Source organism: Nerophis lumbriciformis, linkage group LG13, assembly GCF_033978685.3.
Source record: "Nerophis lumbriciformis linkage group LG13, RoL_Nlum_v2.1, whole genome shotgun sequence".
Taxonomy (NCBI): Eukaryota; Metazoa; Chordata; class Actinopteri; order Syngnathiformes; family Syngnathidae; genus Nerophis; species Nerophis lumbriciformis.
This window is the reverse complement of record NC_084560.2, coordinates 2,667,853-2,739,941: the sequence shown is the minus strand read 5'-3', so window position 1 is coordinate 2,739,941 and position 72,089 is coordinate 2,667,853. Positions and strand designations below refer to the sequence as shown.

The 72,089-nt window shown below is 40.4% G+C and overlaps 2 protein-coding genes across 3 annotated transcripts in view; both read right to left on the bottom strand.

The window, feature by feature from the left end:
* Window positions 1-12,006, bottom strand: part of esd (esterase D/formylglutathione hydrolase) — a 31,913-nt gene extending 19,907 nt beyond the window's left edge. For both annotated transcript variants that reach the window (XM_061971787.1, XM_061971786.1), the window contains exons 1-5: window positions 11,890-12,006; window positions 11,462-11,529; window positions 4,157-4,245; window positions 3,991-4,089; window positions 1-76 (exon numbers count right to left, since the gene is read on the bottom strand). The exon at window positions 1-76 is cut by the window's left edge and continues 49 nt beyond it. In XM_061971787.1, coding sequence (XP_061827771.1) covers window positions 1-76; window positions 3,991-4,089; window positions 4,157-4,245; window positions 11,462-11,529; window positions 11,890-11,895 — 338 coding nt within the window. In that variant the 5' untranslated portion in view covers window positions 11,896-12,006. The remainder of the gene's footprint in view (window positions 77-3,990; window positions 4,090-4,156; window positions 4,246-11,461; window positions 11,530-11,889) is intronic.
* Window positions 12,007-20,133: 8,127 nt separating this feature from the next.
* LOC133614010 (alpha-tectorin-like) lies at window positions 20,134-44,503 on the bottom strand. Its single transcript, XM_061971939.2, has 15 exons — window positions 44,486-44,503; window positions 44,347-44,440; window positions 38,074-38,176; window positions 33,229-33,448; window positions 24,630-24,804; window positions 22,644-22,719; window positions 22,494-22,556; window positions 22,223-22,425; window positions 21,971-22,102; window positions 21,716-21,900; window positions 21,490-21,638; window positions 21,167-21,412; window positions 20,868-21,030; window positions 20,494-20,592; window positions 20,134-20,423 (listed from the first exon to the last, which is right to left on the bottom strand). Exons 1-14 carry the CDS (start codon window positions 44,501-44,503, stop codon window positions 20,494-20,496), a joined length of 1,926 nt encoding a protein of 641 aa, XP_061827923.1. The 3' UTR covers window positions 20,134-20,423.
* Between the last annotated feature and the right edge of the window lie 27,586 nt (window positions 44,504-72,089).

Below are 72,089 nucleotides of genomic sequence, written 5' to 3'. Positions count from 1 at the left end.
TGGGTGGCGTCCACGTAGAAACCTGCTCCGGTGCCGAAGTCCCAACTCTCGTCCTCGCCCTCGATGTTGCAGCCGCCTGCAGTGCCACACACATGCTTTGTAATGATGATAATGCACTGATACTGTCCCGATACTGTCCTGATACTGTTCTGATACTGTCCTAATACTGTCCCAATACTGTTCTATTACTGTCCCGAAACCTACTCAGTGGCCTAGTGGTTAGAGTGTCCGCCCTGAGATCGGTAGGTTGTGAGTTCAAACCCCGGCCGAGTCATACCAAAGACTATAAAAATGGGACCCATTACCTCCCTGCTTGGCACTCAGCATCAAGGGTTGGAATTGGGGGTTAAATCACCAAAATGATTCCCGGGCGCGGCCACCGCTGCTGCCCACTGCTCCCCTCACCTCCCAGGGGGTGATCAAGGGTGATGGGTCAAATGCAGAGAATAATCTCGCCACACCTAGTGTGTGTGTGACAATCATTGGTACTTTAACTTTAACGTTATACTGTTCTATTACTGTCCTGATACTTTCCTAATACTATCCCGATACTGTCCTAATACTGTCCTAATACTGTTCTAATACTGTCCTGATACTATCCTGATACTGTCGTAATACTGTCCTGATACTATCCTGATACTGTCCTGATACTGCTCTATTACTGTCCTGATACTGTCCTAATACTGTTCTAATTCTGTCCTAATAATATCCTGATACTGTCCTAACACTGTTCTGATACTGTTCTAATACTGTCCTAATGCTGTCCTCATACTGTTCTAATACTGTCCTAATACTATCCCGATGCTGGTCTAATACTGTTCTAATGCTGTCCCAATATTGTCCTTGTCCCAATACTGTTCTAATGCTGTCCCAATACTGTCCTTGTCCCAATACTGTTCTAATACTGTCCCAATACTGTTCTAATACTGTCCTAATAGTGTTCTAATACTGTCCCGATACTGTTCTAATACTGTCCCAATACTGTTCTAATACTGTCCCGATACTGTTCTAATACTGTCCCGATACTGTTCTAATACTGTCCCAATACTGTTCTAATACTGTCCCGATACTGTCCTAATACTGTCCCAATACTGGTCTAATACTGTCCCGATACTGTTCCAATACTGTCCCAATACTGTTCTAATACTGTCCTAATAGTGTTCTAATACTGTCCCGATACTGTTCTAATACTGTCCCAATACTGTTCTAATACTGTCCCGATACTGTTCTAATACTGTCCCGATACTGTTCTAATACTGTCCCAATACTGTTCTAATACTGTCCCGATACTGTCCTAATACTGGTCTAATACTGTCCCGATACTGTTCCAATACTGTCCCAATACTGTCCTAATACTGTCCTGATACTGTTCTAATACTGTCCCGATACTGTTCTAGTACTGTCCCAATACTATTGTTCTAATACTGTCCAAATACTGTTCTAATACTGTCCCGATACTGTTCTAATGCTGTCCCAATACTGTTCTAATACTGACCCGATACTGTTCTAATACTGTCCCAATACTGTTCTAATACTGACCCAATACTGTTCTAATACTGTCCCGATACTGTTCTAATGCTGTCCCAATACTGTTCTAATACTGACCCGATACTGTTCTAATACTGTTCTAATACTGTCCCAATACTGTTCTAATACTGTCCCAATACCGTTCTAATACTGACCCAATACTGTTCTAATACTGTCCTGATACTGTCCCAATACTGCCCTGATACTGTTCTAATACTGTCCCAATACTGTTCTAATACTGTCCCGATACTGTTCTAATACTGTGCCGATACTGTTCTAATACTGACCCGATACTGTTCTAATACTGTCCCAATACTGTTCTAATACTATCCCAATACTGTTCTAATACTGTCCTGACACTGTTCTAATACTGTCCCAATAATGTTCTAATACTGTCCCAATACTGTTCTAATTCTGTCCCAATACTGTTCTAATTCTGTCCCAAACTGTTCTAATACTGTCCCGATACTGTTCTAATACTGTCCCGATACTGTTCTAATACTGACCCGATACTATCCTAATACTGTCCCAATACTGTTCTAATACTGTCGTGATACTGTCCCAATACTGTTCTAATACTGTCCTGATACTGTTCTAATACTGTCCCAGTACTGTTCTAACACTGTCCTGTTACTGTTCTAATACAATCCCAATACTGTTCTAATACTATCCCGATACTGTTCTAATACTATCCCGATACTGTTCTAATACTGTCCCAATACTGTTCTAATACTATCCCAATACTGTTCTAACACTGTCCTGTTACTGTTCTAATACTATCCCGATACTGTTCTAATACTGACCCGATACTGTTCTAGTACTGTCCCAATACTATTGTTCTAATACTGTCCAAATACTGTTCTAATACTGTCCCGATACTGTTCTAATACTGTCCCAATACTATTGTTCTAATACTGTCCAAATACTGTTCTAATACTGACCCGATACTGTTCTAATACTGTCCCAATACCGTTCTAATACTGACCCAATACTGTTCTAATACTGTCGTGATACTGTCCCAATACTGCCCTGATACTGTTCTAATACTGTCCCGATACTGTTCTAATACTGTTCTAATACTGTCCCGATACTGTTCTAATACTGACCCGATACTGTTCTAATACTGTTCTAATACTATCCCAATACTGTTCTAATACTGTCCTGATACTGTTCTAATACTGTCCCAATAATGTTCTAATACTGTCCCAATACTGTTCTAATTCTGTCCCAATACTGTTCTAATTCTGTCCCAAACTGTTCTAATACTGTCCCGATACTGTTCTAATACTGTCCCGATACTGTTCTAATACTGACCCGATACAATCCTAATACTGTCCCAATACTGTTCTAATACTGTCGTGATACTGTCCCAATACTGTTCTAATACTGTCCTGATACTGCTCTAATACTGTCCCAGTACTGTTCTAACACTGTCCTGTTACTGTTCTAATACTATCCCAATACTGTTCTAATACTATCCCGATACTGTTCTAATACTATCCCGATACTGTTCTAATACTGTCCCAAAACTGTTCTAATACTATCCCAATACTGTTCTAACACTGTCCTGTTACTGTTCTAATACTATCCCGATACTGTTCTAATACTGACCCGATACTGTCCCGATACTCTCCCAATACTGTTCTAATACTGTCCAAATACTGTTCTAATACTGTCCCAATACTGTTCTAATACTGACCCGATACTGTCCCGATACTGTTCTAATACTGTCCCAATACTGTTCTAATACTGTCCAAATACTGTTCTAATACTGTCCCAATACTGTTCTAATACTGACCCGATACTGTCCCGATACTGTTCTAATACTGTCCCAATACTGTTCTAATACTGTCCAAATACTGTTCTAACACTGTCCTGTTACTGTTCTAATACTATCCCGATACTGTTCTAATACTGACCCGATACTATCCTAATACTGTTCTAATACTGTTCCAATACTGTCCTAATACTGTTCTAATACTGTCCCGATACTGTTCTAATACTATCCTAATACTGTTCTAATTCTGTCCTTGTCCCCATACTGTCCTAATACAACAACCAAATAACGTGTCTTACAATATAACTACAACAACTCTTGAGTACCTTGAAGGTAGAAAAGTGCTTTACAAGTAGAAGCCATTACTATTTACCATTACATGTACTGCCTTTCACAAACAATGAAGGTATGTAAATAAACATTTATCACAATATCCATCCATCCACTTTCTACCGCTTATTCCCTTTGGGGTCGCGGGGGCGCTCAGCTACAATCGGGCGGAAGGCGGGATACACCCTGGACAAGTCGCCACCACATCGCAGGGCTTTAAGTAGCAGATGTATACGTTGTGAAAGGAGTTATTTATCAGAATATTTCTGTGTAAATAACTCCTTTCACAACGTATACATCTGCTACTTATAGTCCGCTGCGCTCTACACTTGTGGTCTGTGAGGGTGTGTTCATACGTGGGCTGGTGTCCGGCGCCACGATGATGAGGCCGTTCTCCGCCGCCGCCAGCTGACTTCCCGCCTTGGTGATGAAGTTCTGCTCGGTGCAGGTCAAGCCTGCAAAAGGACACCACAAGCTGAGTGCACGCCCGGACCCCCTAGGATGGTGTGTGGGGGGCCCCACCTGAGAGCCAGTACATGACGGGACATTTGTCCGTCTCAGCCTTGGGCGGCAGGAAGACGGCAAACTTCATCCTGCACTTGAGCTCGGTGCTGCAGGGTGAGAGGAAATGTTGACGTATAACAGCCAAAAGTGCAGATTTCAACCTTTGAAATACTTTCTATATGTTAAAGGTCTAAAAAGATGATGTAGAACGTCCAGCGGGCCAAGTTGTTCATCCTAATGGGCTGCATGTGGCCCACAGTCCCTATATAGCTGTAAGGTTACCGTATTTTCCGCACCATAAGGCGCCCTGGGTTATAAGCCGCGCCTTCAATGAACGGCATATTTCAAAACTTTGTCCACCTATAAGCCGCCCCGTGTTGTAAGCCGCATCTAACTGCGCTAAAGGAATGTCAAAAAAACAGTCAGATAGGTCAGTCAAACTTTAATAATATATTAAAAACCAGCGTGATGTGGGCGCGCATGGAGTCGTATATCAACATGGACGGAGCTGCGTGAAAAAAGCCACCCGGCCTCTTCGCGTAAACTTACCTTAACCACTCGCTCATCTTTTCTTCATCCATCCATCCCTTCGAGTTAGCTTTTATGATGACGCCGGCTGGAAAGGTCTTCCTTTTGAATATCACCATGGGTGGAAGTTTCTGGCCATTAGCATGGCAAGCTAGAACCACAGTGAAGGATGACTTCTCATTCCCTGTGGTGCGAATATTCACCGTACGTGCTCCCGTTGTATCCACAGTGCGGTTCACAGGAATATCAAAAGTCAGTGGAACCTCGTCCATGTTGATAATGTTCTCTGGCCGGATCTTTTTTTCAGCTATCTTGTTTTTACAATATGCACGGAAAGTAGCCAACTTTTCTTGAAAGTCTTTAGGCAGTTGCTGTGAAATAGTAGTCCGTGTGCGGATGGAGAGATTGCGTCTTTTCATGAACCGGAAACCTGTCGCTTAGTAGGAGCCATTTTGTGGTCTTTACAGATGTAAACACACAAAGGAAATGAAACGTAATATCCGCGCGCTTCTTCTTCTTCTACGCGGGCGGGTGGTTGCTTACAGTAGAAGAAGAAGCGCTTCCTGTTCTATGGGGGCGGGTGCTTACCTTGGCGGTTGCTTGCGTAGAAGAAGAAGCACTTCCTCTTCTACGGGGAAAAAAGATGGCGGCTGTTTACCGTAGTTGCGAGACCGAAACTTTATGAAAATGAATCTTAATATTAATCCATATATAAAGCGCACCGGGTTATAAGCCGCACTGTCAGCTTTTGAGTAAATTTGTGGTTTTTAGGTGCGGCTAATAGTGCGGAAAATACAGTAAGTCTTTTTATCTACTTTTATTTACACATACAACATGATACATCACACATGCGTGCATACAACATGATACATCACACATGCATGCATACAACATGATGCATCACACATGCATGCATACAACATGATACATCACACATGCATGCATACAACATGATACATCACACATGCATGCATACAACATGATACATCACACATGCGTGCATACAACATGATACATCACACATGCGTGCATACAACATGATGCATCACACATGCGTGCATACAACATGATACATCACACATGCATGCATACAACATGATACATCACACATGCGTGCATACAACATGATACATCACACATGCGTGCATACAACATGATACATCACACATGCATGCATACAACATGATGCATCACACATGCATGCATACAACATGATACATCACACATGCCTGCATACAACAAGATACATCACACATGCGTGCATACAACATGATACATCACACATGCGTGCATACAACATGATACATCACACATGCACGCATACAACATGATACATCACACATGCATGCATACATGATACATCACGCATGCATGCATACAACATGATACATCACACATGCATGCATACAACATGATGCATCACACATGCATGCATACAACATGATACATCACACATGCGTGCATACAACATGATACATCACACCTGCCTTTATACAACATGATGCATCACACATGCGTGCATACAACATGATGCATCACACATGCGTGCATACAACATGATACATCACACATGCATGCATAAAACATGATACATCACACATGCATTCATACAACATGATACATCACACCTGCCTTTATACAACATGATACATCACACATGCGTGCATACAACATGATACATCACACATGCGTGCATACAACATGATACATCACACATGCATGCATACAACATGATACATCACACCTGCCATTATACAACATGATACATCACACATGTGTGCATACAACATGATACATCACACATGCATGTATACAACATGATACATCACACATGCATGTATACAACATGATACATCACACATGCATGCATACAACATGATACATCACACATGCGTGCATACAACATGATACATCACACATGCATGTATACAACATAATACATCACAATTTCCAGTTTCTCTATTCAACATGTTGGAAAAGGAGTAGGAAGAAGCAGAGCTTATTTAATCCTACCACTTTTCTTTTACATAACAGTCGCGAACACTTTTGTTCACTTCCTGTTCTCAATGTATTCACAATATACTCCATAAGTAATAACATTAAACATAAATAAGTAAGTTATATTTCATATGGTGAGATGAGTAAGATGATGTAGAAAATGGATGATGGATGAAATAAATTGAGAATGTTTATCATGGTTCTTCTTCTTTGTACTTTGTAAACACTTTTAAGTGTGAAGAGTTTCTTGAAGTGGATCATACTAGTACATTGTTCATTAATCTATTCCATCATTTAATTCCACATACTGATATACTGAAGGTCTTGAGTGTTGTACGTGTGTACAAATGTTATAAATTACATTTTTCTCTCAGATTATATTTCTCCTCTTTTGTTGAGAAGAATTGTTGTATATTATTGACAAGCAGGTTATAGTTTACATCATTTTAGCTGTTTGCAAATTCACTATGTCGTGGAATTTCAGTATTTTTGATTCAATAAATACATATTTCTATGTTCTCTATATCCAACAATATGTATTATTGTAACTGATCCTTTTTCTAACACCGTTAATGAATGAAGTGCACATTTGTAGTTACCGGTATTTCCCATATTTCTACACAATAAGTCAGATATGTAACACTAGTGAGCAGTAGAGAATGTGAAGTGATTTTTGCTCTACAACATGTTTTGCTTTATTCATTATTGACGTGTTTCTTGCTACTTTATGTTGTATATTTTTTACATGAGATTTCCAGTTCATTTTATCATCTATTATTATACATGGAACTTTTGTTTCATTTACTATTTCCTACAAAACAATACACAACAATACCATATAATTCAAATATATAATTCAACCATAATAATGCAGTTCCAAAGCCAAACGCAGCAACATTCAGAATAGCAATCAACAATATTTATGTTATTCACATGTGAATAATGCTGTACAATAGACTGTATTTATATTATTCACATGTGAATAATGCTGTATAATAGACTGTATTTATATTATTCACATGTGAATAATGCTGTATATAAGACTGTATTTATATTATTCACATGTGAATAATGCTGTATAATAAGACTGTATTTATATTATTCACATGTGAATAATGCTGTATAATAGACTATTTATATTGTTCACATGTGAATAATGCTGTATATATTGTTCACATGTGAATAATGCTGTATAATAAGACTATATTATTCACATGTGAATAATGCTGTATAATAAGACTGTATTTATATTATTCACATGTGAATAATGCTGTATAATAGACTGTATTTATATGATTCACATGTGAATAATGCTGTATAATAGACTGTATATTATTCACATGTGAATAATGCTGTATAATAGACTGTATTTATGTTATTCACTTGTGAATAATGCTGTATAATAGACTGTATTTATATTATTCACATGTGAATAATGCTGTATAATAAGACTATTCATATTATTCACATGTGAATAATGCTGTATAATAGACTGTATTCATATTATTCACATGTGAATAATGCTGTATAATAGACTGTATTTATATTATTCACATGTGAATAATGCTGTATAATAGACTGTATTTATTAGGGGTGTGGGGAAAAAATGTATTCGAATTCGAATCGCGATTCTCACGTTGTGCGATTCAGAATCGATTCTCATTTTTTTAAAAAAATTTTTTTTTAATTTATTTATTTTTAAAAAAATTTAATTAATCAATCCAACAAAACAATACACAGCAATACCATAACAATGCAATCCAATTCCAAAAGCAAAGCCGAGCCAGCAACACTCAGAACTGCAATAAACAGAGCAATTGAGAGGAGACACAAACACCACACAGAACAAACCAAAAGTAGTGAAACAAAAATGAATATTATCAACAACAGTATCAATATTAGTTACAATTTCAACATAGCAGTGATTAAAAATCCCTCATTGACATTATCATTAGACATTTATAAAAAAGAACAATAGTGTCACAGTGGCTTACACTTGCATCGCATCTCATGAGTTTGACAACAAACTGTGTCCAATATTTTCACAAAGATAAAATAAGTCATATTTTTGCTTCATTTAATAGTTCAAACAAATTTACATTATTGCAATCAGTTGATAAAACATAGTCCTTTACAATTATAAAAGCCTTTTACTCTGCTTGCATGTCAGCAGACTGGGGTAGATCCTGCTGAAATCCTATGTATTCAATGAATAGACAATCCTTTTGAATCGGGAAAAAATCGTTTTTGAATCGAGAATCGTGTTGAATTGAAAAAAAAAAACTCGATTTTGAATCGAATCGTGACCCCAAGAATCGATATTGAATTGAATCGTGGGTCACCCAAAGATTCACAGCCCTCGTATTTATATTATTCACATGTAAAAAATACCTAAGTGTTTATTGTGAGCCAACTGTGGTGCTGAATTTCCCCCAGGGATCAATAAAGTACTTTCTATTCTATTCTGTGTTCTCTCATGAACAAAACACAGTTGTGTCATCTGCAAATAATACTAACTTTTAAGTCCTTTGTAACTTTACAAAATGTCGTTTGTATATTGGATACTATTAAAGTTGTACCGTATTTTCCGCACTATTAGCCGCACCTAAAAACCACAAATGTACTCAAAAGCTGACAGTGCGGCTTTTAACCCGGTGCGCTTTATATATGGATTAATATTACGATTCATTTTCATAAAGTTTCGATCTCGCAACTTCGGTAAACAGCCGCCATCTTTTTTCCCGGTAGAACAGGAAGCGCTTCTTCTTCTACGCAAGCAACCGCCAAGGTAAGCACCCGCCCCCATAGAACAGGAAGCGCTTCTTCTTCTACTGTAAGCAACCACCCGCCCGCGTAGAAGAAGAAAAAGCGCGCGGATATCACCGTACGTTTCATTTCCTTTGTGTGTTTACATCTGTAAAGACCACAAAATGGCTCCTAAGCGTCAGAGATCCGGTTCATGAAAAGACGCAATCTCTCCATCCGCACACGGATTACTATTTCACAGCAACTGATATTCCTGTGAACCGCACTGTGGATACAACGGGAGCACGTACGGTGAATATTCGCACCACAGGGAATGAGAAGTCATCCTTCACTGTGGTTCTAGCTTGCCATGCTAATGGCCAGAAACTTCCACCCATGGTGATATTCAAAAGGAAGACCTTGCCAAAAGAGACCTTTCCAGCCGGCGTCATCATAAAAGCTAACTCGAAGGGATGGATGAAGAAAAGATGAGCGAGTGGTTAAGGTAAGTTTAAGTTTACGCGAAGAGGCCGGGTGGCTTTTTTCACGCAGCTCTGTCCATGTTGATATACGTATGTTTGTGATTGCACATTTGCGTACATTTTGGGAGTGAACAGAGTTGTTAGAACGCTGGTTTTTAATATATTATTAAAGTTTGACTGACCTATCTGACTGTTTTTTTGACATCCCTTTAGCGCAGTTAGATGCGGCTTACAACACCGGGCGGCTTATAGGTGGACAAAGTTTTGAAATATGCTGTTCATTGAAGGCGCGGCTTTTAACCCAGGGCGCCTTATGGTGCGGAAAATACGGTACTCTTAAATGTACATGAAAATATACATACAAATGAGATGAAAAAAATATATTCTTAAATATATTCTTAATATATTTGTAAATATATTACAAACTACCGTATTTTCCGCACTATTAGCCGCACCTAAAAACCACAAATTTACTCAAAAGCTGACAGTGCGGCTTTTAACCCGGTGCGCTTTATATATGGATAAATATTACGATTCATTTTCATAAAGTTTCGATCTCGCAACTTCGGTAAACAGCCGCCATCTTTTTTCCCGGTAGAACAGGAAGCGCTTCTTCTTCTACGCAAGCAACCGCCCCCATAGAACAGGAAGCGCTTCTTCTTCTACTGTAAGCAACCACCCGCCCGCGTAGAAGAAGAAAAAGCGCGCGGATATCACCGTACGTTTCATTTCCTTTGTGTGTTTACATCTGTAAAGACCACAAAATGGCTCCTAAGCGTCAGGGATCCGGTTCATGAAAAGACGCAATCTCTCCATCCGCACACGGATTACTATTTCACAGCAACTGATATTCCTGTGAACCGCACTGTGGATACAACGGGAGCACGTACGGTGAATATTCGCACCACAGGGAATGAGAAGTCATCCTTCACTGTGGTTCTAGCTTGCCATGCTAATGGCCAGAAACTTCCACCCATGGTGATATTCCAAAGGAAGACCTTGCCAAAAGAGACCTTTCCAGCCGGCGTCATCATAAAAGCTAACTCGAAGGGATGGATGAAGAAAAGATGAGCGAGTGGTTAAGGTAAGTTTAAGTTTACGCGAAGAGGCCGGGTGGCTTTTTTCACGCAGCTCTGTCCATGTTGATATACGTATGTTTGTGATTGCACATTTGCGTACATTTTGGGAGTGAACAGAGTTGTTAGAACGCTGGTTTTTAATATATTATTAAAGTTTGACTGACCTATCTGACTGTTTTTTTGACATCCCTTTAGCGCAGTTAGATGCGGCTTACAACACGGGGCGGCTTATAGGTGGACAAAGTTTTGAAATATGCCGTTCATTGAAGGCGCGGCTTTTAACCCAGGGCGCCTTATGGTGCGGAAAATACGGTAATAGTATTTCAAGCAGTACATATATTTTTTCTGTCAAAATAAAAAAATTAATTACATTTAGTGAGAAAATAAGTAGTACTTTTATTGACAAATCATTTCCAGGCCATTTAATGAAGTGGCGGGCCACATGTGGCCCCCTGGGCTCTGAGTTTGACACCTGCGCACTACATCATCACCTGTCATGCTCGAAGACCTTCTGGAAGCCTCCCGCACACCTGTTGGAGGACACCTGGGTGACGGCCATCTGCAAGGTCAGCAAAAAGATACATTAATGCTTCTTACCCCTGTCTATTTTTAACTTGAGCCATTTTAAACAAGACGGAATAAAATCACTTTCTCGCGCAATTGTCGAAAGTTCGAGCGCGCCGAACCAAGAAGGTGCGTCCGAGCACCGGTGCCACTGCCACGTGGGGCCCGGACACACTAGTATTCACTTTATAACAGCAGAAACATGTCAAATTGCTACATTTTAATCCGGAGTGTCGCGCGGTCTGCGCTACTTCGTTAGCTCGTTTCAACTTTAAAAAGAGTTCAACCGCGTCCTGTTCGGACTCGACGCCACCCGAACATAAACACAATTTACTGTATTTTACAAAGAACAAACCTTCATTAAGCGCAGTATGTTTGCCTTTTTGGCGTCTTTTCACCGCCAAAGTGCTAAAGTCCGCTTCACAGTCCAACGGCGTCGACGCGACGTGATGACGTCACGAGAGCAAAAAAATATTAAAAAATTAAAAAGGAATGTGTATATACATTTAAAAATAATGTTATTATTATGTATAGTAGTATCATATTTATTTTTCTTGCATAATATAGTTTTGTTCTATTTTTACATTTTTGCTGCCGATGTACTTTGTTGAGATTTTTTTATTATTTTTTTTATTTTATTTTTTTTTAGCGATTTCGCCAATCCTTTTAGTCACTTTTTCTATAATAAAAACGACTGGCAACAAAAAATAAAAAAAATTAAGTTAAAAATACATTTTCAAAAAAACGTCCAACGCGTGCAATGCGGCTGCCAGCGGGCAGCAGAATGCTGGAGAATCTGAAGTCCCCCGCCCAGAAAAATCAACATAAAGGAGAAAGCGAACAATGACTTCGTATTTAAAATACATATAGCCGTCAATGTTTAATAATAAGGTCACTCGACTCAAATTGATAATGTCTAAAACTACAAAAACCCCTGTTAGAAATGCGACATGGTTTGTTCCATAGACATCTTATAAGTAGACACAGCATTGGCTGCTGTGACGCGAGAAATTGGGCCGCCATCTTGAAGTGGTGATGAGGAGCCGGCGAGCAGCCTAAACTGACAGTTGACAGGTAGAAAACAAAGATGCTAAACTGACAGTTGACAGGTAGAAAACCAAGATGCTAAACTGACAGTTGACAGGTAGAAAACCAAGATGCTAAACTGACAGTTGACAGGTAGAAAACAAAGATGCTAAACTGACAGTTGACAGGTAGAAAACAAAGATGCTAAACTGACAGTTGACAGGTAGAAAACAAAGATGCTAAACTGACAGTTGACAGGTAGAAAACAAAGATGCTAAACTGACAGTTGACAGGTAGAAAACAAAGATGCTAAACTGACAGTTGACAGGTAGAAAACAAAGATGCTAAACTGACAGTTGACAGGTAGAAAACAAAGATGCTAAACTGACAGTTGACAGGTAGAAAACCAAGATGCTAAACTGACAGTTGACAGGTAGAAAACCAAGATGCTAAACTGACAGTTGACAGGTAGAAAACAAAGATGCTAAACTGACAGTTGACAGGTAGAAAACAAAGATGCTAAACTGACAGTTGACAGGTAGAAAACAAAGATGCTAAACTGACAGTTGACAGGTAGAAAACAAAGATGCTAAACTGACAGTTGATTGGTAGAAAACAAAGATGCTAAACTGACAGTTGACAGGTAGAAAACAAAGATGCTAAACTGACAGTTGACAGGTAGAAAACAAAGATGCTAAACTGACAGTTGACAGGTAGAAAACAAAGATGCTAAACTGACAGTTGACAGGTAGAAAACAAAGATGCTAAACTGACAGTTGACAGGTAGAAAACAAAGATGCTAAACTGACAGTTGACAGGTAGAAAACAAAGATGCTAAACTGACAGTTGACAGGTAGAAAACAAAGATGCTAAACTGACAGTTGACAGGTAGAAAACAAAGATGGTGTTCAGCGTTTTCCTGCTCAAATGAGCGGACTGTTGAAAATAGGAATCGGGGGATTACTTTTCACAAGTAAGATTTAACATTAACGTACTATTGGTTGTATTTTGTGAAAAGAATATTAGCACAGAGTTGAGAAGGAGCAAAGATCTTCAATAGTACTGAAATCGTAGCCGCTAGCAAACAAGAGTATGACCATAATAGAACTGCTTGTCAATGAAATGAATTACATTATTTTGTCAGAATGCACCAGAATGCTTCATTTGTTTGTGAAAATCACAAAGAAATCTTCTGGGGGAGGATGACCCCCCCCTACAAACTTTCAGCCCCACCTAAAACAAAATTCACCAGCCGCCCCTGATTATGATGCATTCTCATTTTAGGCAAAGTATAAGACAATACTTTCTTAACAGTATAATTGTAACCAGGAATAAGTCTTCAAGTAACAATATTCAAATACTAACATTGTTGGGTAAGACAGAATTTGGTTTTATTCTGACTCCAATGAAACAGATTGGTGGTTTTAGCTGATATAAAGACTTTCAGGTGTTTATATATGTTTATGTCAAAGTTATGGCAGACGCTTTTATCCAAAAGCGACATACATCAAAAATACATATAAAACAATCAGTGTAAACATGATCATTTAAGGGAAGAATGTAATAGAAAATATCAATACAAAGTGTCAAGACAGAATAAACTCTCTGCTGCTGCAACAACAGAGATACAGTCTATAAGATATATAGATATCTAATGTATTCATACATTGTTTATGTAGCATGTATATATAACCTCATCATATTGTTTCTTCAACTTAAAAATAGCTGACCCTTCTCTGGGATTATATTCCAAGTTTTGATCTGGGACGTCTGGTCACTTATAGCATGTAAGAATATTCTATTACTGTTAAGCAAACTATGAATAATAAAACATGTGTCCTTTATCATAGCTGGTCCGGTTGACAAAATGTCGAATATTTCCAAAAACAATTTGAAATGTGGACTCGTCAGACCACAGAACACTTTTCCACTTTGCATGAGTCCATCTTAGATGATCTCGGGTCCAGAGAAGCCGGCGGCGTTTCTGGGTGTTGTTGATAAATGGCTTTCGCTTTGCATAGTAGAGCTTTAGCTTGCACTTACAGATGTAGCGACCAACTGTATTTAGTGACAGTGGTTTTCTGAAGTGTTCCTGAGCCCATGTGGTGATATCCTTTAGAGATTGATGTCGGTTTTTGATACAGTGCCGTCTGAGGGATCGAAGGTCACGGTCATTCAATGTTGGTCTGCGGCCATGCCGCTTACGTGGAGTGATTTCTCCAGATTTTCTGAACCCTTTGATGATATTATGGACCGTAGATGTTGAAATCCCTAAATTTCTTGCAATTGCACTTTGAGAAACATTGTTCTTAAACTGTTTGACTATTTGCTCACGCAGTTGTGGACAAATCCTTTCTTGTGAAAGGCTGAGCATTTTTTGGGAAGCTGTTTTTATACCCAATCATGGCACCCACCTGTTCCCAATTAGCCTGCACACCTGTGGGATGTTCCAAATAAGTGTTTGATGAGCATTCCTCAACTTTATCAGTATTTATTGCCACCTTTCCCAACTTCTTTGTCACGTGTTGCTGCCATCAAATTCTAAAGTTAATGATTATTTGCAAAAAAAAAAAAAAAGTTTATGAGTTTGAACATCAAATATGTTGTCTTTGTAGCATATTCAACTGAATATGGGTTGAAAATGATTTGCAAATCATTGTATTCCGTTTATATTTACATCTAACACAATTTCCCAACTCATATGGAACCGGGTTTGTAGATACATATACATATCCAGGTAAAAGCCAGTAAATTAGAATATTTTGAAAAACTTGATTTATTTCAGTAATTGCATTCAAAAGGTGTAACTTGTACATTATATTTATTCATTGCACACAGACTGATGCATTCAAATGTTTATTTCATTTAATTTTGATGATTTGAAGTGGCAACAAATGAAAATCCAAAATTCCGTGTGTCACAAAATTAGAATATTACTTAAGGCTAATACAAAAAAAGGGATTTTTAGAAATGTTGGCCAACTGAAAAGTATGAAAATGAAAAATATGAGCATGTACAATACTCAATACTTGGTTGGAGCTCCTTTTGCCTCAATTACTGCGTTAATGCGGCGTGGCATGGAGTCGATGAGTTTCTGGCACTGCTCAGGTGTTATGAGAGCCCAGGTTGCTCTGATAGTGGCCTTCAACTCTTTTGCGTTTTTGGGTCTGGCATTCTGCATCTTCCTTTTCACAATACCCCACAGATTTTCTATGGGGCTAAGGTCAAGGGAGTTGGCGGGCCAATTTAGAACAGAAATACCATAGTCCGTAAACCAGGCACGGGTACATTTTGCGCTGTGTGCAGGCGCCAAGTCCTGTTGGAACTTGAAATCTCCATCTCCATAGAGCAGGTCAGCAGCAGGAAGCATGAAGTGCTCTAAAACTTGCTGGTAGACGGCTGCGTTGACCCTGGATCTCAGGAAACAGAGTGGACCGACACCAGCAGATGACATGGCACCCCAAACCATCACTGATGGTGGAAACTTTACACTAGACTTCAGGCAACGTGGATCCTGTGCCTCTCCTGTCTTCCTCCAGACTCTGGGACCTCGATTTCCAAAGGAAATGCAAAATTTGCATGGTTGGGTGATGGTTTGGGGTGCCATGTCATCTGCTGGTGTCGGTCCACTCTGTTTCCTGAGATCCAGGGTCAACGCAGCCGTCTACCAGCAAGTTTTAGAGCACTTCATGCTTCCTGCTGCTGACCTGCTCTATGGAGATGGAGATTTCAAGTTCCAACAGGACTTGGCGCCTGCACACAGCGCAAAATCTACCCGTGCCTGGTTTACGGACCATGGTATTTCTGTTCTAAATTGGCCCGCCAACTCCCCTGACCTTAGCCCCATAGAAAATCTGTGGGGTATTGTGAAAAGGAAGATGCAGAATGCCAGACCCAAAAACGCAGAAGAGTTGAAGGCCACTATCAGAGCAACCTGGGCTCTCATAACACCTGAGCAGTGCCAGAAACTCATCGACTCCATGCCACGCCGCATTAACGCAGTAATTGAGGCAAAAGGAGCTCCAACCAAGTATTGAGTATTGTACATGCTCATATTTTTCATTTTCATACTTTTCAGTTGGCCAACATTTCTAAAAATCCCTTTTTTGTATTAGCCTTACACAATATTCTAATTTTGTGACACACGGAATTTTGGATTTTCATTTGTTGCCACTTCAAATCATCAAAATTAAATGAAATAAACATTTGAATGCATCAGTCTGTGTGCAATGAATAAATATAATGTACAAGTTACACCTTTTGAATGCAATTACTGAAATAAATCAAGTTTTTCAAAATATTCTAATTTACTGGCTTTTACCTGTGTGTGTATATATATATATATTGTTGCGTTTTGGACCAGTTGTTCCTCCCAGGGAATTCAAGTCACAATTCGCTCCCAAGTTCTTTCCGACACTTAAAGCTGAGTTGAAAAACCACCAGAGACAGAATAGGTATTTTGATGTATATTCTCAAAGCTTTTCCAATATACATTTTGATTGAGACCAGTCTAACCCTAGAACCTTCTATCGCGCACACCCAAAATGGTCTGTCTTCCCGATCCCACCACACTCTCTCTCGTCCCATCTCTGTAGCCAAAACAAAATGCTAGTCTAAACACATTCCAAAGAACTCAAGGTTATCGCACATAGTATACTTGCTGACAGAGCATCAAGAGAATAAATGGAAAATACGAGCTGTTTTCAAATATGACTAATAAATGAAAGAAGTACAACTTAAATTCGGATATATGTAAATATCTGCCTCCGACAATTTATATATATATATATATATATGTATATATATATATATATATATATATATATATATATGATGGTTAATGGAGGAGGGAGTCCCAGGTATGCGATGTCTGTCAGTCCCTTCTTAGTCTGTTGCACTGCGGTGGTAAATGATTGGCCTTTTAAGAGCGCATTGCAAAGACAGAAGATTGAAAATATAAATATTTGCTTACTGTCACTCTCTGAGGAAAACCACATTACATTTTAGTTTTATTAAAAGTCAAAGGCGCAGTCAGGGCGTTGAGGGGATCCGGTTTGGTGGCTGCAGGATTAGGTTTCTGCTTTTTGCAGATGATGTGGTCCTGATGGCTTCATCTGGCCAGGGTCTTCAGCTCTCACTGGATCGGTTGGCAGCCGAGTGTGAAGCGACTGGGATGAGAATCAGCACCTCCAGGTCCGAGTCCATGGTTCTCGCCCGGGAAAGGGTGGAGTGCCATCTCTGAGTTGGGGAAGAGACCCTGCCCCATGTGGAGGAGTTCAAGTACCTCGGAGTCTTGTAAACGAGTGAGGGAAGAGTGGATGGTGAGGTCAACAGGCGGATCGGTGCGGCGTCTTCAGTAATGCGGACGCTGTATCGATCCGTTGTGGTGATGAAGGAGCTGAGCCGCAAGGCAAAGCTCTCAATTTACCGGCGAAATGAGTTTCCTCCACCGGGTGGTGGGTCTCTCCCTTAGAAGTGAGAAGCTCTGTCATCCGGGAGGAGCTCAAAGTAAAGCTGCTGCTCCTCCACATGGAGAGGAGCCAGATGAGGTGGTTTGGGCATCTGGTCAGGAATCCGCCCGAACGCCTCCCTAGGGAGGTGTTTAGGGCACGTCCGACTGGTAGGAGGCCACGGGGAAGACCCAGAACACGTTGGGAAGACTATGTCTCCCGGCTGGCCTGGGAACGCTTCGGGATCCCCCGGGAGGAGCTGGTCGAAGTGGCTGGGGAGAGGGAAGTCTGGGCTTCTCTGCTTAGGCTGCTGCCCCCGCGACCCGACCTCGGATAAGCGGAAGAAAATGGATGGATGGATAAAAGTCAAAGGGTCTATTGGGGCGATGCTAATGTTCATGTAGAGTTGTGTACTATTTGAGCAAAATGAAGTTACTGACTAGATGTTACTTGTACATTATCATCTTCAAGCACAGGTGGCTGAGACTGCATGGTTTGAGGTGAAGTACAACCACATTTCCTGAGCATTTAAAGTAGCAGTAGAGTGGAAAAACAAGTTGACTTTCTATGCTTAATTGTGTTTCATTGTATCCATGAAACCGAATCCATTTGTATTTACAATCCGCGAAGTATGTGAAAATATCGTCTAGACAGCCATTTTGAATATTCCACTCTGGATGTCTTCGGTATTTTCCATAGATTGACGTCCCTGGACAAAAGTTAGACAGAGAGATGTGCTGTCTATCAGTCACAACCCTTATGTAAGACATGAAAACCTATGTTTTTCTTTGTTTTATGCATTCCAAGTTGTAAATAAATAAATATATAGTCTGTCAATGGGGGTCCTCTATTCTGCCCACAAAACCCTCCATCCATCTTCTTCCGCTTATCCAAGGTCGGGTCGCGGGGGCAGCAGTTTAAGCAGGGAAGCCCAGACTTCCCTCTCGGCAGCCACTTCGTCCAGCTCTTGCCGGGGGACCCCGAGGCGTTCTTAGAACAGGCGGGAGACATAGTCTTCCCTACGTGTTCTGGGTCTTCTCCGTGGCCTCCTACCAGTCGGACGTGCCCTAAACACCTCCCTAGGGAGGCGTCCGGGTGGCATCCTGACCAGATGCCAAAACCACCTCATCTGGCTCCTCTCCATGTGGAGGAGCAGCGGCTTTACTTTGAGCTCCCCCCGGATGACAGAGCTTCTCACCCTATCTCTAAGGGAGAGCCCCGCTGCCCAGCGGAGGAAAGTAATTTCGGCTGCTTATACCCGTGATCTTGTCCTTTAGGTCATAACCCAAAGCTCATGACCATAGGTGAGGACGGGAATGTAGATTGACCGGTAAATTGAGAGCTTTGCCTTCCGGCTCAGCTCATTCTTCACCACAACGGATCGATACAGCGTCCGCATTGCTTAAGACGCCGCACCGATCCGCCTGTCGATCTCACAATCCACTCTTCTCTCACTCCTGAAGAAGACTCAGAGGTACTTGAACTCCTCCACTTGGGTCAGGGTCTCCCCGGAGATGGCACTCCACCCTTTTCCGGGCGGGAACCATGGATTCGGACTTGGAGGTGCTGATTCTCATTCCAGTTGCTTCACACTCGGCTGCGAACCGAGCGAGCCCACAAAACCCTCTAAATAAAAATTCCAATACCTACCAACAATAGTCTATATCCATATCGTGACCTGAATATTAGCCAAATATTAGGAATGTTTTTATTATAAGCGCTAACACAGACAGCTATGTAGTCCTATTCTACTGGTACTTCAAGCTGCTTCCGTGCAGGTAAAAAAAAAATCTACCGTCAAGTGTAACACCATCACAGACTGGTGCCAGTATTGATGCCATTCCTACTAAAGGACGTCACCTTTGTTCTTTGTCGTCATCTTTTTTTTTTTCTCGTCAAAATCAAGCTCGAGGCATACTGCAGTCGAAGAAATTGAAAAACTTGTGTTTGTGTGGATTGAAGAAAAACAACTGAGTGATTTGTGCGGTTCTTCAGAAAGAAGGAATACGTGCTGGCGAGTCCGAACACTCAAAGAGTAAGTTAAGAGAACAGCAGAATTGCAGTATAGAATCTTTATTCCAGATGATCACATGATGAAACAGTTTTAATTAAAAGTTGTTGTAATTAAGACTGCTTAAACTCAATTTAAACTTGTAGATGCAACAAGATGATATGAAACATTGTTTGCACTCCTGTGTGATATGTGATTATTGATTAGCCATGGAGTCATTTTCCCTTCACCATGTTACAATACCGTGGTAAACATTAAAGAGTCGCAGCCTTCAAACTTTAAACTGATCCAAACATTTCCATTTAAAAGTGGACGTAGAATTTCTTCTAATAGACATTCCCCTCAAGACCAAGTCTTGAATCGTTCTGAAGGTCCGCACTCTTTGCGTTGCCATAGAAACAGCTTGAGAGGACAAACAGAGCAGAGATCAGGTGGCCATACCTCATTGGTCGCGTGCAGAAACATGTCTTACCTAGTTACTCCAAGACATGCTGATGAGGGCGGGGCTTTCATCAACATATTCAGACCTGACACGCCTGCGTCTTCTTCTCTTAGCAGGACCACCACAACTCTGAGACAAAGTGTTGGTATAGGTCAGGATGATTTGTTGAGGTTTGGGACAACTTGAATTGGGGTTTCAACTTTAACAAATACGATAGAAATGAATGAAGGTAGCTGTGTTTCTAGATGTGTAACAAGGTTGTGATTATGGTCAAGGGGTGATCAAGACATACAGTTTATTGCAACACCAGGTTTATAAATCCAGCGTGGTTAGTGTAAAAGACAGATGTCATGCTTTTAACTATTGTAAGTTTCATGTGATCAAAAAGATGTCTAGCAAGGTACCGGCTGGCAGTCTCCACTCTGGTTGGGACACAGTGCAACTTTGCAGTGCAGGTAGACCTCATAGCTTCCTCCAGAGAAGTGGAACATGTTGAAGGTGAAGCTGTTGGAGACTGCGACTCCATTGTCCATCACGTTCACTGGGGGCTCCACAGGGCTCGGACAACTTCACAGAAACAGGGAAATATACGTTACAGGTTTGATCCTCTGGTCTGCTTGAGACTTAGAAAGCTAGGAGTTAACTGTAACGTATACAGTCAATGTCCAAGCAGCAGTGAGTGGCCACAGAAATCTTGTCTCACCCGTCAGAGATCAGGTCGTATCGCAGTCCCTCGTAAGGCGATGAGCCGCTCGTGGCCCAGCAGGAGTTGGTCACCAAGAAGACCAGGTTGTCATCCAGACCTTCCGTCATCAGCTCTACCCAGACCCTCTGGTTCAACTGAATATCCATTTCTGACATCACAGGTTGTGTGCGTCGAGCATCCTTATAGGCTGTCATCTTAAGAGTGTAATTCCAAGATTCCGATTCGACCTGCTGGACGACAGAGCTTCACATACACACACATAAAACTTTATCTTCTGGTTTTAAAAAGCAGCCGATATCCGTCAGATGTGTAAAACGTACTTGTCTTTGATTCTAAAGCGAATACTCTGAACATCCGGCTGGTTGTGGTAGCAGGAAAAGTTCACGTGGAATTTGTCAAAGTTGGCAACAATTTCAGAGGTGTTCAATCCAGTGACAGTGTTCTTGTACACAACCACACTGTCGTTGGCCTGCAGAGTCATGAACATTCTAGAGTTTAAATCATTACTCACAATAGTACAAGTGTCAGGACAAGAGAGACGCTCACCGTGACCACAGTCCCACAGGCGTTGCTGTCACTAAAGTTGAAGGTCACCATGTGGTGCATGTCCCTGTGACCTCCACAAGAGTCGTCATTGAGGTGCAAGTCTGTGTATCTGAAGCCTTTTTCCTCCAGGAGACAACCAACCAGAGTGATGGAAGCAGTGTTGTCCAAGCAGACCGCCGGATCGCCTGGAGATCAGAACACACTTGTTTTGTCACATGTTGTTCCATGTGGGACAAACCCCTCAACCAGTCTTACCTAAGGTGTCGTTGGACCTGTAGTCGGAGGCAAAAATGGCTCGACAGAAGCAGTTGATTTGACCGTTGATGCCGTCAGCACAGAACTCGTGATCAACACAGTGTGTGTCATTGCAGAAGGCCTCAGGGGCAGCTAGAACACAGCACCACACTTTGAACACATGCTTATTGTCGGAACCATGGTGACCGTATGTCACCACATGAAAAACCACCTCTTTTTGACTTAAAAGACTTATGAGACAGAAACTCTTACGGCAGTTGGCATCCGTTCTCCAGTCGTCCAACATGTGGTCCTGTTTCAGGCTGCAGGCGTGGGCGTACGCCTCCAGAAATTCACACCTGAGGCCGTCCACATCTGGATAATGACACAACGTTTGGTTGCAGGCTGCGATGTACGGCCCTGAGTCGACAACGGCGTGACAGTCAGCGAAGTCAGGGCCATTGAGGACCTGACAGCTGTAACGAAGGTGGGAGGATGAAGTACACGTCGAGACCAAAGAGAAGCTGCTTGTATTTCTCCTCACTGTTCAGTCACTGTGGTGCAGTTGATGGACTCGTCAGCTGGCTCGCTGTACTGCGTCTCACAGCTAGAGGGCAACAAAAATTAGAGGGTGGATCATAGAAGGTGAACAAGTTGCAGTCAGTGCGACGTTCATGTAGGGACGAGGTCTTACCCCTGGTCGCTGAAATCGAATGACTTCACGTCACTTATAGTTGAACTAGAGTTGACACAGAGACTGTCCAGATTTTCTATAATGGCATTGATGAAGAGAATCAATGAGGCTTAAAATGTTAATAATAGCTTGTGGAACCAAATCATGTTGATGTAATTTTGACTGTGGCTTTGATAAAGACCTACTTCACATATTTAAGGATGTGACGTTTCATCATGGTGGTGGGCTAGGTTTAGAGGATTTTATGCTCTACAACCTTACAACTAAAAAAAAAAAAGTGCGGGCTATAGAGCGTTTTCTATTGGGGCTCCAGTACTCTGGAATGCCCTCCAGGTAACAGTTAGAGATGCTACCTCAGTAGAAGCATTTAAATCCCATCTTAAAACTCAATTGTATACTCTAGCCTTTAAATAGACCCCCCACGCCCCCTTTTAGACCAGTTGATCTGCCGTTTTTTTTCTGCTCTGCCCCCCTCTCCTTCGTGGTTCGGCGGCCACGGATGAAGCGCTGGCTGTCCAAAGTCAGGACCCGGGGTGGACCGCTCGCCTGTGCATCGGTTGGGCACGTCTCTGCGCTGCTGACATGTCTCCGCTCGGGATGGTCTCCTGCTGGCCCCACTATGGACTGGACTCTCACTATTATGTTAGATCCACTATGGACTGGACTCTCACTATTATGTTAGATCCACTATGGACTGGACTCTCACATTACTATGCTAGATCCTATCGACGACCATTGCACCGGTCGCCCCAGTGGGGTCCCCACATCAAGGTTTCTCATTGTCCTATTGGGTTGAGTTTTTCCTTGCCCTGATGTGCAGCCCTTTGAGACACTCGTGATTTAGGGCTATATAAGTAAACATTGATTGATTAATTGAACTATGTTTTTAGGAATGGTTAAAACAACACAAATAGTTCCATCCATCCATCCATCCATCTTCTTCCGCTTATCCGAGGTCGGGTCGCGGGGGCAGCAGCCTAAGCAGGGAACCCCAGACTTCCCTCTCCCCAGCCACTTCGTCCAGCTCTTCCTGTGGGACCCCGAGGCGTTCCCAGGCCAGCCGGGAGACATAGTCTTCCCAACGTGTCCTGGGTCTTCCCCGCGGCCTCCTACCGGTCGGACGTGCCCTAAACACCTCCCTAGGGAGGCGTTCGGGTGGCATCCTGACCAGATGCCCGAACCACCTCATCTGGCTCCTCTCGATGTGGAGGAGCAGCGGCTTTACTTTGAGCTCCTCCCGGATGGCAGAGCTTCTCACCCTATCTCTAAGGGAGAGCCCCGCCACCCGGCGGAGGGAACTCATTTCGGCCGCTTGTACCCGTGATCTTGTCCTTTCGGTCATAACCCAAAGCTCATGACCATAGGTGAGGATGGGAACGTAGATCGACCGGTAAATTGAGAGCTTTGCCTTCCGGCTCAGCTCCTTCTTCACCACAACAGATCGATACAGCGTCCGCATTACTGAAGACGCCGCACCGATCCGCCTGTCCATCTCACGATCTACTCTTCCCTCACTCGTGAACAAGACTCCGAGGTACTTGAACTCCTCCACTTGGGGCAAGATCTCCCCCCCAACCCGGAGATGGCACTCCACCCTTTTCCGGGCGAGAACCATGGACTCGGACTTGGAGGTGCTGATTCTCATCCCAGTCGCTTCACACTCAGCTGCGAACCGATCCAGTGAGAGCTGAAGATCCTGGCCAGATGAAGCCATCAGGACCACATCATCTGCAAAAAGCAGAGACCTAATCCTGCAGCCACCAAACCAGATCCCCTCAACGCCTTGACTGCGCCTAGAAATTCTGTCCATAAAAGTTATGAACAGAATCGGTGACAAAGGGCAGCCTTACAAATAGTTCCAGTTGTGAATTTAGCCTTCAGTCCATAAGTTTGATTGAACATCTGATAGTTTTTCGTCACAGACATAGAACAGCAAACATGTTGCCCACTGTACCAATTATCATGAAGTAAATTAGAAACTATCACCTGCCAACAGCCATGGATGTCTCAGGAGAATTTGAGCAGTGTCTCCGTTAAAGAAAACAGTGATGTTGTAGTCAGACTTATATATGCTGGCTGTGAGTCCAGTCTGGTCCTGGTGGAGCTCCAACCCGTCATGTTCTTCAGACACGCTGCTAATGTTCACATTAGTGTTGTTCACCTGCATCACAAATGCAGTTAAAATCTTCGGTCCAATGACTTGAACACAACACAACAACATAACTCCTAAACCACACATGCAAAATGGTTAATAACGCCTGAAAAAATAGTTTTTTCTTACTCAATATGACAGTTAAACTGTCATAATAAATGTGAAAGTTATATGAATATTACTCCAAAACCAAACATACATTATGTCTAAAAATGCCTGTAGTATTGTATCCATGTGAGTTTTACTAGAATCAGTTGTTTTTGTAAGTTTTGCAAATACAAAATACTGGTTTTCTCACTATGACAATATACTGTCACATTCAATCTGACAGTTATTTAAACATAACTCCTAAACCACACATGCAAAATGACTAATAATGCCTGGAAAAATGTATCTCTGTGAATTTTACTGGGAAAAAAAATATTTTGTAAGGTTTGTAAAATTACAAGTTTGTTATTTTTTACTCAATTTGACAGTATAACTGTCATACTAAATATAAAAGTTATATAAACATAACTCCAAAACCAAACATGCAATCCGTCTAAAAATGCCTGTAATATTGAAACTATGTGAGTTTTACCAAGATCAGGTATTTTGGTAGGGTTTACAAATACAAAAATTAGGTTTTACTCATAATGACAATATAACTGCCACATTCAAAATGACAGTTATTTAAACATAACTCCTAAACCAAACATGCTAAATGGCTAATAATGACTGCAGAAATGTATCTTTGTGAGTTTTACTTGAAAAAACGTTTTTTTGTAAGGTTTGTAAAGACACAAGCTAGTTTTTTTACTCAATATGACAGTATAACTGTCATACTAAATAGGAAAGTTATATAAACATAATTTCAAAACCAAACATGCATTATATCTAAAAATGCCTGTAGTATTGTATCCATGTGAGTTTTACTAGAAACAGGTATTTTGGTAAGGTTTACAAATACAAAAAACAGGTTTTACTCAAAATGACAGTATAACTGCCACGTTCAAAATGACAGTTATTTAAACATAACTCCTAAACCAAACATGCTAAATGGCTAATAATGACTGCAGAAATGTATCTTTGTGAGTTTTACTTGAAAAAACGTTTTTTTGTAAGGTTTGTAAAGACACAAGCTAGTTTTTTTACTCAATATGACAGTATAACTGTCATACTAAATAGGAAAGTTATATAAACATAATTTCAAAACCAAACATGCATTATATCTAAAAATGCCTGTAGTATTGTATCTATGTGAGTTTTACTACAATCAGGTATTTTGGTAAGGTTTACAAATACAAACATTAAGTTTTACTCATAATGACAGTATAAGTGCCACACGCAATATGACAGTTATTTAAACATAACTCCTAAACCACAAATGCTAAATGGCTATTAATGCCTGGTGAAATGTGCCTTTGTGAGTTTTACTGTAAAAAAAAAATATTTTGTAATGTTTGTAAAGACAGAAGTTAGTTTTTTTTTACTCCATATGACAGTATATTTGTCATACTAAATGTAAAAGTTATATAAACATAACTCCGAACCAAACATGCATTATGTCTAAAAATGCTTGAATTTTGAATCCATGTGAGTTTTACTAGAAACAGGTATTTTGGTAAGGTTTACAAATACAAAAAACAGGTTTTACTCAAAATGACAGTATAACTGCCACGTTCAAAATGACAGTTATTTAAACAAAACTCCTAAACAAAATATGCTAAATGGCTAATAATGCCTGGAGAAAGGTATCTTTGTGAGTTTTACTGGGAAAAAAAATATTTTGTAAGGTTTGTAAAGACACAAGTTAGTTGTTGTTTTTACTAAATTTGACAGTATAACTGTCATACTAAATGTAAAAGTTATATAAACATAACTCCAAAACCAAACATGCATTATGTCTACAAATGCCTGTAATATTGTATTCATGTGAGTTTTACTAGAATCAGTTGTTTTTGTAAGTTTTGCAAATACAAAATACTGGTTTTCTCACTATGACAATATACTGTCACATTCAATCTGACAGTTATTTAAACATAACTCCTAAACCACACATGCAAAATGACTAATAATGCCTGGAAAAATGTATCTCTGTGAATTTTACTGGGAAAAAAAATATTTTGTAAGGTTTGTAAAATTACAAGTTTGTTATTTTTTACTCAATTTGACAGTATAACTGTCATACTAAATATAAAAGTTATATAAACATAACTCCAAAACCAAACATGCAATCCGTCTAAAAATGCCTGTAATATTGAAACTATGTGAGTTTTACCAAGATCAGGTATTTTGGTAAGGTTTACAAATACAAAAATTAGGTTTTACTCATAATGACAATATAACTGCCACATTCAAAATGACAGTTATTTAAACATAACTCCTAAACCAAACATGCTAAATGGCTAATAATGACTGCAGAAATGTATCTTTGTGAGTTTTACTTGAAAAAACGTTTTTTGTAAGGTTTGTAAAGACACAAGCTAGTTTTTTTACTCAATATGACAGTATAACTGTCATACTAAATAGGAAAGTTATATAAACATAATTTCAAAACCAAACATGCATTATATCTAAAAATGCCTGTAGTATTGTATCTATGTGAGTTTTACTACAATCAGGTATTTTGGTAAGGTTTACAAATACAAACATTAAGTTTTACTCATAATGACAGTATAAGTGCCACACGCAATATGACAGTTATTTAAACATAACTCCTAAACCACAAATGCTAAATGGCTATTAATGCCTGGTGAAATGTGCCTTTGTGAGTTTTACTGTAAAAAACAAATATTTTGTAATGTTTGTAAAGACAGAAGTTAGTTTTTTTTTACTCCATATGACAGTATATTTGTCATACTAAATGTAAAAGTTATATAAACATAACTCCGAACCAAACATGCATTATGTCTAAAAATGCTTGAATTTTGAATCCATGTGAGTTTTACTAGAAACAGGTATTTTGGTAAGGTTTACAAATACAAAAAACAGGTTTTACTCAAAATGACAGTATAACTGCCACGTTCAAAATGACAGTTATTTAAACAAAACTCCTAAACAAAATATGCTAAATGGCTAATAATGCCTGGAGAAAGGTATCTTTGTGAGTTTTACTGGGAAAAAAAATATTTTGTAAGGTTTGTAAAGACACAAGTTAGTTGTTGTTTTTACTAAATTTGACAGTATAACTGTCATACTAAATAGGAAAGTTATATAAACATAATTTCAAAACCAAACATGCATTATATCTAAAAATGCCTGTAGTATTGTATCTATGTGAGTTTTACTACAATCAGGTATTTTGGTAAGGTTTACAAATACAAACATTAAGTTTTACTCATAATGACAGTATAAGTGCCACACGCAATATGACAGTTATTTAAACATAACTCCTAAACCACAAATGCTAAATGGCTATTAATGCCTGGTGAAATGTGCCTTTGTGAGTTTTACTGTAAAAAAAAAAATATTTTGTAATGTTTGTAAAGACAGAAGTTATTTTTTTTTTACTCCATATGACAGTATATTTGTCATACTAAATGTAAAAGTTATATAAACATAACTCCGAACCAAACATGCATTATGTCTAAAAATGCTTGAATTTTGAATCCATGTGAGTTTTACTAGAAACAGGTATTTTGGTAAGGTTTACAAATACAAAAAACAGGTTTTACTCAAAATGACAGTATAACTGCCACGTTCAAAATGACAGTTATTTAAACAAAACTCCTAAACAAAATATGCTAAATGGCTAATAATGCCTGGAGAAAGGTATCTTTGTGAGTTTTACTGGGAAAAAAAATATTTTGTAAGGTTTGTAAAGACACAAGTTAGTTGTTGTTTTTACTAAATTTGACAGTATAACTGTCATACTAAATAGGAAAGTTATATAAACATAATTTCAAAACCAAACATGCATTATATCTAAAAATGCCTGTAGTATTGTATCTATGTGAGTTTTACTACAATCAGGTATTTTGGTAAGGTTTACAAATACAAACATTAAGTTTTACTCATAATGACAGTATAAGTGCCACACGCAATATGACAGTTATTTAAACATAACTCCTAAACCACAAATGCTAAATGGCTATTAATGCCTGGTGAAATGTGCCTTTGTGAGTTTTACTGTAAAAAACAAATATTTTGTAATGTTTGTAAAGACAGAAGTTAGTTTTTTTTTACTCCATATGACAGTATATTTGTCATACTAAATGTAAAAGTTATATAAACATAACTCCGAACCAAACATGCATTAATGTCTAAAAATGCTTGAATTTTGAATCCATGTGAGTTTTACTAGAAACAGGTATTTTGGTAAGGTTTACAAATACAAAAAACAGGTTTTACTCAAAATGACAGTATAACTGCCACGTTCAAAATGACAGTTATTTAAACAAAACTCCTAAACAAAATATGCTAAATGGCTAATAATGCCTGGAGAAAGGTATCTTTGTGAGTTTTACTGGGGAAAAAAATATTTTGTAAGGTTTGTAAAGACACAAGTTAGTTGTTGTTTTTACTAAATTTGACAGTATAACTGTCATACTAAATGTAAAAGTTATATAAACATAACTCCAAAACCAAACATGCATTATGTCTACAAATGCCTGTAATATTGTATTCATGTGAGTTTTACTAGAATCAGTTGTTTTTGTAAGTTTTGCAAATACAAAATACTGGTTTTCTCACTATGACAATATACTGTCACATTCAATCTGACAGTTATTTAAACATAACTCCTAAACCACACATGCAAAATGACTAATAATGCCTGGAAAAATGTATCTCTGTGAATTTTACTGGAAAAAAAAATATTTTGTAAGGTTTGTAAAATTACAAGTTTGTTATTTTTTACTCAATTTGACAGTATAACTGTCATACTAAATATGAAAGTTATATAAACATAACTCCAAAACCAAACATGCAATCCGTCTAAAAATGCCTGTAATATTGAAACTATGTGAGTTTTACCAAGATCAGGTATTTTGGTAGGGTTTACAAATACAAAAATTAGGTTTTACTCATAATGACAATATAACTGCCACATTCAAAATGACAGTTATTTAAACATAACTCCTAAACCAAACATGCTAAATGGCTAATAATGACTGCAGAAATGTATCTTTGTGAGTTTTACTTGAAAAAACGTTTTTTTGTAAGGTTTGTAAAGACACAAGCTAGTTTTTTTACTCAATATGACAGTATAACTGTCATACTAAATAGGAAAGTTATATAAACATAATTTCAAAACCAAACATGCATTATATCTAAAAATGCCTGTAGTATTGTATCTATGTGAGTTTTACTACAATCAGGTATTTTGGTAAGGTTTACAAATACAAACATTAAGTTTTACTCATAATGACAGTATAAGTACCACACGCAATATGACAGTTATTTAAACATAACTCCTAAACCACACATGCAAAATGACTAATAATGCCTGGAAAAATGTATCTCTGTGAATTTTACTGGAAAAAAAAATATTTTGTAAGGTTTGTAAAATTACAAGTTTGTTATTTTTTACTCAATTTGACAGTATAACTGTCATACTAAATATAAAAGTTATATAAACATAACTCCAAAACCAAACATGCAATCCGTCTAAAAATGCCTGTAATATTGAAACTATGTGAGTTTTACCAAGATCAGGTATTTTGGTAGGGTTTACAAATACAAAAATTAGGTTTTACTCATAATGACAATATAACTGCCACATTCAAAATGACAGTTATTTAAACATAACTCCTAAACCAAACATGCTAAATGGCTAATAATGACTGCAGAAATGTATCTTTGTGAGTTTTACTTGAAAAAACGTTTTTTTGTAAGGTTTGTAAAGACACAAGCTAGTTTTTTTACTCAATATGACAGTATAACTGTCATACTAAATAGGAAAGTTATATAAACATAATTTCAAAACCAAACATGCATTATATCTAAAAATGCCTGTAGTATTGTATCTATGTGAGTTTTACTACAATCAGGTATTTTGGTAAGGTTTACAAATACAAACATTAAGTTTTACTCATAATGACAGTATAAGTGCCACACGCAATATGACAGTTATTTAAACATAACTCCTAAACCACAAATGCTAAATGGCTATTAATGCCTGGTGAAATGTGCCTTTGTGAGTTTTACTGTAAAAAACAAATATTTTGTAATGTTTGTAAAGACAGAAGTTAGTTTTTTTTTACTCCATATGACAGTATATTTGTCATACTAAATGTAAAAGTTATATAAACATAACTCCGAACCAAACATGCATTATGTCTAAAAATGCTTGAATTTTGAATCCATGTGAGTTTTACTAGAAACAGGTATTTTGGTAAGGTTTACAAATACAAAAAACAGGTTTTACTCAAAATGACAGTATAACTGCCACGTTCAAAATGACAGTTATTTAAACAAAACTCCTAAACAAAATATGCTAAATGGCTAATAATGCCTGGAGAAAGGTATCTTTGTGAGTTTTACTGGGAAAAAAAATATTTTGTAAGGTTTGTAAAGACACAAGTTAGTTGTTGTTTTTACTAAATTTGACAGTATAACTGTCATACTAAATGTAAAAGTTATATAAACATAACTCCAAAACCAAACATGCATTATGTCTAAAAATGCCTGTAGTATTGTATCCATGTGAGTTTTACTAGAATCAGTTGTTTTTGTAAGTTTTGCAAATACAAAATACTGGTTTTCTCACTATGACAATATACTGTCACATTCAATCTGACAGTTATTTAAACATAACTCCTAAACCACACATGCAAAATGACTAATAATGCCTGGAAAAATGTATCTCTGTGAATTTTACTGGAAAAAAAAATATTTTGTAAGGTTTGTAAAATTACAAGTTTGTTATTTTTTACTCAATTTGACAGTATAACTGTCATACTAAATATAAAAGTTATATAAACATAACTCCAAAACCAAACATGCAATCCGTCTAAAAATGCCTGTAATATTGAAACTATGTGAGTTTTACCAAGATCAGGTATTTTGGTAGGGTTTACAAATACAAAAATTAGGTTTTACTCATAATGACAATATAACTGCCACATTCAAAATGACAGTTATTTAAACATAACTCCTAAACCAAACATGCTAAATGGCTAATAATGACTGCAGAAATGTATCTTTGTGAGTTTTACTTGAAAAAACGTTTTTTTGTAAGGTTTGTAAAGACACAAGCTAGTTTTTTTACTCAATATGACAGTATAACTGTCATACTAAATAGGAAAGTTATAAAAACATAATTTCAAAACCAAACATGCATTATATCTAAAAATGCCTGTAGTATTGTATCTATGTGAGTTTTACTACAATCAGGTATTTTGGTAAGGTTTACAAATACAAACATTAAGTTTTACTCATAATGACAGTATAAGTGCCACACGCAATATGACAGTTATTTAAACATAACTCCTAAACCAAACATGCTAAATGGCTAATAATGACTGCAGAAATGTATCTTTGTGAGTTTTACTTGAAAAAACGTTTTTTTGTAAGGTTTGTAAAGACACAAGCTAGTTTTTTTACTCAATATGACAGTATAACTGTCATACTAAATAGGAAAGTTATATAAACATAATTTCAAAACCAAACATGCATTATATCTAAAAATGCCTGTAGTATTGTATCTATGTGAGTTTTACTACAATCAGGTATTTTGGTAAGGTTTACAAATACAAACATTAAGTTTTACTCATAATGACAGTATAAGTGCCACACGCAATATGACAGTTATTTAAACATAACTCCTAAACCACAAATGCTAAATGGCTATTAATGCCTGGTGAAATGTGCCTTTGTGAGTTTTACTGTAAAAAAAAAAATATTTTGTAATGTTTGTAAAGACAGAAGTTAGTTTTTTTTTACTCCATATGACAGTATATTTGTCATACTAAATGTAAAAGTTATATAAACATAACTCCGAACCAAACATGCATTATGTCTAAAAATGCTTGAATTTTGAATCCATGTGAGTTTTACTAGAAACAGGTATTTTGGTAAGGTTTACAAATACAAAAAACAGGTTTTACTCAAAATGACAGTATAACTGCCACGTTCAAAATGACAGTTATTTAAACAAAACTCCTAAACAAAATATGCTAAATGGCTAATAATGCCTGGAGAAAGGTATCTTTGTGAGTTTTACTGGGAAAAAAAATATTTTGTAAGGTTTGTAAAGACACAAGTTAGTTGTTGTTTTTACTAAATTTGACAGTATAACTGTCATACTAAATGTAAAAGTTATATAAACATAACTCCAAAACCAAACATGCATTATGTCTACAAATGCCTGTAATATTGTATTCATGTGAGTTTTACTAAAATCAGTTGTTTTTGTAAGGTTTGCAAATACAATATATTGTTTTTACTCATAATGACAGTATCGCTGCCACACTCAATATGACAGTTATTTAAACATTCAGTCAGACCTACCAGAACTTTCACACCTGGTCCCAATTGAACAACAGAGTCCGGGTCCAGCAGTTCGATAATGACGCGGTCCAAAAACACAACGTCTTTACGACGGCGTTCCTTGAAAACGGCCACCACATGGATGCTTGAGTTGGAGTACAACGTGTAAGCACAGCGGTCGTCCACTAGCGAGGAATGTCCAGAGAAATCGATGACGGTGGAGCCGGTTACGGTGCACACGCTGCAAAAACATTCATATTTGAAATACATCTAAATGATCTTTAAATGAAAATATGTTTTTATTTCAAGAAAAACATCTTCCAATGGGGTAAGCAACATGTGTTTGGCTAGAATTCGTGAAACTAGAATATTATCTTTGTGACTTTAAGAATATATGGAGTCCTTAAAGGGGAACATTATCACAATTTCAGAATTGTTAAAACCGTTACAAATCAGTTCCCAGTGGCTTATTATATTTTTCGAAGTTTTTTTCAAAATGTTACCCATCACGCAATATCCCTAAAAAAAGCTTCAAAGTGCCTGATTTTAACCATCGTTATAAACACCCGTCCATTTTCCTGTGACGTCACATAGTGAAGCCAACACAAACAAACATGGCGGAAAGAACAGCAAGCTATAGCGACATTAGCTCGGATTCAGACTCGGATTTCAGCGGCTTAAGCGATTCAACAGATTACGAATGTATTGAAACGGATGGTTGTAGTGTGGAGGCAGGTAGCGAAAACCAAATTGAAGAAGAAACTGAAGCTATTGAGCCATATCGGTTTGAACCGTATGCAAGCGAAACCGAGGAAAACGACACGACAGCCAGCGACACGGGAGAAAGCGAGGACGAATTCGGCGATCGCCTTCTAACCAACGATTGGTATGTGTTTGTTTGGCATTAAAGGAAACTAACAACTATGAACTAGGTTTACAGCATATGAAATACATTTGGCAACAACATGCACTTTGAGAGTGCAGACAGCCCAATTTTCATCAATTCATATATTCTGTAGACATACCCTCATGTCAGCAGGCCAGGGAAGCTAGGGTGGATATTCTTCTCTTGACGGTGTGAGCCAAGACATCCAGGGGGTTTAGCTCGCTCGTCTGCGGGAACAAACTGCCGCCATTGCTTGCCGTGCTACCGAGGTCCTTTGTCCCTGAATTGCTCACACACTCCGGCAGATTCAATGGGGGTCTGGCGGCAGATTTCTTTGACTTTATGGTTGGAAATGCATCGGTTTTGAGTGTCGCAGGATATCCACACATTCTTGCCATCTCTGTCGTAGCATAGCTTTCGTGGGTAAAGTGTGCGGAACAAACGTCCAATTTCTTGCCACTTTGGCATCTTTGGGCCACTGGTGCAACTTGAACCCGTCCCTGTTGGTGTTGTTACACCCTCCGACAACACACCGACGAGGCATGATGTCTTCAAGGTACGGAAAACAGTCGAAAAAAACGGAAAATAACAGAGCTGATTTGACTCGGTGTTTGAGAAAATGGCGGATTGCTTCCCGATGTGACGCCACGTTGTGACGTCATCGCTCCGAGAGCGAATATTTAGAAAGGCGTTTAATTCGCCAAAATTCACCCATTTAGAGTTCGGAAATCGGTTAAAAAAATATATGGTCTTTTTTCTGCAACATCAAGGTACAGGTAAAAGCCAGTAAATTAGAATATTTTGAAAAACTTGATTTATTTCAGTAATTGCATTCAAAAGGTGTAACTTGTACATTATATTTATTCATTGCACACAGACTGATGCATTCAAATGTTTATTTCATTTAATTTTGATGATTTGAAGTGGCAACAAATGAAAATCCAAAATTCCGTGTGTCACAAAATTAGAATATTACTTAAGGCTAATACAAAAAAGGGATTTTTAGAAATGTTGGCCAACTGAAAAGTATGAAAATGAAAAATATGAGCATGTACAATACTCAATACTTGGTTGGAGCTCCTTTTGCCTCAATTACTGCGTTAATGCGGCGTGGCATGGAGTCGATGAGTTTCTGGCACTGCTCAGGTGTTATGAGAGCCCAGGTTGCTCTGATAGTGGCCTTCAACTCTTCTGCGTTTTTGGGTCTGGCATTCTGCATCTTCCTTTTCACAATACCCCACAGATTTTCTATGGGGCTAAGGTCAGGGGAGTTGGCGGGCCAATTTAGAACAGAAATACCATGGTCCGTAAACCAGGCACGGGTAGATTTTGCGCTGTGTGCAGGCGCCAAGTCCTGTTGGAACTTGAAATCTCCATCTCCATAGAGCAGGTCAGCAGCAGGAAGCATGAAGTGCTCTAAAACTTGCTGGTAGACGGCCGCGTTGACCCTGGATCTCAGGAAACAGAGTGGACCGACACCAGCAGATGACATGGCACCCCAAACCATCACTGATGGTGGAAACTTTACACTAGACTTCAGGCAACGTGGATCCTGTGCCTCTCCTGTCTTCCTCCAGACTCTGGGACCTCGATTTCCAAAGGAAATGCAAAATTTGCATGGTTGGGTGATGGTTTGGGGTGCCATGTCATCTGCTGGTGTCGGTCCAGTGCAGACAGCCCATTTCAGGCGCGCTAAGAACATATATTTTTCCACGATTTCAGCACTCAGGTTAACCATACCTAAATAGACACAAAATACTGCATTGCACAAGACTACCCGAATGTACTCAAATGATTGAAAAAAATAAATATTTTTAAGCTAAATTATTGGTAAACACAGTTTATGTATAATAATTTACGTAAAACCGCGAGTATTGAATAAAGTTTTCATCAATTAATATATTCTGTAGACATACCCTCATCCGCTCTCTTTTCCTGAAAGCTGATCTGTCCAGTTTTGGAGTTGATGTCAGCATCTGCTTTGAGTGTCGCAGGATATCCACACATTCTTGCCATCTCTGTCGTAGCATAGCTTTCGTCGGTAAAGTGTGCGGAACAAACGACTGACCATTTTCGTCGGCTTTTCCTCACACCCTCGTATTTTGAACAAATTTCGTCCAATTTCTTGCCACTTTGGCATCTTTGGGCCACTGGTGCAACTTGAATCCGTCCCTGTTCGTGTTGTTACACCCTCCGACAACACACCGACGATTGCTTCCCGATGTGACGAATAATGGAAAAGCGCTTAATTCGCCAAAATTCACCCATTTAGCGTTCGGAAATCGGTTAAAAAAATATATGGTCTTTTTTCTGCAACATCAAGGTATATATTGACGCTTACATAGGTCTGGTGATAATGTTCCCCTTTAAAAAATGTGTCTCCTCAATTCCCAAACGTTTACTGAGTGTTGTTAAAAGGAAAGGCCATGTAACACAGTGGTGAACATGCCCTTTCCCAACTGTTGCAGCCATGAAATTCTAAGTTAATTATTATTTGCAAAAAAAAAATAAAGTTTATGAGTTTGAACATCAAATATGTTGTCTTTGTAGCATATTCAACCGAATATGGGTTGAAAAGGATTTGCAAATCATTGTATTCCGTTTGTATTTACATCTAACACAATTTCCCAACTCATATGGAAACGGGGTTTGTATATATATATATATATTAGAGATGCGCGGATAGGCAATTATTTCATCCGCAACCGCATCAGAAAGTCGTCAACCATCCGCCATCCACCCGATCTAACATTTGATCAGAACCGCATCCGCCCGCACCCGCCCGTTGTTATATATCTAATATAGACGATGCAAGGCATTAGTGAGGTTATAAAGCTTTTGCCTGTTAAAGAAAGGAGACTGATCCAATGCAGCACAGACATTCGCGTGCCACGCTGTCACGACCCAGACGCACACCAGTGCGCAATCATATGGGAGCCGCGCTGAGCGTGTCTCGCTGCCGGCGACGGCCGGGTATGAGCCCGACGCTCCAGCGCCATCCATTTTCAGGGCTAGTTGATTCGGCAGGTGGGTTGTTACACACTCCTTAGCGGGTTCCAACTTCCATGGCCACCGTCCTAGCTGCTGTCTATATCAACCAGGGTGAGCCCCACCCCTTTCGTGAGCGCACTGCGCGCGGAGTGACCCCTGTTACGCGCCCCCGGCAACAGGGGTGGCGGGCCGGTAAGCTGCGCGGGCGGTACGCGCGGAGTGACCCCTGTTACGAGCCCCCGGGCACGGGGGTGGCGGGCAGGTAAGCTGCTTACCTGCTGCGCGTGACGCCGGCCGCGGCGAAGGCGGACGAGGCGGGGTGTCGGTGCGGTGGGCGCGGTAGTGACCCTGGACGTGCGTCGGGCCCTTCTCGCGGATCGCCTCAGCTACGGCTCCCGGTGGGGCCCTCTCGGGGGAAGGGGCCTCGGTCCCGGACCCCGGCGAGGCGTCGGGGGCCTTCTCCGCTCCGTAAAAGTGTCCATCTCTTTTTTTTTTTCTTCTTCTGTTGTGGCATATGCTGCAGGTGCCTGCTCGTTTTTCGTATGTGGGTAACAACATTTAACTATGTATATATATTTACCAATTGGTTTAACTGCCACCCGCCTGAATCTATTTAAAATCTAATTTTTTTTTATTTCAATCGCCCGACCCGACCCGACCCGCGGATAATCCGCAGACTCCGCGGTTGTGCCCGCAAACCGCGCATCTCTAATATATATATATATATTTATATATATATATATGACTCCTTTAATGCGCCTTATAATCCGGTGCACCTTTTGTATGAAAATAGACCTGAATAGACACGCTCATCGGCAGTGTGCCTTATAATAAAGTCCTTTGTGTTCTTTGATGTTTCCCTCTTACACACGTGTTTATGTGTGCTATGGCTATGAATTATTTTTTTCCCCTCGGCCTCAGTCTGGACCCCCTCTCCAGGGGTTTTTTCTGGAGTAGCATGAGTCCTGCCAGACAACACACGAGCTCACCTGCGATCCCTTATCTCAGAAATGGTGAGGAAAGCCGTGGAGTTGCAATTCACCAAGCCTACACCGACTTGGAAAGTTGTCGTGTTGGGTAGAAAGAGTTCACCTGGAAACGACACACGTGACAAACAACCTTTGAGAGATTCTTCAACATACTTGCCAACCTTGAGACCTCCGATTTTGGGAGGTGGGGGGGTGGGGGGCGTGGTCGGGGTGGGGCGGGGGCGTGGTTGGGGGCGGGGCTAAGAGGGGAGGAGTATATTTACAGCTAGAATTCACCAAGTCAAGTATTTCATATATATATATATATATATATATATATATATATATATATATATATATATTTAGCTAGAATTCACTGAAAGTCAAGTATTTCTTATATATATATATATATATATATATATATGTATATAAGAAATACTTGACTTTCAGTGAATTCTAGCTATATATATATATATATATATATATATATATATATATGTATGTATGTATGTATGTATGTATGTATATATATATGTATGTATGTATATATATATATATATATATATATATATATATATATATATATATATATATATATATATATATATATATATATATATATATATATATATATATATATATATATATCCATCCATCCATCCATTTTCTACCGCTTATTCCCTTTGGGGTCGCGGGGGCGCTGGAGCCTATCTCAGCTACAATCGGGCGGAAGGCGGGGTACACCCTGGACAAGTCGCCACCTCATCGCAGGGCTATATATATATATATATATATATATATATATATATATATATATATTTAGCTAGAATTCACTGAAAGTCAAGTATTTCTTATATATATATATATATATATATATATATATATAAGAAATACTTGACTTTCAGTGAATTCTAGCTATATATATATATATATATATATATATATGTATGTATGTATGTATGTATGTATGTATGTATGTATGTATATATATGTATGTATGTATGTATATATATATGTATGTATATATATATGTATATATATATATATATATATATATATATATATATATATATATCCATCCATCCATCCATCCATTTTCTACCGCTTATTCCCTTTGGGGTCGCGGGGGCGCTGGAGCCTATCTCAGCTACAATCGGGCGGAAGGCGGGGTACACCCTGGACAAGTCGCCACCTCATCGCAGGGCTATATATATATATATATATATATATATATATATATATATATATATATATATATATATATATATATATATATATATATATATATATATATATATATATATATATATATATATATATATATATAGCTAGAATTCACTGAAAGTCAAGTATTTCTTATATATATATATATATATATATATATATATATATATATATATATATATATATATATATATATATATATATATATATATATGTATGTATGTATGTATGTATGTATGTATGTATGTATGTATGTATGTATGTATGTATGTATGTATGTATGTATGTATGTATGTATGTATGTATGTATATATATATGTATATATATATATATATATATATCCATCCATCCATCCATTTTCTACCGCTTATTCCCTTTGGGGTCGCGGGGGGCGCTGGAGCCTATCTCAGCTACAATCGGGCGGAAGGCGGGGTACACCCTGGACAAGTCGCCACCTCATCGCAGGGCTATATATATATATATATATATATATATATATATATATATATATATATATATATATATATATATATATATATATATATATATATATATATATATATATATATATATATATATATATATTTAGCTAGAATTCACTGAAAGTCAAGTATTTCTTATATATATATATATATATATATATATATATAAGAAATACTTGACTTTCAGTGAATTCTAGCTATATATATATATATATATATATATATATATATATATATGTATGTATGTATGTATGTATGTATGTATGTATGTATGTATGTATGTATATATATATGTATATATATATATATATATATATATATATATATATATATATCTCCATCCATCCATCCATCCATTTTCTACCGCTTATTCCCTTTGGGGTCGCGGGGGGCGCTGGAGCCTATCTCAGCTACAATCGGGCGGAAGGCGGGGTACACCCTACTCAGTGGCCTAGTGGTTAGAGTGTCCGCCCTGAGATCGGTAGGTTGTGGGTTCAAACCCCGGCCGAGTCATACCAAAGACTATAAAAATGGGACCCATTACCTCCCTGCTTGGCACTCAGTATCAAGGGTTGGAATTGGGGGTTAAATCACCAAAAATGATTCCCGGGCGCGGCCACCGCTGCTGCCCACTGCTCCCCTCACCTCCCAGGGGGTGATCAAGGGTGATGGGTCAAATGCAGAGAATAATTTCGCCACACCTAGTGTGTGTGTGACAATCATTGGTACTTTAACTTTAACTTTATATATATATATATAAAAGAAATACTTGAATTTCAGTGTTCATTTATTTACACATATACACACACATAACACTCATCTACTCATTGTTGAGTTAAGGGTTGAATTGTCCATCCTTGTTCTATTCTCTGTTTTTCCAACCATGCTGAACACCCTTTCGCAGGTACCCAGAAAGGTTTCGAGTACCACCAAAAAAACTGAATCTCTGAAGACAGTATAAAAATCTGTGTTAAAGGTGTACAAATACTGTTTGTATAATAAGCATGTTATTTTTTTACAAATGAGGGTTAAGAGTTCAGTACTAAAAAAAAAGAAAGAAAAGAATGTGGCTTAAGTACAGTTTTTTAATTGAGCGTCTGCATTTTTTGGTTGGGTTGTTTATTTATTTTGAGTAACTTCTATACATTTCTAAAAGGGGAGAAATGTAATAGTGATCTATGTTTGTCTGTTGCCATCTCCTGGTGAATGTTGGCTACAGCGTACTGCGGTTACTTTTTGGTTGGCCGACGATTTACGTGGTGTTGCGCACCTGACGTCACTCAGGTCCGCATGGAGCTGGAGGGGGCGTGGCTTCCAGCTCCGCCTGAATTTCGGGAGATTTTCGGGAGAAAATTTGTCCCGGGAGGTTTTCGGGAGAGGCGCTGAATTTCGCGAGTCTCCCGGAAAATCTAGTGAGAATAATAGTGAGAGTCCAGTCCATAGTGGATCCAACATAATAGTGAGAGTCCAGTCCATAGTGGATCTAACATAATAGTGAGAGTCCAGTCCATAGTGGATCCAACATAATAGTAAGAGTCCAGTCCATAGTGGATCTAACACAATAGTAAGAGTACAGTCCATAGTGGATCTAACATAATAGTGTGAGAGTCCAGTCCATAGTGGATCTAACATAATAGTGTAAGAGTCCAGTCCATAGTGGATCTAACATAATAGTGAGAGTCCAGTCCATAGTGGATCTAACATAATAGTGTGAGAGTCCAGTCCATAGTGGATCTAACATAATAGTGTAAGAGTCCAGTCCATAGTGGATCTAACATAATAGTGAGAGTCCGGTCCATAGTGGATCCAACATAATAGTGTGAGAGTCTAGTCCATAGTGGATCTAACATAATAGTAAGAGTCCAGTCCATAGTGGATCTAACATAATAGTGTAAGAGTCCAGTCCATAGTGGATCTAACATAATAGTGAGAGTCCAGTCCATAGTGGATCCAACATAATAGTAAGAGTCCAGTCCATAGTGGATCTAACACAATAGTAAGAGTACAGTCCATAGTGGATCTAACATAATAGTGTGAGAGTCCAGTCCATAGTGGATCTAACATAATAGTGTAAGAGTCCAGTCCATAGTGGATCTAACATAATAGTGAGGGTCCAGTCCATAGTGGATCCAACATAATAGTGTGAGAGTCTAGTCCATAGTGGATCTAACATAATAGTAAGAGTCCAGTCCATAGTGGATCTAACATAATAGTGAGAGTCCAGTCCATAGTGGATCCAACATAATAGTGTGAGAGTCTAGTCCATAGTGGATCTAACATAATAGTAAGAGTCCAGTCCATAGTGGATCTAACATAATATTGCGAGAGTCCAGTCCATAGTCGATCTAACATAATAGTGAGAGTCCAGTCCATAGTGGATCCCCAGGAGATGCACAGGATGCGAGCAAACGTTACGCACGATTTACGTGGTGTTGCGCACCTGACGTCACTCAGGTCCGCATGGAGCTGGAGGGGGCGTGGCTTCCAGCTCCGCCTGAATTTCGGGAGATTTTCGGGAGAAAATTTGTCCCGGGAGGTTTTCGGGAGAGGCGCTGAATTTCGCGAGTCTCCCGGAAAATCTAGTGAGAATAATAGTGAGAGTCCAGTCCATAGTGGATCCAACATAATAGTGAGAGTCCAGTCCATAGTGGATCTAACATAATAGTGAGAGTCCAGTCCATAGTGGATCTAACATAATAGTGAGAGTCCAGTTCATAGTGGATCTAACATAATAGTGAGAGTCCAGTTCATAGTGGATCTAACATAATAGTAAGAGTCCAGTCCATAGTGGATCTAACACAATAGTAAGAGTACAGTCCATAGTGGATCTAACATAATAGTGTGAGAGTCCAGTCCATAGTGGATCTAACATAATAGTGTAAGAGTCCAGTCCATAGTGGATCTAACATAATAGTGAGAGTCCAGTCCATAGTGGATCCAACATAATAGTGTGAGAGTCTAGTCCATAGTGGATCTAACATAATAGTAAGAGTCCAGTCCATAGTGGATCTAACATAATAGTGAGAGTCCAGTCCATAGTGGATCCAACATAATAGTGTGAGAGTCTAGTCCATAGTCGATCTAACATAATAGTGAGAGTCCAGTCCATAGTGGATCTAACATAATAGTGTGAGAGTCCAGTCCATAGTGGATCTAACATAATAGTGTAAGAGTCCAGTCCATAGTGGATCTAACATAATAGTGAGAGTCCAGTCCATAGTGGATCCAACATAATAGTGTGAGAGTCTAGTCCATAGTGGATCTAACATAATAGTAAGAGTCCAGTCCATAGTGGATCCAACATAATAGTGTGAGAGTCTAGTCCATAGTGGATCTAACATAATAGTAAGAGTCCAGTCCATAGTGGATCTAACATAATATTGCGAGAGTCCAGTCCATAGTCGATCTAACATAATAGTGAGAGTCCAGTCCATAGTGGATCTAACATAATAGTGTGAGAGTCCAGTCCATAGTGGATCTAACATAATAGTGTAAGAGTCCAGTCCATAGTGGATCTAACATAATAGTGAGAGTCCAGTCCATAGTGGCTCCAACATAATAGTGTGAGAGTCTAGTCCATAGTGGATCTAACATAATAGTAAGAGTCCAGTCCATAGTGGATCTAACATGATAGTGTAAGAGTCCAGTCCATAGTGGATCTAACATAATAGTGAGAGTCCAGTCCATAGTGGATCCAACATAATAGTAAGAGTCCAGTCCATAGTGGATCTAACACAATAGTAAGAGTACAGTCCACAGTGGATCTAACATAATAGTGTGAGAGTCCAGTCCATAGTGGATCTAACATAATAGTGTAAGAGTCCAGTCCATAGTGGATCTAACATAATAGTGAGAGTCCAGTCCATAGTGGATCCAACATAATAGTGTGAGAGTCTAGTCCATAGTGGATCTAACATAATAGTAAGAGTCCAGTCCATAGTGGATCTAACATAATAGTGAGAGTCCAGTCCATAGTGGATCCAACATAATAGTGTGAGAGTCTAGTCCATAGTGGATCTAACATAATAGTAAGAGTCCAGTCCATAGTGGATCTAACATAATATTGCGAGAGTCCAGTCCATAGTCGATCTAACATAATAGTGAGAGTCCAGTCCATAGTGGATCCCCAGGAGATGCACAGGATGCGAGCAAACGTTACGCACGATTTACGTGGTGTTGCGCACCTGACGTCACTCAGGTCCGCATGGAGCTGGAGGGGGCGTGGCTTCCAGCTCCGCCTGAATTTCGGGAGATTTTCGGGAGAAAATTTGTCCCGGGAGGTTTTCGGGAGAGGCGCTGAATTTCGCGAGTCTCCCGGAAAATCCGGGAGGGTTGGCAAGTATGTTCTTCAACAACATTACAAAGCCAGGTAGGTGTGTGGTGTCATCAAGAATGATTGTGATTGCCAGACGAGGATGTGGCCAACTGTACTTGTAGATCAAGTGACAGCAGTAATGGAACATGTGCACCAACAGCAGCCAACAGTTGTATCAGCGGTGGCAGAGATGCCAGCCAATCAAAAGCAAGTGGAGGTGCGAGAACAACACGTGGTGTAGTTAGTTGTGTGTTGATAGTTTGTGGGCTTACTCATGGATCTGCAGCCGCTCAGATATTCGGCTCTGGCAGAGTTGATCAACTGCCAGGTGTCCACCGGCTGTCCCTCCACCTCGGTTGTCAAGTTCTGCAAGGAACACCAGAGAAGACGTCAACAGTTATCAAGTCCGACTGTGAGAGTCCAGTCCATAGTGGCTCCAACATAATAGTGTGAGAGTCTAGTCCATAGTGGATCTAACATAATAGTAAGAGTCCAGTCCATAGTGGATCTAACATGATAGTGTAAGAGTCCAGTCCATAGTGGATCTAACATAATAGTGAGAGTCCAGTCCATAGTGGATCCAACATAATAGTAAGAGTCCAGTCCATAGTGGATCTAACACAATAGTAAGAGTACAGTCCACAGTGGATCTAACATAATAGTGTGAGAGTCCAGTCCATAGTGGATCTAACATAATAGTGTAAGAGTCCAGTCCATAGTGGATCTAACATAATAGTGAGAGTCCAGTCCATAGTGGATCCAACATAATAGTGTGAGAGTCTAGTCCATAGTGGATCTAACATAATAGTAAGAGTCCAGTCCATAGTGGATCTAACATAATAGTGAGAGTCCAGTCCATAGTGGATCCAACATAATAGTGTGAGAGTCTAGTCCATAGTGGATCTAACATAATAGTAAGAGTCCAGTCCATAGTGGATCTAACATAATATTGCGAGAGTCCAGTCCATAGTCGATCTAACATAATAGTGAGAGTCCAGTCCATAGTGGATCCCCAGGAGATGCACAGGATGCGAGCAAACGTTACGCACGATTTACGTGGTGTTGCGCACCTGACGTCACTCAGGTCCGCATGGAGCTGGAGGGGGCGTGGCTTCCAGCTCCGCCTGAATTTCGGGAGATTTTCGGGAGAAAATTTGTCCCGGGAGGTTTTCGGGAGAGGCGCTGAATTTCGCGAGTCTCCCGGAAAATCCGGGAGGGTTGGCAAGTATGTTCTTCAACAACATTACAAAGCCAGGTAGGTGTGTGGTGTCATCAAGAATGATTGTGATTGCCAGACGAGGATGTGGCCAACTGTACTTGTAGATCAAGTGACAGCAGTAATGGAACATGTGCACCAACAGCAGCCAACAGTTGTATCAGCGGTGGCAGAGATGCCAGCCAATCAAAAGCAAGTGGAGGTGCGAGAACAACACGTGGTGTAGTTAGTTGTGTGTTGATAGTTTGTGGGCTTACTCATGGATCTGCAGCCGCTCAGATATTCGGCTCTGGCAGAGTTGATCAACTGCCAGGTGTCCACCGGCTGTCCCTCCACCTCGGTTGTCAAGTTCTGCAAGGAACACCAGAGAAGACGTCAACAGTTATCAAGTCCGACTGTGAGAGTCCAGTCCATAGTGGATCCAACATAATAGTAAGAGTCCAGTCCATAGTGGATCTAACATAATAGTGAGAGTCCAGTCCATAGTGGATCTAACATAATAGTGTGAGAGTCCAGTCCATAGTGGATCTAACATAATAGTGTGAGAGTCCAGTCCATAGTGGATCTAACATAATAGTGTGAGAGTCCAGGCCATAGTGGATCTAACATAATAGTAAGAGTCCAGTCCATAGTGGATCTAACATAATAGTGAGAGTCCAGTCCATAGTGGATCCAACATAATAGTGAGAGTCCAGTCCATAGTGGATCTAACATAATAGTGAGAGTCCAGTCCATAGTGGATCTAACATAATATTGCGAGAGTCCAGTCCATAGTCGATCTAACATAATAGTAAGAGTCCAGTCCATAGTGGATCCAACATAATAGTAAGAGTCCAGTCCATAGTGGATCTAACACAATAGTAAGAGTCCAGTCCATAGTGGATCTAACATAATAGTAAGAGTCCAGTCCATAGTGGATCTAACATAATAGTAAGAGTCCAGTCCATAGTGGATCCAACATAATAGTGTGAGAGTCTAGTCCATAGTGGATCCAACATAATAGTAAGAGTCCAGTCCATAGTGGATCTAACATAATAGTGAGAGTCCAGTCCATAGTGGATCTAACATAATAGTGTGAGAGTCCAGTCCATAGTGGATCTAACATAATAGTGTGAGAGTCCAATCCATAGTGGATCTAACATAATAGTGTGAGAGTCCAGTCCATAGTGGATTTAACATAATAGTGAGAGTCCAGTCCATAGTGGATCTAACATAATAGTGTGAGAGTCCAGTCCATAGTGGATCCAACATAATAGTGTGAGAGTCTAGTCCATAGTGGATCTAACATAATAGTGAGAGAGTCTAGTCCATAGTGGATCTAACATAATAGTGTGAGAGTCCAGTCCATAGTGCATCTAACATAATAGTAAGAGTCCAGTCCATAGTGGATCTAACATAATATTGCGAGAGTCCAGTCCATAGTGGATCTAACATAATAGTGAGAGTCCAGTCCATAGTGGATCTAACATAATAGTAAGAGTCCAGTCCATAGTGGATCCAACATAATAGTAAGAGTCCAGTCCATAGTGGATCTAACATAATAGTGAGAGTCCAGTCCATAGTGGATCCAACATAATAGTAAGAGTCCAGTCCATAGTGGATCCAACATAATAGTAAGAGTCCAGTCCATAGTGGATCTAACATAATAGTGAGAGTCCAGTCCATAGTGGATCCAACATAATAGTGTGAGAGTCTAGTCCATAGTGGATCTAACATAATAGTAAGAGTCCAGTCCATAGTGGATCTAACATAATATTGCGAGAGTCCAGTCCATAGTGGATCTAACATAATAGTGAGAGTCCAGTCCATAGTGGATCCCCAGGAGATGCACAGGATGCGAGCAAACGTTACGCACGAGCACAAAACTTCACAAACGGCTAACAAAGACTTAGAAATTATTCATTGTTATTATTATCATTTTTTTAAAAATCCACGGGACGAAATGAAATGCTCCCCGGGACGATGGTTTTAACCATTTTTTTTCTTTTTCTTTTTATATATTTATTCATTTTACATTTTATATTAAATGTCTTGGTTTTTCCTCTCTCTGAAAATCCTATGAAATGTTTAACAAGCCATCCTATAATAATACAACAGCTATTAATGTAACAAATACAATAAAACAAATATATTTAATGATGTTTTTTTTCATTATTTTAACAATAGGCTAATGTACATTACTTAATATAGATTCTACAAGAAACACAAAACTTAAAAACTAAATGATTTACAATTGCACACACACAAGATTTCGTGCAGCTTCACTCATTGTAAAGGAAGATAATGTGCTTCGTACACCTGCAGGACCGCAAGCAAGGTCGCAGAGAAAATGCGGACTGGAATTTGAGTGATGTGGGCATTTTCTATATGAACAAGTGGAATGGATTGGATACCGACGCACGGAAGGGGCTCTCTACCTTATGCTACGAAGTGAGGGGGAACTGAGTGAATAATAACAGGTTATATGATTATTTATTTAAACTCATATTCGGGCCACTTTGTAATGAATATGTCGGCATGTATTTGTAAAAAAAACAAATTATTTAGGGGGGCTTAAGAATATTTTAGGGGGGCTTGAGCCCCCCTAAAATAGGCCTAACAACGCCAATGCAGTAACCCCTGTACCACGGTACTAATGAATTAAAAAAGCGGAACGAGGTATAGCTAAACATGCTTATCTCCACACCGTAAGTGTCAGGCTTGTCCCTGACAGTTTGGTCAAGTTTTAGTTTTTCCTCTGTCATTTCCTGTCAACGCTCTTATTTTGGTTCTGCTTCCTGTTTCTCCCTGAGTGCTGTGTCCCTTCAGCTGTGGCTGATTGGCACCTGGCCACACCTGGTGTCAATCAGCCAGCTGCTATTTATACCTGCCTTCTCCTCCAGTCATGGCTGGATCATTATGTCAGAGTTTGTAGGTGACGAACCCCAAGATGCAGAGAAGGCGGAAGGCATTGTACGAAAAAACATGATTTAATTATACACCAAGGCAAAACAACAAACGAAAGGGTAACAAAAGGCGCGCACAAGGCGGAGAACAAACTTGGCTATGAACTAAAAATAGCACAGAGGCTAACTGTGGACAAGAAACCAAAAAAACTTACTGTGACACGAAGGAACTAGGACATGAGCAGAGAGAAACAAAAGTAGACAGAGCTACAACGACACGTGTTAAGACAGGTAGTAACGACAATGATCCAGCAGTGACTGGAGGGTAGGGCAGGTATAAATAGCAGCTGGCTGATTGACACCAGGTGTGGCCAGGTGCCAATCAGCCACAGCTGAAGGGACACGGCACTCAGGGAGAAACAGGAAACAGAACCAAAATAAGAGCGTTGACAGGAAATGACAGAGGAAAAACTAAAACTTGACCAAACTGTCAGGGACAAGCCTGACAGTAAGATGATACAATAGCTAACTACAAACAGCAATGTAGCGCCCCTGAATGTAAACAAATCAGTGGAGCCATACAAATATCGACCGTAACGATACCAAGTACAAGAGTCAAGTACAGATAGATACTACAACGATGACTTTGTCGTAGTCTTTAATATATAGCAGACCCTTGTTTCGCCAGGCATTGAAGGTAGAGTCTGATTGGGAGGTTGGGGGTAAGTGGGTTTTTTTAGCAACAGGGGCTCAGATTGAGGGTTCGTTCAGGCAAACGTTTTACGGATTTTGGGTCCAAATTTTCAGTGAGTTGATAACGACGGAGTTATGAGAGACAGTTTGGACCCTGGGGGGGGGGGACGCACAGCTATGAGAGATTGGAGAGAAAGCTTTGCAGACAGTACTTCTATTTCTGCCCAAAAGGTCATCAAAGGAAGGATGAATACACCCAAATACCTAAACCCCTTCGGGGGAAACTCTAAATGAGAACACGGGCATTACGGGCGACAGGTGGTTAACTTTTATTGAAATGTAATTGTTAGCCAGAGTATCTGCCAAACTGAAGCGAACTATCCTCAATGACTTTGATGGAAACAACACCAATACCATAATATTTGGTATCGGCACAACCCTAATGAGACTGAGATGGGTCAGAAATCAGTCTATGATCTGACCAGTCTATGAACATGGACTGATGGATGAGGGGCGAAACGTATTCGAAGACAAAGCAAACAGTCCAGTTGCGATCCCTCCAAATACAGCCCTAAATCAGCAGTTTTACTTCAGTTCTCCTTTTTGCAGGATTTAAACCAGACAGCTCATTACTATTTATTGTGTGAATGCTCCGGAATTCATCTACTCATTGTTCAACTTCTTCTTCTTCTCTAGAATTTGGCGCACTCTACCTTCCACATTTTTCACCCGATTCAAACCGTTCCAACTTCACACTGTTCAGCCTATTCGGGAATCGCAGGCTTTCCCTTGACTAATTCCAAAAATTCCCAGATTTCCCAGAATTCCAGGTTTTCCGGGACATGAATTGGCCATTTTACAAACGTCCACCATTTACACATTTTTCAACCTATTCAAACCATTCCACCTTCAACACATTCCACCATCCTGGAAATTCAAACTTCCCATTTTCCAAGTTAAAAAAAATTCCAGGATTTTACCGAATTCCTGGTTTTCCAAAGCCCTCTTTCCACCCTTTTTTCTGGCGACTACTCCTCCCACATTTTTTCAACCCACTTCAACCAGTCCACTGTCAAATCATTCCTCTTCATCAGGACAAAAATGAAGTTGTTTTTTGAACCGGAAAAATTCCCGGTTTTCACAAAATTCCAGGAATTCCGTAATACAATTTCTCAATTCAACATGTTACTACTTCAACATTTCTCTACCAATTTGGAAAATTTCAACACCAACCACTTCAACTCATTCAAACATTCAAGTTTTTTTTTTACCATTTTCCCAAAAATTCCCGTTTCTCCCGAAATTCCCAAAGGTTTTGGAAATTCCCATTGAACTTAATGGGACATTCTTCAAACTTACACAATTCCCACATTCTTCAACCCATTCAAACCATTCCACCATTCTGGAAGTTCAAATTACCCTTTTTCTAAGTTTAAAAAAAAATTCCAGATTTTCCCAAAATTCCTTAAATACCATTTACAACTTCAACATTTCTTGCCCGGTTTTAAACAATTCCAACACCAACCAATTCAGCTCATTCAGGACATTCATGCACCTAATAATTTTCAAAAAACTCCGCTTTTCCCAAAATTCCCAAATTTCCAGGAAGTTCCCATTGACATGAATGGGACATTTTTCCAAGTTGCACAATTCCCACATTTTTCAACCTATTTAAACCATTCTACCTTCAACACATTCCACCATCCCGGAAATTCAAACTTCTCATTTTCCAAGTTCAAAAAATATCCAGGATTTTTCCCAATTCCTGGTTTTCCAAAGCCGTTTCCACCATTTTTTCTGGCGACTACTCCTCCCACATTTGTTCAACCCACTTCAACCTTTCCACTGTCAAATAATTCCTCTTCATCAGGACAAAAAAACAAATTTTTTTTTTAACTGGAAAAATTCCCGGTTTTCGCGAAATTCCAGGAATTCCATCATACAATTTCTCAATTCAACATGTTACTACTTCAACATTTCTTGACCGATTTGGAAAATTTCAACACCAACCACACCAACTAATTCAAGTTGGGTTTTTTTACATTTTCCAAAAAATTCCGCTTCCCCCGAAATTCCCAAATGTTTTGGAAATTCCCATTGAACTTAATGGGACATTCTTCAAACTTACACAATTCCCACATTCTTCAACCCATTCAAACCATTCCACCATTCTGGAAGTTCAAATTACCCTTTTTCTAAGTTTAAAAAAAATTCCAGATTTTCCCGAAATGTCTTAATACCATTTACTACTTCAACATTTCTTGCCCGGTTTTAAACAATTCCAACACCAACCAATTCAGCTCATTCAGGACATTCATGCACCTAATAATTTTCAAAAAACTCCGCTTTTCCCAAAATTCCCAAATTTCCAGGAAGTTCCCATTGAAATGAATGGGACATTTTTCCAAGTTGCATAATTCCCACATTTTTCAACCTATTTAAACCATTCTACCTTCAACACATTCCACCATCTTGGAAATTCAAACTTCTCATTTTCCAAGTTCAAAAGAATTCCAGGATTTTTCCCAATTCCTGGTTTTCCAAAGCCGTTTCCACCATTTTTTCTGGCGACTACTCCTCCCACATTTGTTCAATCCACTTCAACCTTTCCACTGTCAAATCATTCCTCTTCATCAGGACAAAAAAACGAAGTTGTTTTCTGAACTGGAAAAATTCCCGGTTTTCCCAAAATTCCAGGAATTCCGTAATACAATTTCTCAATTCAACATGTTACTACTTCAACATTTCTCGACCGATTTGGAAAATTTCAACACCAACCACTTCAACTCATTCAAACATTCAAGTTTGGTTTTTTTACCATTTTCCAAAAAATTCCCGTTTCTCCCGAAATTCCCAAATGTTTTGGAAATTCCCATTGAACTTAATGGGACATTCTTCAAACTTACACAATTCCCACATTCTTCAACACATTCAAACCATTCCTCCATTCTGAAAGTTCAAATTACCCTTTTTCTAAGTTTAAAAAAAATTCCAGATTTTCCCGAAATTCCTTAATACCATTTACTACTTCAACATTTCTTGCCCAGTTTTAAACAATTCCAACACCAACCAATTCAGCTCATGCAGGACATTCATGCACCTAATAATTTTCAATAAACTCCGCTTTTCCCAAAATCCCCAAATTTCCAGGAAGTTCCCATTGAAATGAATGGGACATTTTTCCAAGTTGCATAATTCTCACATTTTTCAACCTATTTAAACCATTCTACCTTCAACACATTCCACCATCCTGGAAATTCAAACTTCTCATTTTCCAAGTTAAAAAAAATTCCAGGATTTTTCCCAATTCCTGGTTTTCCAAAGCCGTTTCCACCATTTTTTTCTGGCGACTACCCCTCCCACATTTGTTCAACCCACTTCAACCTTTCCACTGTCAAATCATTCCTCTTCATCAGGACAAAAAAACGAAGTTATTTTTGAACTGGAAAAATTCCCGGTTTTCCCAAAATTCCAGGAATTCCGTAATACAATTTCTCAATTCAACATGTTACTACTTCAACATTTCTCGACCGATTTGGAAAATTTCAACACCAACCACATCAACTAATTTAACTTTTTTTTTTACATTTTCCAAAAAATTCCGCTTCTCCCGAAATTCCCAAATGTTTTGGAAATTCCCATTGAACTTAATGGGACATTCTTCAAACTTACACAATTCCCACACTCTTCAACCCATTCAAACCATTCCACCATTCTGGAAGTTCAAATTACCCTTTTTCTAAGTTTAAAAAAATTCCAGATTTTCCCGAAATTCCCTAATACCATTTACTACTTCAACATTTCTTGCCCGGTTTTAAACAATTCCAACACCAACCAATTCAGCTCATTCAGGACATTCATGCACCTAATAATTTTCAAAAAACTCCACTTTTCCCAAAATTCCCAAATTTCCAGGAAGTTCCCATTGAAATTAATGGGACATTTTTCCAAGTTGCACAATTCCCAACCTATTCAAACCATTCCACCTTCAACACATTCCACCATCCTGGAAATTCAAACTTCTCATTTTCCAAGTTCAAAAAAATTCCAGGATTTTTCCCAATTCCTGGTTTTCCAAAGCCGTTTCCACCATTTTTTCTGGCGACTACTCCTCCCACATTTGTTCAACCCACTTCAACCTTTCCACTGTCAAATCATTCCTCTTCATCAGGACAAAAAAACGAAGTTGTTTTTTGAACTGGAAAAATTCCCGGTTTTCCCGAAATTCCAGTAATTCCGTAATACAATTTCTCAATTCAACATGTTACTACTTCAACATTTCTTGACCGATTTGGAAAATTTCAACACCAACCACATCAACTAATTCAAGTTTTTTTTTTTTAACATTTTCCAAAAAATTCCGCTTCCCCCAAAATTCCCAAATGTTTTGGAAATTCCCATTGAACTTAATGGGACATTCTTCAAACTTGCACAATTCCCACACTCTTCAACCCATTCAAACCATTCCACCATTCTGGAAATTCAAATTACCCTTTTTCTAAGTTTAAAAAAATTTCCAGATTTTCCCGAAATTCCCTAATACCATTTACTACTTCAACATTTCTTGCCCGGTTTTAAACAATTCCAACACCAACCAATTCAGCTCATTCAGGACATTCATGCACCTAATAATTTTCAAAAAACTTTGCTTTTCCCAAAATTCCCAAATTTCCAGGAAGTTCCCATTGAAATGAATGGGACATTTTTCCAAGTTGCACAATTCCCACATTTTTCAACCTATTTAAACCATTCTACCTTCACCACATTCCACCATCCTGGAAATTCAAACTTCTCATTATCCAAGTTCAAAAAAATTCCAGGATTTTTCCCAATTCCTGGTTTTCCAAAGCCGTTTCCACCATTTTTTTTCTGGCGACTACCCCTCCCACATTTGTTCAACCCACTTCAACCTTTCCACTGTCAAATCATTCCTCTTCATCAGGACAAAAAAACAAAGTTGTTTTTTGAACTGGAAAAATTCCCGGTTTTCCCGAAATTCCAGGAATTCCGTAATACAATTTCTCAATTCAACATGTTACTACTTCAACATTTCTCGACCGATTTGGAAAATTTCAACACCAACCACATCAACTAATTTAATTTTTTTTAACATTTTCCAAAAAATTCCGCTTCTCCCGAAATTCCCAAATGTTTTGGAAATTCCTATTGAACTTAATGGGACATTCTTCAAACTTACACAATTCCCACATTCTTCAACCCATTCAAACCATTCCACCATTCTGGAAATTCAAATTACCCTTTTTCTAAGTTTAAAAAAAGTTCCAGATTTTCCCGAAATTCCCTAATACCATTTACTACTTCAACATTTCTTGCCCGGTTTTATACAATTCCAACACCAACCAATTCAGCTCATTCAGAACATTCATGCACCTAATAATTTTCAAAAAACTCCGCTTTTCCCAAAATTTCCAAATTTCCAGGAAGTTCCCATTGACATGAATGGGACATTTTTCCAAGTTGCACAATTCCCACATTTTTCAACCTATTTAAACCATTCTACCTTCAACACATTCCACCATCCCGGAAATTCAAACTTCTCATTTTCCAAGTTCAAACAATATCCAGGATTTTTCCCAATTCCTGGTTTTCCAAAGCCGTTTCCACCATTTTTTCTGGCGACTACTCCTCCCACATTTGTTCAACCCACTTCAACCTTTCCACTGTCAAATAATTCCTCTTCATCAGGACAAAAAAACGAAGTTTTTTTTTAACTGGAAAAATTCCCGGTTTTCGCGAAATTCCAGGAATTCCATCATACAATTTCTCTATTCAACATGTTACTACTTCAACATTTCTTGACCGATTTGGAAAATTTCAACACCAACCACATCAACTAATTCAAGTTTTTTTTTAAACATTTTCCAAAAAATTCCGCTTCTCCCGAAATTCCCAAAGGTTTTGGAAATTCCCATTGAACTTAATGGGACATTCTTCAAACTTACACAATTCCCACATTCTTCAACCCATTCAAACCATTCCACCATTCTGGAAGTTCAAATTACCCTTTTTCTAAGTTTAAAAAAAAAATTCCAGATTTTCCCAAAATTCCTTAAATACCATTTACTACTTCAACATTTCTTGCCCGGTTTTAAACAATTCCAACACCAACCAATTCAGCTCATTCAGGACATTCATGCACCTAATAATTTTCAAAAAACTCCACTTTTCCCAAAATTCCTAAATTTCCAGGAAGTTCCCATTGAAATGAATGGGACATTTTTCCAAGTTGCACAATTCCCACATTTTTCAACCTATTTAAACCATTCTACCTTCAACACATTCCACCATCCTGGAAATTCAAACTTCTCATTATCCAAGTTCAAAGAAATTCCAGGATTTTTCCCAATTCCTGGTTTTCCAAAGCCGTTTCCACCATTTTTTTTCTGGCGACTACCCCTCCCACATTTGTTCAACCCACTTCAACCTTTCCACTGTCAAATAATTCCTCTTCATCAGGACAAAAAAACAAAGTTGTTTTTTGAACTGGAAAAATTCCCGGTTTTCCCGAAATTCCAGGAATTCCGTAATACAATTTCTCAATTCAACATGTTACTACTTCAACATTTCTCGACCGATTTGGAAAATTTCAACACCAACCACATCAACTAATTTAATTTTTTTTTAACATTTTCCAAAAAATTCCGCTTCTCCCGAAATTCCCAAATGTTTTGGAAATTCCCATTGAACTTAATGGGACATTCTTCAAACTTACACAATTCCCACATTCTTCAACCCATTCAAACCATTCCACCATTCTGGAAATTCAAATGACCCTTTTTCTAAGTTTAAAAAAAATTCCAGATTTTCCCGAAATTCCCTAATACCATTTACTACTTCAACATTTCTTGCCCGGTTTTATACAATTCCAACACCAACCAATTCAGCTCATTCAGAACATTCATGCTCCTAGTCGTTTTCCAAAAATTACGCTTTTCCCAAAATTCCAAAATTTCCAGGAAGTTCCCATTGAAATGAATGGGACATTTTTCCAAGTTGCACAATTCCCACATTTTTCAACTTATTCAAACCTTTCCAACTTTAACACATTCCACTCATCCTGGACATTCAAACTAGCACTTTCCCAAGTTTCAAACCAAAGAATGCTTTTCCTGGAAATTCAAACTCTTCAACATTCAAATGATTTCAACATTTAGACCATTTCTACATTCATCCTACATTCCATTAGCATTTCAGTTCAGCGTCAGCTCTTCAACAATCAAACCATTCCAACATTCAAACTGTTCTTACTACATTCTGTCAGTGTGTGTGGTTTCTAGGCAATGGATGTGTCATTTCCAATCACGATAGTGTTTTACTTGTGGCCGTTTTTGGTCCAGAGAGGATGCTCAAATGCTAAGTGCTAATGGCTCAAAATAAACACTAAAATGGTTACATGAATGTGTCATATTTCAACTTGAATATGTTCCAACAACCGCCCGGTTAAGCTTCGAAAAAAAGCACAGAGCTCTAAATGTCACAACGCTGGAGTGCCGAATGTTTTCTTGAAGACCAACGTTGAACATTTAAAGACTGAATGATGGATTTTCTCACAGGTCAGCTAATTCTTAATGTGTACACAAACAGTCCAAAATAGGACATCAAAGAACCTATTTTGGAAGGTGTGTGGAATTATTTTTCTAGGGCTGTGAATCTTTGGGTACCACAAGATTCAATGTGATTCTTTGGGTAACAACTCTATTCAGAACCAATTCTCGATTCATAATCTGTACTTTTTTAATAACATTATGTGCCATTCTATGATTAACTAAATATCTCTAGTACATTTCTATATTTAATCCGAAACTGAACAAAACTGTGACTGCCCTTTGTCACCGATTCTGTTCATAACTTTTATGGACATAATTTCTAAGCGCAGTCAGGGCGTTGAGGGGATCTGGTTTGGTGGCTGCAGGATTAGGTCTCTGCTTTTTGCAGATGATGTGGTCCTGATGGCTTCATCTGGCCAGGATCTTCAGCTCTCACTGGATCGGTTCGCAGCCGAGTGTGAAGCGACTGGGATGAGAATCAGCACCTCCAAGTCCGAGTCCATGGTTCTCGCCCGGAAAAGGGTGGAGTGCCATCTCCGGGTTGGGGAGGAGACCCTGCCCCAAGTGGAGAAGTTCAAGTACCTCGGAGTCTTGTTCACGAGTGAGAGAAGAGTGGATGGTGAGATCGACTGGCAGATCGGTGCGGCGTCTTCAGTAATGCGGACGCTGTATCGATCCGTTGTGGTGAAGTAGGAGCTGAGCCGGAAAGCAAAGCTCTCAATTTACCGGTCGATCTACGTTCCCATCCTCACCTATGGTCATGAGCTTTGGGTTATGACCGAAAGGACAAGATCACGGGTACAAGCGGCCCAAATGAGTTTCCTCCGCCGGGTGGTGGGTCTCTCCCTTAGAGATAGGGTGAGAAGCTCTGTCATCCGGGAGGAGCTCAAAGTAAAGCCGCTGCTCCTCCACATGGAGAGGAGCCAGATGAGGTGGTTTTGGCATCTGGTCAGGATGCCATCCGAATGCCTCCTTAGGGAGGTGTTTAGGGCACGTCCGACCGGTAGGAGGCCGAGGGGAAGACCCAGGACACGTTGGGAAGACTATGTCTCCCTGCTGGCCTGGGAACGCCTCGGGATCCCCCGGGAAGAGCTGGACGAAGCGGCTGGGGAGAGGAAAGTCTGGGCTTCTCTGCTTAGGCTGCTGCCCCCGCAACCCGACCTCGGATAAGCGAAAGAAAATGGATGGATGGATGGAACAAAACTGGCTTTGTTCAATAAAATTCTATCCAAACATTTGCTAAAGTGGCTAGACAGGACAGATTTTGGGGAGGGGGGAATCCATTTCTTACTTGAATAAGAGTCCTTACAAATACGCATCACCCCTAATTCCTAGCCTTCTATGTACTTCATCTCAGTAAATAAAAGTTGATATTTTCTAATAAACAAACAAAACAAACTATAAATTGGTTTAAATCACAACCTTGAATTGAGACAACAATGTGTTCAAATAAATGGTGAAATCAGACGTAATAAATTGTGATTTGGGTGTGCCACAAGGATCTATTTTGGGCCCGCTGCTTTTCAGTATATATACAGGTAAAAGCCAGTAAATTAGAATATTTTGAAAAACTTGATTTATTTCAGTAATTGCATTCAAAAGGTGTAACTTGTACATTATATTTATTCATTGCACACAGACTGATGCATTCAAATGTTTATTTCATTTAATTTTGATGATTTGAAGTGGCAACAAATGAAAATCCAAAATTCCGTGTGTCACAAAATTAGAATATTACTTAAGGCTAATACAAAAAAGGGATTTTTAGAAATGTTGGACAACTGAAAAGTATGAAAATGAAAAATATGAGCATGTACAATACTCAATACTTGGTTGGAGCTCCTTTTGCCTCAATTACTGCGTTAATGCGGCGTGGCATGGAGTCGATGAGTTTCTGGCACTGCTCAGGTGTTATGAGAGCCCAGGTTGCTCTGATAGTGGCCTTCAACTCTTCTGCGTTTTTGGGTCTGGCATTCTGCATCTTCCTTTTCACAATACCCCACAGATTTTCTATGGGGCTAAGGTCAGGGGAGTTGGCGGGCCAATTTAGAACAGAAATACCATGGTCCGTAAACCAGGCACGGGTAGATTTTGCGCTGTGTGCAGGCGCCAAGTCCTGTTGGAACTTGAAATCTCCATCTCCATAGAGCAGGTCAGCAGCAGGAAGCATGAAGTGCTCTAAAACTTGCTGGTAGATGGCTGCGTTGACCCTGGATCTCAGGAAACAGAGTGGACCGACACCAGCAGATGACATGGCACCCCAAACCATCACTGATGGTGGAAACTTTACACTAGACTTCAGGCAACGTGGATCCTGTGCCTCTCCTGTCTTCCTCCAGACTCTGGGACCTCGATTTCCAAAGGAAATGCAACATTTGCATGGTTGGGTGATGGTTTGGGGTGCCATGTCATCTGCTGGTGTCGGTCCACTCTGTTTCCTGAGATCCAGGGTCAACGCAGCCGTCTACCAGCAAGTTTTAGAGCACTTCATGCTTCCTGCTGCTGACCTGCTCTATGGAGATGGAGATTTCAAGTTCCAACAGGACTTGCGCCTGCACACAGCGCAAAATCTACCCGTGCCTGGTTTACGGACCATGGTATTTCTGTTCTAAATTGGCCCGCCAACTCCCCTGACCTTAGCCCCATAGAAAATCTGTGGGGTATTGTGAAAAGGAAGATGCAGAATGCCAGACCCAAAAACGCAGAAGAGTTGAAGGCCACTATCAGAGCAACCTGGGCTCTCATAACACCTGAGCAGTGCCAGAAACTCATCGACTCCATGCCACGCCGCATTAACGCAGTAATTGAGGCAAAAGGAGCTCCAACCAAGTATTGAGTATTGTACATGCTCATATTTTTCATTTTCATACTTTTCAGTTGGCCAACATTTCTAAAAATCCCTTTTTTAGCCTTAAGTAATATTCTAATTTTGTGACACACGGAATTTTGGATTTTCATTTGTTGCCACTTCAAATCATCAAAATTAAATGAAATAAACATTTGAATGCATCAGTCTGTGTGCAATGAATAAATATAATGTACAAGTTACACCTTTTGAATGCAATTACTGAAATAAATCAAGTTTTTCAAAATATTCTAATTTACTGGCTTTTACCTGTGTATATATATATAAATGACCTCCCCAATATTTGCACAAATACCATATGCCAAATATGTGTGGATGATGCAATCATTTATGTGGCAGCCGACACTCCTCAACAGGCTTCAGAGATATTACACAGAAATATCAACATGGCTTCAAAATAACTGTTTAACAATAAATCATAACAGAACAGTCTCAATGTGTTTCTCTTTGAAGAAACAATCATTCAATGATATTCAGGTCAACATGAATCAAAATATAATAGAGCGGGTAAAGGAATTTAATTAGCTGGGTGTTATTTTGGACTCTAAGCTCAAATTTGATGGCCATATTACAACAATGACTAAGACCATGAAAATAAATATAAACTGGTTTTCAGGCTTATTAGACCGTGTTTATCTGTTCAAGCTACAGATGTTTACATGCATGCAATGATTTGATCCCATGTGTCTTATTGTGCCATGGTCTGGGGACAGGCCACGAAATGTGTAGTGAAGCCTCTGTTGTCGTTATATAAACAAACACTAAAGATATTTGACCAAAAACCAATAAAGAATCATCACTGCCTTCCATCCATCCATCCATTTTCTTCCGCTTATCCGAGGTCGGGTCGCGGGGGCAGCAGCCTAAGCAAAGAAGCCCAGACTTCCCTCTCCGCAGCCACTTTGTCCAGCTCCTCCCGGGGGATCCCGAGGCGTTCCCGGGCCAGCCGGGAGACATAGTCTTCCCAACGTGTCCTGGGTCTTCCCCTTGGCCTCCTGCCGGTCGGACGTGCCCTAAACACCTCCCTAGGGAGGCGTTCGGGTGGCATCCTGACCAGATGCCCGAACCACCTCATCTGGCTCCTCTCCATGTGGAGGAGCAGCGGCTTTACTTTGAGCTCCCCCCGGATGACAGAGCTTCTCACCCTATCTCTAAGGGAGAGCCCCGCCACCCGGCGGAGGAAACTAATTTGGGCCGCTTGTACCTGTGATCTTGTCCTTTCGGTCATAACCCAAAGCTCATGACCATAGGTGAGGATGGGAACGTAGATCGACCGGTAAATTGAGAGCTTTGCCTTCCGGCTCAGCTCCTTCTTCACCACAACGGATCGATACAGCGTCCGCATTACTGAAGACGCCGCACCGATCCGCCTGTCGATCTCACCATCCACTCTTCGCCCACTCGTGAGCAAGACTCCTAGGTACTTGAACTCCTCGACTTGGGGCAGGGTCTCCTCCCCAACCCGGAGATGGCACTCCACCCTTTCCCGGGCGAGAACCATGGACTCGTCATCACTGCCTTATTACTCAAAAATATAACATGATGAGTTTTGATAATTTTATACATTCCTCATTTTTTAAAAGCTATTTTAAGTGTCTTAATGGATTAGCCCCTGATGTGATGTGTAAAGAAGTACAAAGGTACAGTAGTGAAGGTGTTAGAATAATTATATATAAGTTATTACACAACTCTTATGCTTAAAGGCCTTTGCTCTAGTTATTATCTGTTGTGCTCAAGCTGTACTTTTTCTTTTCGTGCAAGGGCACACAACTTGTTACCCTCCTCGGCATGTGAGTCGTCGCCTCGTCGCAGATTTTTTCTGTCTTTCAGCTTGCTAACAGCCAAGGACGAACCAGCACCTCAACGAAGATAAGGCATATCAACAGCGGGCAGACGAAGCAGAGACAGGGCGCAATCACAAGGCCCCCCAGCACATTCCGTTCTGAATAATCACGTATTGTGCGTGCTGAGCTGCTCGCATAATGGGTGACCCCTCCCTTTTAGAAGCAGCCTCAGCCATGTAACTAGGGAACTCCCAAACTGAATAAATAGAGGAGCGCGTGGGCTGTTCCTCAGAGCGAAGGGTGAGACTGTAACTGAGTGTGCAGCTCCACGCGTTCTCCTCATGAGCAAAATGTAACTCTGTCTCTGCCTGGTTCCTTGCTTCTTGTTCCGTTTAATAGATAGTTCGGTGCTTAAACCTGACAGAAGGTTTAAGCGACGCTGAGATCATTATTCATGCGTTCGTTACGTCTCGTCTCGATTACTGTAACGTATTATTTTCGGGTCTCCCTATGTCTAGCATTAAAAGATTACAGTTGGTACAAAATGCGGCTGCTAGACTTTTGACAAGAACAAGAAAGTTTGATCATATTACGCCTATACTGTATATACATATATACATACATATATATATACCTATACTGGCTCACCTGCACTGGCTTCCTGTGCACTTAAGATGCGACTTTAAGGTTTTACTACTTACGTATAAAATACTACACGGTCTAGCTCCAGCCTATCTTGCCGATTGTATTGTACCATATGTCCCGGCAAGAAATCTGCGTTCAAAGAACTCCGGCTTATTAGTGATTCCCAGAGCCCAAAAAAAGTCTGCGGGCTGTAGAGCGTTTTCTATTCGGGCTCCAGCACTATGGAATGCCCTCCCGATAACAGTTAGAGATGCTACCTCAGTAGAAACATTTAAGTCCCATCTCAAAACTCATTTGTATACTCTAGCCTTTGAATAGCCCCCCTTTTTTTAGACCAGTTGATCTGCCGTTTCTTTTCTTTTCTCCTCTGCTCCCCCCTATCCCTTGTGGAAGGGGAGACACTCAGATCCGGTGGCCATGGATGGGGTGCTGGCTGTCCGGGGTCGGGACCCGGGGTGGACCGCTCGCCTGTATATCGGTTGGGAACATCTCTGCGCTGCTGACCCGTCTCCGCTCGGGATGGTTTCCTGCTGACCCCACTGTGGACTGGACCCTTACTGTTATGCTGGATCCACTATGGACTGGACTCTCACAATATTATGTTAGACCCACTCGACATCCATTGCATTCGGTCTCCCTAGAGGGGGGGGGGGTTACCCACATATGCGGTCCTCTCCAAGGTTTCTCGTAGTCATTCACATCGACGTCCCACTGGGGTGAGTTTTTCCTTGCCCTTATGTGGGCTATACCAAGGATGTCGTTGTGGCTTGTGCAGCCCTTTGAGACACTTGTGATTTAGGGCTATATAAATAAAGATTGATTGATTGATTGATTGATTGAAGGTGTGCAGACTCCAGCTGTAGAGTGAAAAGGGTCAGTCTGAGTTCTCAGTGAAGGCCTCATATCTGTGGAACTCTTTGCCACTGGAGTTAAAGTCACAGTCGGACATTAAACTTTTCTCCACACAACTGAAAAAGTGGCTTAAGGAAAATCAAAAGTGTGAGCACTACAATTGGGTGTAGTATGCACAAATGGAGCCAATTATTTTTATTCTGTACTTGTCTTAACCTTTCTCGACTTTTCTTTTAAATCCTAACCAGGGACGAGGGTTGCAAATGAGCCTTTGGCTAGAAGTCTTATGTACTGGGGCGGCATGGCGTAGTGGGTAGAGCAACCGTGCCAGAAACCTGAGGGTTGCAGGTTCGCTCCCCGCCTCTTACCATCCAAAAAATCGCTGCCGTTGTGTCCTTGGGCGGGGCACTTCACCCTTTGCCCCCGGTGCCACTCACACCGGTGAATTGAATGATGAATGATAGGTGGTGGTCGGAGGGGCCGTTGGCGCAAATTGCAGCCACGCTTCTGTCAGTCTACCCCAGGGCAGCTGTGGCTATGAAAGTAGCTTACCACCACCAGGTGTGAATGAATGATGGGTTCTACATGTAAAGCGACTTTGGGTACTTAGAAAAGCGCTATATAAATCCCAGTTATCATTATTATTATTATTACTTTGACATGACTTCAATCAATCAATCAATCAATCTTTATTTATATAGCCCTAAATCACAAGTGTCTCAAAGGGCTGCACAAGCCACAACGACATCCTCGGTACAAAGCCCACATACGGGCAAGGAAAAACTCACCCCAGTGGGACGTCGATGTGAATGACTATGAGAAACCTTGGAGAGGACCGCATATGTGGGTAACCCCCCCCCCCCCCCCTCTAGGGGAGACCGAAAGCAATGGATGTCGAGTGGGTCTGACATAATATTGTGAGAGTCCAGTCCATAGTGGATCCAACATAATAGTAAGAGTCCAGTCCATAGTGGGGCCAGCAGGACACCATCCCGAGCGGAGACGGGTCAGCAGCGCAGAGATGTTCCCAGCCGATGCACAGGCGAGCGGTCCACCCCGGGTCCCGACTCTGGACAGCCAGCACTTCATCCATGGCCACCGGACCTGTGCCCCCCCCCTCAAGGAAAAGGGGAGCAGAGGAGAAAATAAAAGAAACGGCAGATCAACTGGTCTAACAGGGGGGCTATTTAAAGGCTAGAGTATACAAATGAGTTTTAAGATGGGACTTAAATGCTTCTACTGAGGTAGCATCTCTAATTGTTACCGGGAGGGCATTCCATAGTACTGGAGCCCCAATAGAAAACGCTCTATAGCCCGCAGACTTTTTTTGGGCTCTGGGAATCACTAATAAGCCGGAGTTCTTTGAACGCAGATTTCTTGCCGGGACATATGGTACAATGCAATGGACAAGATAGGACGGAGCTAGACCGTGTAGTATTTTATACGTAAGTAGTAAAACCTTAAAGTCACATCTTAAGTGCACAGGAAGCCAGTGCAGGTGAGCCAGTATAGGTATATATATATGTATATATGTATATATGTATATACAGTATAGGCGTAATATGATCAAACTTTCTTGTTCTTGTCAAAAGTCTAGCAGCCGCATTTTGTACCAACTGTAATTTTTTAATGCTAGACATAGGGAGACCCGAAAATAATACGTTACAGTAGTCGAGACGAGACGTAACGAACGCATGAATAATGATCTCAGCGTCGCTAGTGGATAAAATAGAACGAATTTTAGCGATATTACGGAGATGAAAGAAGGCCGTTTTAGTAACACTCTTAATGTGTGACTCAAAGGAGAGAGTTGGGTGGAAGATAATACCCAGATTCTTTACTGATTCGCCTTGTGTAATTGTTTGGTTGTCAAATGTTAAGGTGGTATTATTAAATAAATGTCGGTGTTTAGCAGGACCGATAATCGGCATTTCCGTTTTCTTGGCGTTGAGTTGCAAGAAGTTAGCGGACATCCATTGTTTGATTTCATTAAGACACGCCTCCAGCTGACTACAATCCGGCGTGTTGGTCAGCTTTAGGGGCATGTAGAGTTGGGTGTCTTTATTTTTATTATTTACTTATTTTTATTTTATTTTATTTTTTATTTTTTATTTTTTTTATTTTTTTTTTAATCTTATTATTTATTTGTGTGTGGCGTCGCGCGGGTCTCACTTCCTGTTGGGTGGGGTCCGTGCCCGTGTGGCCCGACCTTGCGCTGTGGGGTCTCTGTTGGTGACTTGATGTGGTGGCGGCGCAGCCCCCGTGTCTGGTCTGGATGCTGTGTCTCGGTTGTTTGGGCGGTGGTGTGTTTGTGCGGGTTTGGGTTGGGGTGGGGGGCCTTTTGGTTGGGGGGGTTGTTGGTGTCTCTTGTTTGCGTGTTGGCGTTCGGGCTGACTGGCGGGCTGGCGCCGGCTGGTCTCCGTGGTCCTGGTGGCGTGTGGTTGCTGGTCGCAGTTTTTTTTTTTGATCGCTTTGATTTGATGGGCTGGTGCTGGCTGTCTGGGGTTATTGCGGCTGCTGTTTCTACTGCCGTTTGTTTGTGGTGCGGGCGCCCGTGGCTGCTGGGTCTGGTGCAGGGGTGTGGCTGATGTTGTGACTGGTGGCAGCGCGCGCGCGTGATGGCTGTCGGGGCTGACGAACTGTGTATATGTATGTATATGTGTGTGTATGTACCGTATTTTCCGCACTATAAGGCGCACCTAAAAACCACAATTTTTCTCAAAAGCTGACAGTGCGCCTTATAACCCGGTGCGCTTTATTACGATTCATTTTCATAAAGTTTCGATCTCGCAACTTCGGTAAACAGCCGCCATCTTTTTTCCCGGTAGAACAGGAAGCGCTTCTTCTTCTACGCAAGCAACCGCCAAGGAAAGCACCCGCCCCCATAGAACAGGAAGCGCTTCTTCTTCTACTGTAAGCAACCACCCGCCCCCGGAAGAAGAAGAAAAAACGCGCGGATATCACCGTACGTTTCATTTCCTGTTTACATCTGTAAAGACCACAAAATGGCTCCTACTAAGCGACAAGGATCCGGTTCATAAAAAGACGCAATCTCTCCATCCGCACACGGATTACTACCGTATTTCACAGCAACTGATATTCCTGTGAACCGCACTGTGGAACGGGAGCACGTACGGTGAATATTCGCACCACAGGGAATGAGAAGTCATCCTTCACTGTGGTTCTAGCTTGCCATGCTAACTTCCACCCATGGTGATATTCAAAAGGAAGACCTTGCCAAAAGAGACCTTTCCAGCCGGCGTCATCATAAAAGCTAACTCGAAGGGATGGATGGATGAAGAAAAGATGAGCGAGTGGTTAAGGGAAGTTTACGCGAAGAGGCCGGGTGGCTTTTTTCACACAGCTCCGAAGGCGAACACACCTTCACTAAGACGGGCAGACAGCGCCGGACGACATACGCCAACATTTGCCAGTGGATCGTAAATGCCTGGGCAGATATTTCGGTCACAACTGTGGTCCGAGCTTTCCGGAAGGCAGGATTCACAGAACTGCTGCACAACAACAGCGACACTGAATCCGATGACTTCGACGAGACGGAGCCGGCCATTTTTGGATCCCACGCTTGCGCAACTTTTCAATTCGGACACCGAAGACGAAGAATTCGAAGGATTTACGAATGAAGAATAACTTCAGAAGGTGAGCGCTATGTTTATTTTGTGTGTTGTGACATTAACGTTCGAGCAACATTATGTTGCTATTGCTCTACACCATTTTGAATTTTACTATGTTTGTGATTGCACATTTGCGTACATTTTGGGACAGAGTTGTTAGAACGCTGGTTTTCAATATATTATTAAAGTTTGACTGAACTATCTGACTGTTTTTTTGACATTCCCTTTAGCGCAGCGTTTTTTTGACATTCCCTTTAGCGCAGCGTAGGCGCGGCTTATAATCCGGGGCGGCTTATTGGTGGACAAAGTTATGAAATATGTAATTCATTGAAGGTGCGGCTAATAATCCGGTGCGCCTTATAGTGCGGAAAATACGGTATGTATGTTTATATATGTGTATGTGTACATATGTGTATGTATATGTATATATGTGTATGTGTGGGTATGTATACATGTATGTGTGTATGTGTATGTATATATGTATGTATATTTCTGGGGGTACGCTCTGGGCCTGCCTGTCAGACGGGGGTCGACGCCTCGGGCTACTGCATCCGAACTGCGTGTCTGGAGCTCCTGGGTCCCGCTGTCCATCCCTTCCGGGTGCCCGTCTTGGTTGGGGCCTGTTGGGCCTAGTCCCTGCGTCTATTGTGGTAGCTTGGGTGTCTTCAGCATAACAATGAAAGCTAACACCGTATTTGCGTATGATGTCGCCTAGCGGCAGCATGTAAGTACTAAAGAGTGCAGGGCCAAGAACCGAACCCTGAGGAACTCCGCACGTTACCTTAACATAGTCCGAGGTCACATTATTATGGGAGACGCATTGCATCCTGTCAGTAAGATAAGAGTTAAACCACGACTTACCTATGGGTAGCAATGTTTCATTGTACTGTCCCTGTCAAATAAATACATCAGTAAATATTCTCACCCCGTCAAATTGATCAATTTCAACCACTCCTTGCTTCATGAACGTGTGGAATTTGAACGTGATCTGTAAGGAGAAAAAGAAAATACTTTTTAACGTTAAAAAAGTCCTTACAGCAAAGCACTGAAAAAAAAGGTAATTGACTGAAATAAACACAAGAAAACATGGCTCACATCAAACCAACCGAGGGTTACGCTAACAGAGCATGGTGATGTCCCAACAAGATCTGGCAGCTCTGGGATCGACGCCGTTTCAATAAATGTAGTTGCCACAGAAACACCGTTTAAATTGCTTGCAGATGTAAGGACCATGCAGTCAGGTCCCTCCACTGTGCCAAAGCACATTGTAGTAACGTTGTTGACAAAAGTCACCTGTTAACGAGACAAAAACTTTGCTGATATCATGAGATTCTACTACCATCTTCTGTCCAAGTGTGGGGTGTCAAAAGGCCGTTTTTGCACAAGAAAGTACTCACGTTGAATTGGGTGTAATTCTTTCCGTAGTAGTTGATGGGGCAGGACCCATTTATCTCTACAGACTCGGCTGAAAAAAATTCAAAGTTGTGAACAGAGATTGTTAGCATTATCGTCGTGCTGTGGTCAAACGCCAAGTGCACATTCCACAAGTCAAGTCAGTTTTAAGCCAGAGTCTGCCTGTGGATGTTCCCATTCGTCCAGGTCACGCCAATCTTAGGGCATTCAATCGATCGCAGCGGGACTGTTTATGATTTATGACTGTTTACCAATCTGGCGCCCTAGGCAAGATTTTAGGTGGCGCCCCCCCCCACATTGGCAGTGAAGTGTATATACTCACAAGAACCCGAATAGCTTTGTCTTTGACCTTTTTTTTTTTACTTACAACTATACCTAATATATAAAGGGGTGGAAAAGTGACTATTACCTGCAGGGCAAACATTAGCTAACCAGAAGGCAATAACAATGTAAACAAAAAACACCTGCTTAAAAGATCTAATACAAACATTTATATGCACGTACAACACTTAGAACTTTTAGCATATCAGTATGTGGAATTAAATGATGGAATGGATTAAGTAAAGAAGTTAAAAATTGTACTGATACGATCCAGTTTAAGAGGTTGTTCAAAATAATAGTGCTTACGGAGTACAAAGAAGAAGAATTATGAGAAATACTTTCAACCTTATTGAAAATAAGATATTCTTCATCTCAGTATGTTAATAATGACTGAATTAATTAATTAATTACATATTACAAAACTGTTGTATACTAATTCATAGATGTTATTTTATTATATAAAAAGGTCAGTAAATGATTCTATATATTTGTAAACGCTTTGAAGTGGGAAAGGGGTAGGATTAAATAAGCTTTGCTTCTTCCTACTCCTTTTCGGGCATGATGTCAAATGAAATGATATGAAATTGTGTGATGTATTATGATGTAAGTGTGTTCATGTTCCAAATAAACTAAAGAAAGAAAGAAATGTCCCTGAGGAATGTAAGGTGGGAGTACTGTAATTACCTAACGTTACATTATTATTTTCCATAACAATTTAGCCCCCTCCACAATATTAACCCGACGTTAAAACAGAACTAGCTATTTATTGATTAGCAATTGCCGAATCATGTAACATTAGCTTAATGCTAAAAAGCCAGGTTACTATCACATTCTGTAACAGACAAATAATTTCATGTAGGCTAACGTTACCTACCTGCTACCTCTGTCTTTTCTCGTTTCTCCTCCTCTTCTTTTCTCTTTTTTCTTCCCTGGGCACCTGACAGTTTTGGCCGTTTTGACATCTTGTGTTGATTTTTTGATGTGGTGACGTCCACAAAGAATCATGATACGGGAAGGGAGGGGGCGCACCGTGCGGGGGGAGGAGGGGGGGGCGTAATGTTGTAACAAATAATATTTCTATTAAATAGGCTTTACTTTGCATTTTAATTAACGTGGGATTATTTTTTGTATTTAGAAATAATAGTACCAACTTCTTCTTTTTTTTTTTTTTTCTCCAACATTTGTGGCACTGGCGTGGCGCCCCCTGATGGACGGCGCCCTTAGCATTTGCCTATACGGCCTATGCCACGGGCCGGCCCTGAGGGGACGTATTCACAAACAAAAATGGTTTTGCCCAAATGTGGTGTAAAAAAAAACAGCAAAGGAGATCTCCTTAGAGGATAAATAGTTTAGATCTCGGCATTAAGCACACAAGCCAGATCTGACCGATCTTATTATTTTTATTCTTCGGTCAGTGGTCAACAAAATAAATAAACAGTTGTACATTCCATCCATCCATCCATCTTCTTCCGCTTATCCGAGGTCGGGTCGCGGGGGCAGCAGCCTAAGCAGGGAAGCCCAGACTTCCCTCTCCCCAGCCACTTCGTCCAGCTCCTCCCGGGGGATCCCGAGGCGTTCCCAGGCCAGCCGGGAGACATAGTCTTCCCAACGTGTCCTGGGTCTTCCTCGTGGCCTCCTACCGGTCGGACATGCCCTAAACACCTCCTTAGGGAGGCGCTCGGGTGGCATCCTGACCAGATGCCCGAACCACCTCATCTGGCTCCTCTCGATGCGGAGGAGCAGCGGCTTTACTTTGAGCTCCCCCCGGATGACAGAGCTTCTCACCCTATCTCTAAGGGAGAGCCCCGCCACCCGGCGGAGGAAACTAATTTCGGCCGCTTGTACCCGTGATCTTGTCCTTTCGGTCATAACCCAAAGCTCATGACCATAGGTGAGGATGGGAACGTAGATCGACCGGTAAATTGAGAGCTTTGCCTTCCGGCTCAGCTCCTTCTTCACCACAACGGATCGATACAGCGTCCGCATTACTGAAGACGCCGCACCGATCCGCCTGTCGATCTCACCATCCACTCTTCCCTCACTCGTGAACAAGACTCCGAGGTACTTGAACTCCTCCACTTGGGGCAAGATCTCCTCCCCAACCCGGAGATGGCACTCCACCCTTTTCCGGGCGAGAACCATGGACTCGGACTTGGAGGTGCTGATTCTCATCCCAGTCGCTTCACACTCAGCTGCGAACCGATCCAGTGAGAGCTGAAGATCCTGGCCAGATGAAGCCATCAGGACCAAATCATCTGCAAAAAGCAGAGACCTAATCCTGCAGCCACCAAACCGGATCCCCTCAACGCCTTGACTGCGCCTAGAAATTCTGTCCATAAAAGTTATGAACAGAATCGGTGACAAAGGGCAGCCTTGGCGGAGTCCAACCCTCACCGGAAACGTGTCCGACTTACTGCCGGCAATGCGAACCAAGCTCTGACACTGATCATACAGGGAGCGGACCGCCACAATCAGACAGTCCGAAACCCCATACTCTCTGAGCACTCCCCACAGGACTTCCCGAGGGACACGGTCGAATGCCTTCTCCAAGTCCACAAAGCACATGTAGACTGGTTGGGCAAACTCCCATGCACCCTCAAGGACCCTGCCGAGAGTATAGAGCTGGTCCACAGTTCCACGACCAGGACGAAAACCACACTGTTCTTCCTGAATCCGAGGTTCGACTATCCGGCGTAGCCTCCTCTCCAGTACACCTGAATAGACCTTACCGGGAAGGCTGAGGAGTGTGATCCCATTATTAGCGCATGTCTAGAATTAACGCCGGGTCAAACTCGTTTCGCAAAATAATTAGCATATGCCTAGAATTTCCGCCGGGTCAAACTCGTCACGTCACGAGTGACACTTCACCTGTCAGGAGGCTAATTTCAATCATTTAAAATCGCATAAAGGGAAGAAGATAAAGAGCTATTCAGTAGGATTTAAGGTCCAAGCTATTGAATATGCTAAAAAGAACAGTAAGCAGCTATGTTTTATTAATATACCGTAGCTGCGTGTGTCAAATATGAGTCATTAAATGACTCCCGCCTCCTGGTGGTAGAGGGCGCTAGTGATCTTTCTTGCGACTACCGGTACTGCAGAAGAAGTGACAACAAGCAGCAACAGTTAGCAGCGATCGTTTATTTTTTCCTCTTGCCTGGACTATTAACATGGAGGATTACATATCTAAAGTAGAACAGTTTTCTAAACTGGACTTTCAATGGAAGCAGGAGGTAATAATTAAAGGAAGATCTCTATCGAGACAGAGACTTTTAAAACTGAAGAAAGATAAGGAAGACTTCTATAAACAAGTTATCGATGCTTTTGTTCAGAAGGAGCTGCGCATGGACTTCATTTATAAGTAAAGGTAGGACCATAATAACGTTTTGTTTTTTTAAATGTGCTTTTCATGATGGTATCCTTACATCACACTCAAATTTATAAGCGCAGACCTAAATTTAACGCAAGCCTTTGGTAAGCGCCGGAGTGAGAAGAGGTTTTAAATTAATTAGCGCATGCTTACATTTACCGCATGCCTTTGGTAAGCGCCGGAGTGAGAAGAGGTTTTAAATTCAAGGAAATACGGTAGCTACCTGTACAAACCACTACATGAGTTGCTAGTAAGAGCATACTCACTATGAAAAGACGAAATTATATTAATAAAGGATTGTATGGCAAAAACATGTTACACAGAGAACCCGTTATTCCTTCTCTACAAATGTGCACATTAGTGGTGCCAAGCTATTTACTGTATGTAGCCACAGCTGCTATGGTAGACTGATGGCTGGCAGTGTGTGCCAAAGGCCTCTCCCACCACCACCAAATATTCATTCACATCCATACACTAGTGTGGGTGGCGCTGGGAGCAAGGGGAGTGACATTTCTTGCCCTAGGACACAATGGCAGAAGCTGTATTTGTACCAGGAATCTCTAAACTTTTTGGACAACCGCTCTACCATTTCAACCACGCTGCCCAGAAAACTTCTTTGACAACTTAAAACGATTTCCAAGTTAATTTACTGGACTTATAGCATTTGTTTCAGTTGATTAGTTTGCCCGTGACTGCCACCTACCTTGAGGCTTGTGTATTGTTTAAGCATGAAAAAAGACCACAATGCAGAAGCTGCACCCACTGTCACCCCT

Excerpts from the sequence above, each read along its gene's own strand:
- LOC133614010 (XM_061971939.2), bottom strand. Across the intron at positions 38,177-44,346 it reads GAGCGGCTGCAGATCCATGA|GTGAACTCTTTCTACCCAAC; the intron begins GTAAGCCCACAA and ends TGTCGTTTCCAG. Across the intron at positions 22,557-22,643 it reads TTCGATTTCAGCGACCAGGG|CTGTGAGACGCAGTACAGCG; the intron begins GTAAGACCTCGT and ends GTTGCCCTCTAG.